Below are 72,089 nucleotides of genomic sequence, written 5' to 3' on the forward strand. Positions count from 1 at the left end.
GGACTGTTGGGTGCATCTCAAATCGCCCCCTCTGCAGCTTTTGGGCCTGTCCCAGAGATCAATTCTTCCACCGAGTTCTCTCCATTTTCCCATAATAACAATGGTAACAACGCAGGTAAGGAGACCCTGGCCCAATAAAATCGTTTCCCTTTTCCCCATTAATTATATTGTCATAGAAGATGCTTCATTTCAATTTTGGTCCGTAATAATGGGAGTGCCTGCAAGAGAACAACAGAAATGTTTGAGGCTGCGATTCTGAAGCATAAAAAGCAGAGTTAATTACCTTTCGCTTCCCAGACAGATTTCTGCGTACACGTTGTGTTTCATCTTTGTTACTCGAGGCGATACTTTGAGGGTTTCTGAAGTAGAGAAATTACCCATGCTGTGTCCAGAGCCATGCTCCAATTAAAAGCTCATAAGCAGATGGACAGAAATACCACTTGAGGACCCCACAACAGAAGTCCTTCTCTGGAGAGATGTTGACTTGCTAATTCAGAGGGTAAAGGGACTTAGTCTACAGTTTTTGCTTGGGGGCTCCCAGGTGAAGTTCCACTCTGCAAAGGGGTGTTCAGTTCCGCTGAATTTCTTCACCGAGTCAACACAAACTGCAATGTGGAAATGGCTGTGTGGAGACATTTCCGATGTGGTATTTCTATTTTTGCCTTTGGATAAAAACACAGTCAGACCTTTGTGCACAATGTGGATTCTGAAAGGCCGTGGAAGGCAGAGTGGGAGGATCTTGAAGGCATCTCGGGGGAACATTTAGCACAAACACAGCACATGCCAACTTGCCTTAAGGCCGGGAGACTGAGTGCTTCTCTGCAGCAACCCCACTCTTCCTACACACTCACCCGAAAGGAACTGGAAGGCATCCCCTTGGCTTGTACTGGAGGCTCATCCATTTATCCATTGAACAAATATTTGTTGAGTGTCAGCTAATGCCAAACCTGTTCTAGGGGCTGAGGATTCGGCGGTGAAAAAAATAGGCAAAAATTCCTGTGGACATAAATTCACTTTTCCTTAGGTTGGCTTAATAGTGTTATTGTGCTCTACCTGGTTATGTGTGTGTATATTTTGTACACATATTCTTAGATTTTACATATAAATCTTAGATTTCTCAGATTTATGTGTAAACAATACATAATAAAAATATAAATGTTTAATATATAAAAACACTTAAATATATCTTATTAGGTTGTAAAATCCAAGAATTCAGGGATGGAGTTTATCTAATTATCTGTGCCCAAAGGCTAGAATAGCATCATTCATTCGTCCATTCATTCGTACTCCGAGTGAGGCAACAAGGATACAGTTATGAGCAAGACAGAAAAGGCCTCACCCTGACTACAGTGTAATTCAGTGAATATGGAGGGAAAGAGAGAGATGCTTCGGTTTTTTGACCTTTAATTCAGGTTTAATAATGTACACATTTTAAATCTTACATTTGGGAAGATACATCATTCATCCAAAGAGTAATGCCATATTCATCACCGGTTGACACATTTTCAGCATTAAATACTTTGTCCACCCCAGGTACAGTCTTTTATTTTTTAGCTCTTTATCTTGAAGTAATTTTAGATTTACGGAAGTGTTACAAAAATAAAGCACGCAGAATTCCTGGATACCCTTCCCCCACTTCCCCTTATGTTAAGATCTTATGTAACTCTGGTAGGTTTATCAGAACTGAGAAATCAACATTGGTACGACACTATTAACTAGATTATAGACTTCACTAGGGGTTTCACCAGTTTTTCCATGCATGTTTTGTTTCTGTCCCAACATTCTCTCCAGGACACCCTGTTGCATTTAGCGTCGTGTCTCCACCTCCTCCAATCTGTGGCGATTTCTCAGTCTTCCTTGCTTTTGAAACTTTGCCAGTTTGGAAGAGTGCTGGTTAGGGACTTAGTAGAATGCCCCTGAATTGAAGTTTGATGGCCTTTTCTCATTATTACAAAGGGGCTGTGAACTAGGAGGGAAGAATGACACAGAGGTGAAGTCCCCTTCTCACAGTGTCCTATCAGGGATACATGACATTAAGATGACCTCTCACTGGTCGTGTTGACTCTGGCCTCTTGGTTAAGGTGTCTGCCAGGTTTCTCTGTGGCTGTCATTTCCCCCCTTTATATGCTCTGGGTGACAGAAGTTAGTCACTGTGTTCACACTCAAGGGGAGGGGCGTCAACTCTACTTCCTGGAGGAAGGCTGCTTTTATTTCTCGATTTTTCCCCTCACTTTTATGTCCTACCTTTGGGATTAAGGGCTTTAGGAATCATATTATTTCCCCTTTAAGTGTCTTTAAAGTTATGTAACATAAAAGTTCATAGATTTAATCTGTGTGTACAGCACCTTGTTTAGAAAATCCTTCATCATTTAACATGAATTCTTATCAGAGAGAGGGAGTGTTTTCTTTGGAGGAAATCTAAAGTTCTTGTTACTTGTAAATTAAATCCAGTACTGCAAATGAAATACTTTTTAAGTTTAATACAGTTGTAACAACTGCTTATTGTGTGGATTTTAAAGTAAACGACTCAATAACAATTCAGTTCACATAACTGGAATCATAGGTAAAATACAAGAATTATCTGGTGGAGCCTTCTCAGTTCATATGTGAAGAAATTTAGGCCCAGAGAGGAGACACCACTTATCTGAGTTTGCTCAGCCAGTTAGAGGGAGCCTAGGCCTCCTGCTTCTAAGGGCTCTTTTCCTATAAATACCTCTGTCTGATCTTCCCAACAACTCAGGGAGTCTGTACCATCTCTCCCTGACCCCATCCCAGTTCTTTCAACAGTGCAGGACCTTCCATTCCTTTCTGCAGGTCAGGAATAAGGCCTGTATTCAGGCCATCCTTAGGACACCACAGGGTTAAGGACACATTTTGCAAACACCTTCATGACCCTCTGCCACCCAGCTCTCACCTGCAACTGGGGAGCAGGAGGACCCGGTATCCTCCAGCCTCTTCCTCAGCTGAGGACTGGAGGCCTCACTCCCAGTTTAGCAAGGCTCTGCTTGGGCTGGAGATGCTATAGTTTGAAACCAGAAACTCTATGTGAAATTTGGAGTTCATTCTTAGAGACTATACTGTTCCAGGAACAATAAGATCAATTCCCTTAGAAGACTTGGCTGGCTTAAAGCCAGGAAAGAACTAAGCTAGTAGGTCTTACCTTCTCAAGAGACAGTCAGAACTAATAGCTGGTGTTTGGGAGAAGAAGCTAGAAAAACATTGCCCACCCCCACCATTCTCTTCAACTGGGGTTAAAAGACAGTGAAATAAATGCACGCCTGAGTATGCGCAGCTGAAGAGATATGTCATTTCCCCTAGGAAAAGGAATGGAGCTCAAAGTCCCACTCAAGTCCTATACACCAGGGGAGTACCAATGACCAGCTCCACGTGGAAGTGCTCCCCACGACCTCCCTGGACAATGAAGTGCACCAGAAGTCAGTGCATAGCTGTCCCCTGAGGGGAGACTAAGTGGATCCAGGTCTTCAGTCAGAATATCTGACGAGCTGTGGGGTTCCTGCCACCCATTTTCAGGGTCTTAGCCACAGTCAGTGAGACTTAGAATTAAAGGAAGTGGCTACAGTAGTAGCATCCTCCTGCAAAGGGCTTTCACACCCCTCTCGGTAAAGTGAGTAAAGATGGTTCTGGGCTGCCTCAGTTTCCCTCCCCTTGGTGTGCCTCATCCATATATGTCCCTCTGTCTAGGGCCTTCAGTACTCACCCATCCCCTTTCCTGCCACTAAAATCTCTCAGAAAAGCTTGGGAACTCATTCCCACTAGCATGGAAATCACTGATTCCACCTCAGAGTGTGAGCCCTTTAGAAGGGGCCATGGCCTTTAAGGAGGCCTACACACCTGCGCGTGGTTCTGGCCTGGGCCATGAATCAGCATCACTGGTGGCACACTGATAAACACCGAAGCCCAGGGCCTGCTCAGACTGTACGCTTGGAGAGCTCCAAGGTGATTCTCATGCACAGCCAGGCTGAAAACCATTCCTGGTTTAAGTGAGAGGTTCTCAGTGTGTGGTCCCTGGACCAGAGGCATCAGCATTGCCTGGGAACTCAGGGATGCAAATTTTGGGGCTTGAACCAGACCTCCTGAATCGGTATCTCTGGGAGTGGGGCCCAGCAATCTGTCTTATTAAGTCTTCCAGGTGATTCTGATGCACACTGCAGTTTGAGAACCACTGCTTTAAGCAAAAAGAATAGGGTCTAACTGGGACATTTTGGTCAGGAGGTGTGTAAGTGTGGGTGGCTGGCAGGGGTGCCCTCTGAAACCACACTCCATAAGTGGTGGGCTAGTCTGTGTATCCATAAAGCCATCTCTGGCTACTTGGGGATCGACCGATGCTGTCTCCGATTCACAGACCATCACCAGTGTTAGAACCTTTTCTTCCAGTAGGAAGGACAGGTTTAATTAAAGTGGCCACAACATACTGGGTATGATTGGTGGTGCTGATTGGTGGTGGTTATGTTGGTGATGATAACTCCCCTCTTCCTTCCTCTTCTGCCCCCAATCCACAGACCACAGGGAGGCTGGTGGACAGGGCACAGGCAGAACATAAGGGTGTGGTAAGGGAAGCAATTTGATTTGTTAAGCTAGATTGGACTAAATTAGAGGCCGTGGAACTCTTTTTCACAGTATTTCTTTCTTTTTTTAAATTAAATTTCTTGGAGCAACATTTGTTAACAGTAACAGTGTGTAAGTTTCAGGTGAACATCTTTATAATACAGCATCTGTATATGCTACTGTGCTCTTTAATTGTAAATTTTATTTCAAAACAGTAGTCCCAAAGCACTCACTTGAAGGGTAGTGCCTTCATGGCCTGAAGCATCGACTATGGGGGAGATGTCCTGAACATTGGCAGAAATGTGGGGACATTTCAGTTCTGTTCAATTCGCACTGTTCTTGGTACTGGGGAAGCACCAATGAACAAGAGGGACACTGTCCCTAGTCTCAGGATCTGAGAGAGAAAACAAACGGGCGAGAATGGCGCTGATGAAGAGGAGATGAGGAAAGGGTGCTGTGTGAGCGCCTGGCGGTTCCTGTGATCTCAGTTCTGGGGCTCGGGTAAGTCCTCTCTGGGTGAGTGATGTTGAATCTGAAAACTGAATCAGCCAGGTGAAAGGATGAAGGGGAGGGAAGGAAAGATGGGCAGAGGACATTCTAGTCAGAGGAAGAGTCTGTGCGAGTGCTGGAGTTGAGAGAGAGCCTGGTATAGAAGTTTTAGGAATGTCAAACTGAATATGTGGGACCCAGGAGAGCTCAGGGGAGCGGGACACAGCTGAGGTTAGGGAGGCAGCAAGTCCGGATCCCCGAGGGCCAAGGAAGTCAGGTGAAGAATTTGGATTAGGGCCTGAGGGCAATTGGAAGCCTCTGAAGGGTTTAAAACAGTGGAAGGAAAGGATAGATTTGCATGAAAAATAAATCTCTTGGCTGAATTTTGGAAAGCGGGTTGGAGGGGGAAGTGGAGGTACTGGGAGACAGAAAGCGTGTGTTTATACAGACTAAACTAATGAATATTTGCTTAGGAAAAATATTAAATGAACTAAGAAATTATGAGATTAAAATGTGTGTTCCTCTTGTTCTTTCTCAGCCCTAGTTTTGTTTCTTTGAATGAAACAGATCTGTGGCAGCGACCTTCAAAGAATGCTTGTGTATTTGACATACAGAGTACGTGACCAATGGCGTAAGTCAACTAATGCTAAATTGAACACTGGCCATTTGCAAATCACAAAATAAAACACAGTGCTGGGGAATTCTAGGAAAGCGTGGTCCTTGCCCACAAGAAACTAACAACGGAGTTATGGAAATAAACAAAAACACTGAAATGTTCATTGAAAATTCAAGCAGTATGTGATTAATTATCAAAGAATGAGGAAGGCCCAGCTGGTGTTGCTCAGTGGTTGAATGTCCACCTATGAACTTGAGGTCACAGTTTGATTCATAGTCAGGGCACATGCCTGGATTGAGGGCTCGATTCCCAGTGGGGGGGTGTGCAGGAGGCAGCTGATCAATGACTCATCATTGATGTAGGTGGGGTGTTGGTATGAGTAGTTGCCATGTGGTGGGATCCACATTCTTGGTTTCAGTTTGTCTTGATTTTCAGGGAAAGTCAACTGAGCCTCAGACATAATAAAACAGTACAGTAGCTTTTAGCAAAGATTAAGGGAGCAATAAATGTCCCTATTTTAATTAGGGGTCACTTTTCTGCCTCACTTCTGGAACGACAGCAAAATAGGGGTGCAGGTGGGTGGACTTGGCTGGAGAGGCCTGTGGGGCTGATTCTGGGGGCAGAGGGGCCCTGGCACTGTCTCAGGGAAGCACAGTGGGTTTCCTGTAACTCTGACAGGTCACCCAGAATTCGGCATGCTCTGGTTTTTAGAACATCACCTAAGTGCCAAGGCAATTTTGGGATGTTACATAAGACAGAAGGGGTCAATTCTAAAGTCACACGCACCAGAAGCCCCAACTCTTTGCCCCTTGGCACTGAGACAATCTGCTTGTGCAGGAGTTCAACTGTTTTGAAGGGTAGACTTGGCTCTGAATTGCCTTCAAGTCCCAGGTACAAGTTGTCACTTGATGGCCAACCTTGACCTGCAACAGCAGCATCGGTTCCGGGCCATCCGGAGAGAAGACAGCCGTAGTCTGGCCGGAAAACATTAGTCAGCAGGATGAACTGAAAGGGGAATGTCACGGGCAGTGCATTTCTAACTGTCGGTGTTCCCTGGAGATGCTTGAGGGGCTGCCTGCACGCAGGGCCAGACACCCAAAGACAGCCTACGTGCCCTCCCTGTTTTCACTGGAGTTGGTGTTCTATCTGTTTTATATTTTAGAGGATCTGCCTAATAATTCATTAAAAAAAAAAAGATTCTGATGGCAGAAATGAGTTGAAAATCTTTGTCAAGAGAATGACCTTTTCGCAACATGCTGTGTTGGTCCCTGCTTGAAGGAATGTCCCCCAAACAGGAAAGGGACTTGTTGAGCACTCCAACTCTGTGGCACCCACTGAGGTGGCAACAGTGAGCCCGGGACCTGCTCACCATTGGCAAAGTTGCTGAGGCTCTGTGGGGGTCGCTGGGGGCAGGGAGGGGAGTGAGGGCTCCAGAGTTGCCAGCTGAGGAAGAACAATGGGCTAGTGTGAGCGCTGCCTGAGGGGCCCAGCGGAGGCGACAGTCCACTAGGGCTTCGGGATTTGTTTGTCCAGGCAGGAAGCCACAGAGGATCCCAAGCCAGCCTCCCCTGGCACATATCCTGACCACACCTGCAGTAGAGCCCCTGGGCACCTGGAAGATGGCAGGAACGGTTGCTGGGAAGCCCTTCCCAAACCACCTGGCCAGGCCAATTCCTTCCTTATTTCCTGGTTGTGCTTGAGGCCTGCACCCCCCTCATCACCCGGCTCCTGGAAGGATTCTCCATTGTGTTTGCGTTGCTCAGCTTTCTCCCTTAGCCACCTCATGGCCTCACTATGTGAGACATTCCGTGAGCTGGGAGATTAAGACCTAATGAAACAGCTTCCAAGGGGAAGGGTCCTATGGGAACAGGACACCTCATGGGATCTCATCGACATTTATGTGAAATGAATGATTTTTATAAGGATGCCGGGCTCTTCCACTGAGTTAGGACTGTTGGGCCAACGCAGGTACAACTGCATTTTGGTGGGTGGGAGTAATATGACAAGACAGCACCATTCCTGGTATCAGTCCCTTGGGGTGGAGCCTGCCTCTCAGACCAGGCGTGGGGCTGGGGCGCAAGGGTCAGAGGAGGAGTCGGGATGGGCCCACGTGGAGTCAAACAGTAGAAATGAGGAGGCAGTGGAGGTGGGTTGCACATCTCGCATTAACTAGAACATCGTGTATGGAAATAGCAGGACCTGTGAACCATCGGAAAGAGCTGGCTAGAGCAAGCTCCGAAAGCTGGGCTTCGCTGACTTCCTCACCACGCCTGGTGTTCTCAGGCTCATTCCTAGCATAGTCTCTGGCTGTGTTTAGTAATGTAACGGTCAATATTTGTTGGGCATCTACTATTGCTGGCATCGTGGTGCTCTTTTTTTTGAGGCAGTATTTGATTTGATCCTGACAGCAGCCTGGCGAGCAATTATTTAACAGATGGGGAAATCGGGACACAGGGTGTCAAGTGACCTGCTCAAGGTAGCATAGTTTTAAATGGTAGAACCAGGATTCGTACCTAGATCTAATTTCAGAGATCAAATTCTTAACTGCTTTTTGCCAGTGTCCATGTGCTGAGTGTTCCTAAGGAAATAGTTCAAGTTCAAGCCTGGAGGAAGCTTCTCAAGGGGTGGCAGAACCCCCCGGGGGGGACAAAGCTGCAGTGTGAGGTGGAACATAGGGAATGGATCCGTTCGCTTGGTCAGTCACCCTCTCCTGGAGCGTTCCTTCCCAAGCTTGACCTCAGACACTCTGGTCTTACTTGAATAATTTAGGAGCCATCCCATGACTTTGTTCTGCAACCCTGCCCAGCTGCCCCCAAAGATGGGAGTGACTAATGAGGAATTCTGCTAGGAGTCTGATGGTGCATCCAAGATTTAGGGCTAAAGTTGAAGATCTCCAAATATTTAGTTCTCTAGGTGACCAGCCTCTCAGGGACCCGCAGTCGGGTACTTCTTGGTTTCAGCATCTGCTTCTCCGTGGGAACTGAGATCCACTCAGCTGCTGGTGCTGCCTGGAGACATTTGGAGGGCTTGACAGCACCAGGTGTTCAAAAGATTGATGTCGTTTGCTTTGGTCAATCTAATCAGTCCAAGCTGGTATCTCAGCCTCTGACAGATGGGAACATATAGCTGCCTAGATTAGATTATGTGACTCACTGTCATTTACATACTATGATTGAGTCACCTGGTTCCTGAGAAGTAACAGGACGGTGCCATAGTAGCACGGACTTGGAGGAATCCTGGCGGGATCAAGACAGCAGCAGCGCACAGTGATATCTCTGTTCTTCTGGCAATCTCTGTAGTTGTTTATGAATGTAGGTGACTATGTCATGTAATCTACCACCACTCTGTCACCTGTTCTCATACCTCTCTGATCCAGGCAGACCACAGGACTTCTCTGAGGCCCAAGTGCAAGTCCATCCATGACATTGTAATAGTAAAAGCTATCCCTTTTAAAGCTTACTGTTTTCCAGGCACTGTTATAGTGTTTTAGACATATTAACGAATCTAATCCTTACAAAAATTTTATATGTACCCAGATTAGATAAGTAAGTTATCCAAAGTTGGTGGAGGCAGGTTTAATGCCATTGATGGTTTTGTTTCCTTAGCTGGGATTTTAGAAATGCCTTCCTTCCTTCCTTCCTTCCTTCCTTCCTTCCTTCCTTCCTTCCTTCCTTCCTTCCTTCCTTCCTTCCTTCCTTCCTTCCTTCCTTCCTCCCTCCCTCCCTCCCTCCCTCCCTCCCTCCCTCCCTCCCTCCCTCCTCCCTCCCTTCCTTCCTTTCTTTCTTTTTCTTTCTTCTTTCTTTATCTTCACTCTCTTGCCCCCATCCTCAGTATTTGCATTTTCCCCCAGCTTTATTGAAATATAATTGATAGATAACATCGTATAAATTTAGGGTGTACAAAGCATGGACTTCATATTTATATATTGCAAAATGATTACCATCAGAGCCTTAGCTAATACCTCCATCACATCACGTAATTATCATTTATTGATTGCCATTTCTTCTCTGTAGTGAAAACATTTAAGATCCACTCTCTTCATAATTTCCAAGTATATAATATAGTATTATTAACTATAATCTGAATGTGCCCTGTGGAAATATAAGGCTGGAGGCCTCAAGGTGTTTATCTGGAGAGATATGTTTTGAACCTCTGCTTTCCTTTTTCTGGTAGGGTGGTATTTGTGATGTGTCTTCTCCTCCCACTCCCCCCACTCCCACCAGAATGTGAACTTTTGAAGTCAGGGACCTTACTTTCCTGATTGGCTGCTATATTTTTCAGTGCCAGATACAGATAGTCGGATAACAGTCAAATATTTGCTGAATGAGTGGATAGATGAATGAATGAGTGACTAAATGGGTGGATGAGTGAATGAACGGATGGATGGAGAGGTAAATGGGAGATGGATGGATGAATGATCGATTGTGTAGGACTTAACTCTTGTGGGGGGAGGTAGTGTTATATAGTGACTAGAGCTGTTCTTATCACAAGAAAAAAATTGTAATCATGTGTGGTCATGGATAGTAATTACACTTATTGTAGTCATCATTTCTCTACATATGTCGAATCATTGTGCTGCACACCTGAAAATAATAAAATATGTCAATTATATCTCGATTAAAATAAAAAACAAAGACAGGAAAGAGTTGTGCAGTCGGATCACCCAGGTTGGATCCCTGGCTCTTCTTATGAGCTATGTGTTTTAGACAAGTTTCTTAACCTCATTCAGTTTCCTCGTCTGTAAAATGCTACTACTTCAAAGCCTTGTTATGAGGATTAAATGAAATAATATGTGCAAAATATTTGGAACAGTTCTTGGTATATAGCAATTGGCCAGGAATCCTGGCTATTGTTGGCTTTGCAAACTGTGCATGTGAACTCTGGAAGGATTTTGATCTCCCTCTCCTTCCCCCTGCCTTTTTTTTTTCATAGTTTGACTGTATCTATTTGTGGACTGTGCTAAATAACGGCAATTTGTTTTCATAGAAACAAGTACTCATGCCAATCAGTTTATATTTACTGTGTGCCTGTTACATCTCTGACCCTATTTTTCCATTTTCTCTTTCTCTTGCAGAGACCAGGGGCTACACTGGGTTCAAGTCAAAAGCTTTCATATTCATTATGAACAACAATGATGGTAGCAACAACGATGGCTACCATTTTAGAGTCTTCACTATGCGCTGGGCATTGTATACTTCGGTGGCCAAGTCATTGCCTGGACCAGGACATCATGGACACTCAGGTGTCGATTGACTGTCAGTATCTGTCTCTGGACTCTCGGAGGCCAGGCTTGGCTCTTTCCTCTCTCTCTGCTGTTGCTGTGGTCACACCTACCTCACATCGACTTACTGCTTCATTGAATTAACTGCTTTGTCTTTGGAGGCAGCATTTTTTCCTCTGAACCTTCAAAACGTCTCAATTTCTGAGTTGTCTTCCTCCCTTCCTTCTTCCTTCGCTTACATTTTGTCTCCTTTTCACCTTCCCTACAGCTTCGCTCATACCTTCAAGTGGCCCTCCCTCCAAATTAGAGAAGTGTCAGTTCAAAAAAAGCAGCACAGCTGCCCGGCCTACAGCTCCACCCGTGACTGAAAGTGGCCCAGGAGCATGGCACGCATGCAAATAGGCTTGTCTTGACCTGCAGGAGCCTTCTCCTTTCTGTAGTAAACTAAACTTTTGATTCACAAGGAAATGGACTTTGACTTTACTGAAAAGCCTATTTCCATAGTGTTTGGAAAATCACGAACTAGACCTGGTGAGAATCCTGAGTCACCGAGGGCTTGGTGTTCCAGGAAGGAGGGCAGGAGGTTGCTGCATTTCCAGAAGGAAGGGTAATTGACATGCATCACTCAGTCACTGGACACACTCCCTTCACCTTACTCCTTTGAACCTGTTGCTCGAGTGAAAGCGGGGCCAACAGCATCCCCGATGTCTATTGTTTTGGTAGTTCTGGTCACTTGGGGGTCCTTGAATGCTACCCAGAGAAGCAGTGAGGCTGCGTGGTCTGAGTCATGGATATGCAGAGTGGTGCCAGGCCACTGAGTCACCTGATCACTACTCGTCTGGGGGGTTGGGGGGGGAGGGAGACTACAGGAAAGGGATTGTCTCTGGGCGCAGAGCACTCATGGTGCCAAGCTGCCTCTTGTGTGTGGGAAATAAAGGTTATGTGCTTAGCCAGACAAAGGATCTTCCACGCTACACTTAAGCTGGAGATTATTTTTCTTCTAAATCAGGGCTTTCTAGGGCATTCCAATGAATTAGCGTTGAAAGGGGATAGATAGGAAAAGAGACATTGAGAAGAAAGGGACTCGTTCTCGATTGCCTAGGTTAGTGCTTCCTAAATCTCAAAGTGATGTCACTTGAATTTTTTTTTTCTTCCTTTTTTTTTAAACCCTCGCCCAAGGACATGTTTATTAATTTTAAGAGAGAGGAAGGGAGAGGGTGAGAGAGAACATCGATGTGACAGAGGTTGCCTTCTGCATGCGCCCCGACTGGGGATTAAACCTGCAACCTGGGTGTGTGCCCTGACTGGGAATTGAACCCACCACCTTTTGGTGTATGGGATGCTGCTCCAACCAACTGAGCCAAATGGCCAGGGCTTTTGTTTTTTTTTTTAACTTTTTACTAAAGATAACCAACCAACCGAGTCATGGGTTACTCCAGACCTGCTGAGTCAGGTTTTCTGAGAGTAGGGCTCAGGGTTATCTCTTTATAATAATTATCCTATGTAATATGGATGAGAGCCACTCTCTAGAAATTCTTATGGGACTTTCCATTATTTAAAAAATCAGATTTTTTCACACCGGTGATAATTGCTTGAGCACAGGGATTGTGTCTTTCTCACTTTGGTATCCCTAACATCTAAATTAATTCCCAGCACAGAGGGCTCAGAAGCATTTGTACAAGTATCATGAAATGTATTTCTCAAAGGTGGCCGTCAGCTGTGCAGGCTGTGGGGGAAGGTACTGTTGGTGACAAGAAGGAGAAACTATCAAATTAAGACTATTATTCAATGGCCCTAGCAAGTTTGGCTCAGTGGTTAGAGGGTTGGCCTGCGAACTGAAGGATCCCAGGTTCGATTCCAGCCAAGGGCATGTGCCTTGGCTGTAGTCTGCAGGCTAGATCTGGGAGGCAATCAAATCCATGTGTCTCTTTCACACTGATGTTTCTCTCTCTCCCCCTTCCACTCTCTCTGAAAAGCAATGGAAAAAATATCCTTGCATGAGGATTAAAACAAACAAACCAACCAAACAACAAATAAACACCCTCACCCCCAAAAAACCTTTTTGCCCTGGAAGGACCACATGTGGGTAAAACAGCCTAGAGACATTTTCTTTCGCAAGGGCTGTTTTCCAAAGCTCCACGGCAACGAGGGCATCGAAGGTAATAACCACTAAGCTTTTTTTTTTTTTTTTAAACTATCTTCCAGGGTCATGTATGGCAGTCTTAGGCTATAGATAATCATTAAAGACACCTGGTCCATGGTCCTCTCTTTGGCAAAACGGGGGCATGGACACTTTCTGGCTGCCTGTGTTAAAGAGAGTTGTCAGTATGACTGGACTTCATCTGTCTACTATCAGGCGACATTCAAAGGCAGCCGTGAAGAGAGCTGGGCACCCTCCAGCCTGCCACAGGACTGGTACATACCATAAAGCCCAGCTTATTAGCACTGGCATCCGTCCAGGCCACTCTGGCTTCGGTCTGGGCAATCTCTATTTCATCAGAAGAAATGTGATTTCCGTTTTACTTGTTCCTAGCCATAGCCTCTATTTAAGGCACAATAAAGCTGGAAATCCCAACCATCAGCCCATTCCTAAATTAGGACCTGCCGAGCAGCTGTCAGGCTTGCCCACAGATGGTGGGTGGGAGCCGGCCAGGGTGAGATTGCTCAGGACCTGCCACTTCGACAGGGGCGGCGGGGCCTGCTTTCCTCTTGGGGAAGAACAATTGGCAAAGCTTGAAGGGACAGGGACCCTTGTGCGTGAATTCTGACAGCAAAAATAATGAAAGGGAATTTAGTCTCTTGATTGGAATGAAACAATGAAAATTAGTGAACGTAGAGGACTCTACACTAGGCTACTGCATTTAATCACTGCAACAGTAACAATAACTATTATTATTATTATTTTGATTTGGAAAAGGAGGAAAATAAATTAGGAGAGTTTAAACAACCTACCCAAGACCACGGTGTTAGCAGTGCAGCCAGATTCCAAACCAGGTTCTCTGACCCTAAACGAAGAAATCTCTTTACTCAGCCCTGCTGCCTCGTCCAGAGGCTAAGTCTGTGGAAGAATGAAGTGCTGCTCACTTGCAGGAGAGGTGAGAAGTGGGCTTAGCTGACGCAGTGTGTGGAGGAAACGTGGGAAAAGGCCTGCAGGCCGCAGTGGGGTTTGATATTCTATCCCATCACTGGGGGCCCACTATTGTCCTAGCTGTAAAGATTTGTAAAGATTTGATGTAAAAATTTGATATCATAGTATTTCTCTAAAATAAATAGTAGTTCATAACCTTGGAATTCTCATGAATTCTGTGGACTGTCTGCCAAGGAAAATGCATTTGTGCCCACAGAACCCCTACTTTAAAATTACCCAGGTTCTCCCACCTCTCCTGCCCCATCTCTAGGGTCAAGAAATCTTCCTCTAGATACTTTACAAATTGTTCTGAATTTCTGAGCCAGAGACAATCTTTATAGTTTAAGGTTTGTTCAACTTGTAAGCCATCAATGTTTCTATGCTCTAGTCTGTCCATATATGCGTTTATGATAAATCATTCATCAAAAGGTCATATGGATTTTCTGTCTACCCAGCACCAAATATTTGGCTATATGATGCTAACAATATTCTGTTTTGTTTAATGCTGTATCCTTAAAGCGTAGAACAGAACTTGGCACAATTACATGATATAATATATGTTTTATTTTTTGTGTTTAATATATATTTCTGAAAATTGTATGAAAAATGTTTAGAAATTAATCACATAAATTCAATAGAACAACCTGTTCTTAAAGGGAATTTATCTATAATTTCTCCATTATACATATATATCACTGTAGATTTTTGGTATATAAACTTTACCAAGCTAGGAAGTTTTCTACTAATTTTCTAAGAGGTAATTTTTTTTTTTTAAGTTACAAATAGATACTAGATTTTATCAAGTGTATAGACATTGATTGAGGTAATTTCATAATTTTTATCTTACAGTTTAATGTGATGAATTGATACAATTTCTAAGACTAAACCATCTTTTCATTCCTGGAATAAATCCTGCTTTATTATAATGTATTATCAATATTATTATTATTATTAATTTATTATATCATCAGACATTATTTCTTAATACATCATCAAATTCGGCAATCTAACATTTTCTTTATGATTTTTGAATCTATGTTCACAAATTAAATGGGTCTATAATTTTCTTTTCTTGTTCTGACCTGACTTAGTTTTGAAATCAAGAATACATCAGTCTTTTATTTGAAAACTACCTGAGGCTTTTTTGTTTTAACTATATCTAAGAGTCGACATACTGTTGGGTCTTTTCAAAATTTAAATTCAATCCAGAATCTGTATCTTTTAATTAGTGAGTTTGACGTTTTTATATTCATTATAGTTGCTGTACTATTAAAACTATCCTGTTACCTTATTTCTACTTTCCATTCTCTCTATATTTTTTAATACCCCTTTCCTGTTTCCATAGAGAGATTCAGTTTTCTTCAGCTGGTTTAAAAATTAAACATTCTATTTCTGTTCTTATAGTAAGAACAAAAGTGGCAGTTACCCTTTATCTCATACTTTTATTTTTCCCTCTTGATTTCTTAAATTTTTCAACAAGTATCTTTCCCCTTTATAAAGCAAAAAGATTGCTACATTTCAATTTTCTTTTGATCTCCTTTAGGTACAGGCCTGCATAAATTAAAAAAATAAAATAAAATAAAATGTGAATGGTGTCCCCTGGACTTGTGCAATCAGTGTTGATATTTTCTATACATTTTGTTCTGGGCTCTTGTGAATGTATTTTCTCTTTTTTTCAACTTTAAGAAGATTCCCGTAATAAACTTTATCCAGGTATTTGAACACCTTTTGTTCCCATGTTTTTTGTAACATCCTCTGAATTGCTTTTTTTATTCCAGTGCTTCCTCCAAGAGCAATTTTAATGTGAGACCTTGAATGCTTGAGAATACTTTTGTTATGTTACAATATTTAAATGACATTTTGGCTGTATTTGAAATTATAGGTTCAGTGTTCTTTTCTTCAATTCTTTAAAAATATTTCTTAATTGTCTGTTTGCATCTAGTTTTTCTGTTGCAAAGTATACTATCAATACAATTCTGTTTCTCAGCTATTAACATACTTCTTTTCCTCAGTAAGCTTTTAGGATTTCCTTTTTTTATTAGTTGTTTTTTGTTGTTGTTGGGTTTTTTTGTTAATTCTCACCTGAGGATATTTTTTCCCCATTGATTTTTTTCCCCCCCATTGACTTTTAGAGAGAGTAGAAGGGAGGGAGGGAGAGGGAGGAGAGAGAGAGAAACATTGATGTGAGAGAGACACATCAATGGGACCCTGACAGGGATCAAACCTGCAACCCAGGTATGTGTCGGGAATCAAACCCAAGACCCTGGTGAGCGGGCCAGCGCTCTAACCACTGACCCACACCGGCCAGGCCTGTATTAGTTGTTTTTAAGTTGCATTATAATGTGTCCAGGTGTTAGTTTTTCTTTACCTCTATTGTTTGACAGTTTATGAGCAATTTTAATCTTATATATTTCATATTAAAAATTTTTTTTAGGTATTTACCTTCATCATAGCTTCGAGACAAGGATAACCACTCTCACCAGTGCAGTTTATCAAGGACTGGCCAAAACTGTGAGGAAAAGGGAGAGACAGAGATGCAAGAGTGGAAGGGAAAAGATGAAACCACCACTGTTTTCAGAAGAGATGGTGATCTATCCAGAAAGACCATCACAACCTACAGACAAACTGTTATATATTAGACAAGAGAGTTCAACAGGTTTGCCAAAAATAAGATATACTTACATATATTAGAATTTTTTATACCAACTAGAAAATATAATAAAAAGTGAGGTACTATTCACAATGTCAAAAGTAATTAAGTAATAAAGTAATAAAGAATTAACTTATCTAAGAACACACTAGACTTCCGTGGGGAAAATTTTAAAACTCTAATAATAAAGAACAGGATATGATCTCAATAGATGGGGAGCTATCCTATGCTTAAATGGGCCGAATTATCTTATAATGATACCAACCCTCCTTAAAGCAGTCAATACATGAAATAAAAACCAATAAAAATTCCAGTTGTATTTTTTTTGAGGGACTTGATAAATTTATTCTAAAATTTTAAGATGCACTGTAATAAATAATAATGAAACCTGTAAAGAGTTAGTATAAGAACAGACAATGAAATCAATGAAATAAAATAGAATTCAAAGGCGGGCCCATATACATAATGTAAGTATAACTATTTTAAAAAAGGACACCATAAATAAAGTTAATAGATGACAGATTAGGAGAAAAAATTTGCATTGAGTAAAACTGATACTATCTAGAATTTTACATGTAGAACATACAAAACCTGCTAATCGATAAGTAAAATACAGCGACTCCAGTAGAGGAATTGGCAAAAGAATGAACAGAAATTTTAGAAAAGAGGGAATCCAAAGGTTAGCAAGCATACGAAGAGATACTCAAATTTGTTACCAGTAGTAATGTAAAATAAAACCACAGCGAACTGTCACTACATCTATTTGGGTGACAAAAATTAGAAGGCTGGATGATGCCAAGTCTGGTGGTGAAACGGAAATATGGAAAGCCTCATGAGCTGCTGCAGGGAGCCTGGAGAGTGCTGGTTGTATTTAGTCAACTCCTACAGATGCATGTTCTTTGACCTAGGAATTCTACCTCTGGGCATATAACCCCAAGGAAATTTTCACACGCCTCTGTACAAGGATACATATCAGCATGCTTATTGGTGTTTTGCTTTGTGGAGGGAGAGTTGGAACCATCTGGTTAAGTAAAATTCAGTGCCTGGATTCCATGAAATACTTTCAAACCTTTAGAAGTGACAGACGGAATGTACGCATAGCAACACGGATGGATCTTACAACATAGCCACGAGATAAGAAATGGTGTGAGCTCTCTGACACTACGCCTCTTACATCAAGTAAAACTCCAGGAGTGCAAAACAACACACACTTTGTAAGAACAGGATACAAATGTACTTTATTTACAAGTAAAAGGAGTGTTATCAACCAGATGAGAATAGTTGCTTTGATTGGAATGATCGGTGACTGTTGGAGGTGAGTGGAGACAGGAAAAAGAATACGCATGGAAGGCGTAGAGGAAAGTAAGTGAATGAATGAATGAATGAATGATGAAGGAACAAAGGAATGAATGAATAAATAAGAGGGAGACCTTTTGTGGACCAATGATGACAAAGTGCCATGGATAAAGAGGATGATTAAAGCCCAAATGAAAAGGGAAAAATAAGGCCTAATAGCATATAAGGAGCACTTAGTCAATATTTGTTGAGTGAAGGGAGAAATGAAGCCTGGGCTGAATCCTTTTTGCAAAGCTAAGAGTTCTTTTTGCAACATAGATCAGTGCTCTTGACTGAATTATGTTAGGAGTTTTAATGTTGGCATATAAAATTTTTTAAACATGTGAGCACAGCTATATTTGGAGATACCTGGATGGCATTTACAGATTTTTTTTGTTTCTCTGCTTCTTGAGATACTGCATAAACATGGACACTTTGTCTTCTTTTGAACTAGGCCATGTGGTTTGACTTTTGATTCTGAGTCACAGAAAATGCCTTTTTAGCAAGTATTTGCTGTTTTGATCAAGTCTTGGTTCCCAAGTATCCGTCCAAGGATGGTCATTGATATCTAGGTCTTTGTTGGAAGCCCTGAGCTGGAATCTGCTTCCTGAGCTTCGGGGCTGTCAGCAGGGCAAGGTTTACAGCAGGGCAGTGGTGGACTTACCCACTGACATTTTTTTTCTCCGCCACGGTGCAAGATTTGATTTGTCAGAGTACCTCTGGGTTTGCCCTCTTGCTCCCCTCTTTCTAGAGGACAGGGCTTTATCCCAGGGGATACACGCTTCTATTGATCTGCTCCAGGTTTTAATATCAGTGATCCTATGTTGCTGCTAATAAACATGGCTGACATCCAGCTTTCACTGATTTCAAGTTAATGAGTATCTATTAGTGTAGTTATTTAAAGCTCTGGCTCCACTCGTATGAACTTGGATCTGACACCCAGCCTATTCCTAATAGCCCTGTGATTCTGGGTAAATCAAATTTCCTAAACGTTTGTTTGTTTCTCTGAACAACGTGGATAGAAGTCTCCTCAGAGCTATGGTGACTAGATAATGTAGTTAAGGGTTAACATGGATTTGATGCATAATAAGTAGTTATTATTACTATTACTTCATGGAAATCATTATGCTAGCTAGGCCAGTAAGAGAAACAAAGATGGATTTTTAAAAGTTCATGGCAATCAGGGTTCGATTCCCGGTCAGGGCACATGCCCGGGTTGTGGGTTGCAGCCAATCAATGACTCTCTCTCCCTCTCCCTCTCCTTTCCTCTCTCTGAAATCAATAAAGATATATTTAAAAAAAGAAAGTTCTTAATTTTACGGAACTTGGAGAGAATGAGACAGATGCTCCAAATACAGAGCAATGTGAGGGGAGCCGTGAGGTCACATATCCCCTAGGAACCTGGTGAAACATTCTGAGAGCTGCTTCTTCATTTCATAAATTCATTCACAAGGAGACTGAAACTCAGAAGGGCTACCTGGCTTGCTTAAGGAGGCACAGCCAGCGAGTGGCAGAGCCTCGATGGGAACCAGCATCTCCTATGACCGAGCGAGGCCTGGTGGGTGTGTCTGTTTCCAGTGGATACTTCTCAGTGTGGCCCAAGGCCTTGTGACACTGCTCCCTGCCAGGCCACTGACAGCACGGGCCCTCTGTATCCTAAAATCCAGAGGCTTTGGGGTGAGGGCTTAAAACTCAGCCAGGAGATAGACTTCTCTGTTTTCAGTGAGTCATTTTTGTGGACATTTCTCAAGGCCTGCCTCAAACCGACCCATTAGTGACAGTGATTTAATAAATCCATTACTTCATTAACTGAACTTTTATTGAGGGGCAGGTTCTCTCCAGGCCCTATGTGAGGTGCTGGGAGACAAAGGGAAACCTCCTTGAGGAACCCACAGAGTCATGTGACAATTTGCTGCCATATAATGAACAAAGTGCTCCAGGAGCTGAGGAAAGAGGGACTAATAGTTTCTAGGCTAGGAGGTTTGGTGGGTCAGAACATTTTTCAACAAAAAAGTTACGATTTGAGCTGGACTTTGAAAAGCGAAGAGGTCATTTTCAGGTCAGGAAGTGGGGAAGAGGCACCTAGCAAGAGGGGACAGCAGGGTCAGAGGCAGGGCATTGCATGGGTGTGAGAAAGGAGCTTCGAAGTCACTGGGGAGCAGTGGCGGGGGCGGAGGGCTGGTGGGGGGTGATGGGACTGGAAAGACAGACTAGAGGAGGGCTAGATTGTGAGAGTTCTGTGGCTGGAGGGGGTAGGTGAAAGCTTTTAAGCTGGAGAACGGCATGATCCAGCCTAGGCTGTGTAAGGTGGCTGAGGCAGCTGCGGGACACAGCAGCAAGGCCTGCCCTAGGGGGTCCTCGCCAGGTGATCTTGACCCCAAACTCTGGGTCACCGGGGCCTGAGCATGCGGACTTCACGTATACAGTGGCAGAAGCTTCCCACCGGGAAGGAGCCCATAGCCTAACACCCTCAACGCTACCTGATGATGAGCCCCACTCCCTCCCTGGGAGAAGCTTCGTGCTAACAGGCGGGTGGGCGCTGGGAGGGAGGCCGTGCGTCCTGGGCCTGCAGGTTCCCCCTGAGAAACCAGCCCCTGTTGAAGGGCAAGACGCCTTCTCTTTTCTTTCCTTGAGTGGGTTGGCCTTTCTCCGTGGCACAGGGACCATCAGAACCAGTGTCCCCGTATTTAAGCATGATTAAAACTTGCCATTTGGTGGTGGCTGGGGGCAAGGAGAGGGGCTGTTGTGTTTTAAAATGAAATAAATAGAAAAGCAATATTAAAAGGATGAGGGGGTTGTTTAGTGAGGCTTGAAGAGGCTACAGGTGTTTCCTCCCTAAGCAGAAGCAGTGACCCCTGGGGATAGCATTTCCCGTTGAGCGGGGCCCATGGCCTGCTGACACCCTGGTGGCAGAAGCCTGACCAGGGACCACAGCAAACCCAGAGTTTTCCATGGGATCCTTTGGGCTCAGGGTTTGTGTGGGGAGGCAGGCGACGTGACATCCGTCTCACGCAGGTCACACTCGTACACACTTGCCCGCTCACCACCCCTATGGCGCTCTGGCCACGTCTGACGGGCCCAGGCCCTCTGTGCCAGGCTGTTCACCTGCAGCTGGCTGCTCCTCGAGTGAAGCGGTCTGTGGCCCGAGGGCCTCTGAGTCTGCACGGTGGGTGACAGGCAGCCTCGCTGGGCGCCGGGTGGGAGGATGTGATGACGCTGTGCCCTGCGCAGCGGGAACTGGGCCTTTAAAAAGCTGAGGAAACGGCCTCTGAGCGAACAGTGGCTACACTGGAGGAAAGCGCACCCAGGTCTCACACTCAAGAAGCCAAGCTGTCTGCTTCAAAGAGAAAAGGCAACATCCTGTCGCAGGCCATGCTCTGGCAAAAGTGTAAGTGGGTTGCCTGAGGCTGTGGGAGCCGTGTGGGCAGGGCAGGGGCAGGGCAGGGGCTGGGGGCTCACCGGGGAGCCTAGGGCTGGGGGGCGGCCTGGGGGGCAGAGGCCCGGGTCCCAGCCCGCAGAGCAGGGAGGAGCGAGGCGGGCGAGGTGGAGCCTGGTGGAGAAAGCAGCCTGTGGGTGGTGATGCTGATTTTCCAGGTTGGAGGGGAACGAACTAGTTCCAGGGCAGGAAGGCTGGTCCCTGGGCTGCGAGCATGAATCACTGCGGCCAAGAAAGGGCAGTTTATGATTCATTCACAAGACAAAAGTCAAATGTGCTATTGGTTTGGGCTGGGAGGGGAAAGCCGTGGAGATCTCTACATGATTATTTTACCAAGAGCTACCCCCTGGCCTGCTTCTCTCGGGGCCTGGCTGGCTGCTGCCCCGGTGCTTCGCTGCTGTGGACGCGGGCGAGGCCGACGCGGGCTTTGCCAGGCCTGCCGTGCCCGCCTCCCTGGCCTGCCTCCTGGCACCGTTCCCCTTCTGCGGCCAGGCTGGTGTGTCCCGGCGCGAAAGGGCAGCAGGTCTGTCAGTAGCTTTCGTGTTTATCCCTGGAGTTGGACGGAACAACTGTGAACTTTATTTTCCATTATGTGGGCCTGCACGGAGACTAGTGCTATTAATAATTGAAATCATTACAGAGGTTATCTACAGCATTCCTTTCTCAGTGGCCTCACGAGAGCTGAACATTATTGGGGCTCAGTTCTGGACTTCCTCAAGGAAGAAATATTACCCAAAAATGGCTCTATCGGTCTTTGTAAAGGCATTAGGCTTTTAAAATGCCTTTTCATGAATTCAGCTACGCCCTACCTCAAGCAAATTTAATATAAGAGAATTTACATTTACAGAAAAAGATAAATTAGGGAGTGTATTTATTTTACAAAAAGATATTCTGTTGGAGCCCTTAAAGTTCTGAAAATATCCCTTCATTGATTGAAACATAAAACATAACTTACAGCCACTTTATCGGCCAATTCATTGTTCCTTTATTTCTTGTGTAAATTCTCTGGAATTGAGCTGGTTAATGTGTAATATGGAGGAGTGATTTCAAAATCTCTCAGATCGTGAAGTCTCATCATTGTTTGATATTGGCTAGATGCAATTTTTTTAAATAAAAAGAAATGAATTCTAATTTGGGTTTGAGAATTATGGAATCCTTTCAAGATAACTGGGGCTATTCCAGTATGGGTGGCAACTGCTACCTGAAGGAGGGTAGAGCAAGACCCTGACCTTCGGGGGCCAATGGCAGCCAGCCGCCCCAGGGGGTGCCTTGCGGCCGGGGGTGGGTGGACATCACTGTTTACTGGGAGCTGCTGTGCGTCCCTGTGCCCTTACACTCAGAGCTGAGTCAGTGGGCTTATGGGAACCCCTGGGGGACTTCTGCTTTGGTTACTATCTACTCCGAGCAAGTCACTCTCCTTTCATGTTTAAATGTTTAGGTTTCTCACATGTAAAATGGGGTAAAGCTAATACCCATTCTGCAGAGCTCCCCTTAGTAAGCTGAGATGCCGCTGAAGGGATGCTGGTTGCTCTGGTTTTGCTTCAGTGCCTGAGAAAGGAGTTGCCTCCTTGCATTAATATTCTCCCCTCTTGGTTACGCACTACATTTTTTTCTTCTTTAATTCCTCCTTAGAGACTAGAAATTTTATAAAAAGGATGCTGGAGGCATGTATTCTGCTCATACATTGGAGGTCAAGTCAGAGGCCACAAAACCCCATCCTTAGGGAGACAGCGTTGTAAGCTTGTCAGTGGGATAACTGGGTGAATGTTCTCCATGCTAGATGCACATAATTAAGAGTCTCTTTAATTGACCTTTGGCACCTTAAAGGGATTTAGGAAAGGTCCTGGACACTGGACCCATCCTTTTACCCTGGATCCAAGTAAGGCCCTTGTTGAGGGCACTGAGAGAACCTGGGTGACTAAACCCTGTGGGAAAACCAGTAAAAACAGGGCAACGTTTGTCAGCCCACTTAGAATCACCTGATGGAAGGGCAGGGTTTGAAATCAGACACCAAGAGTGCTGAAAAGGCACTTTCTTTTTTCAGAAAACACCCTCAAGGCACGAGCTGAAATGACTGTACTATGAGGTTCTGGAAAGGGTTAAGAAAACATTCACTTTGTAATTGTTGCCTCCTCCCTACCTGGCCCATGACCCTCATTTGTGGACTAAATGTGAACATGGGCTTTGGTTCAGATCAGCTCAGAGCTGCTGGCACACAGAAGTGGAAGCCTTCAAGCCCCATCCATGGACTTGAACTCTGTTTGACTGAGCAATTGCATAAGGAAGTCACTCCACCTGCAGATTCTCCCCCTGGCTTCTGCACTTGGCTCTGCAGGTCCTGCGTGGATGTGAAGCACTAACATCTACCCCAACAAGAAGCCCTTGCTCAGGCCATCTACTAACAGTGCAGCAGAAAGGGCGGGAGTGATGCAGTGAGATGAGTCTGGGTTTGAAAGTTGGCTCTGCAACTGAATTATTTAACCTTATTGTCTTAAGAACCTAGAAAATGGGACCTCTAACCGCTGCCTTATCAGGTTTTTGAGAACTAAACGAGAGGGTGGAAAGAGTGTTGTCAAGCCTCCTGACAAGTAATGACAGTGAGGAGACAGCCCCTTCCCTCCTGCGACACTTGCGTGGACCCATCTTGAGTGATCAGGGTTATGACAAGTTCCTTCATGTCTGTCCTTTCCCACACCTTGATTAGAATAGTTAAAAAGGCACAATTAAAATATCCTTGAGTGATAGGATCTCACAAACAGTTTTCCAAGGCTCTGTCTAAGTCTGGGGTCTGCATGCAATGGCTGGAGTGCCAGATCTGTCCCCACACCTGTTTTTATAAACACACTTTTGCAGGAGCACAGCTGGTCTATTCGTTTACATATTGTCTGGGGCTGCTTTTGCTACAACCGGGGAGTTGAGCAGTTGCCGCAAAGACTGCATGGCCTGCAAAGCCTAAAATATTTACTACCTGGCCCTTTACAGGAAAAGTTTGCCAACCTTGGGTCTAAAAGGACTGGGGTAGTTTTTGGTATTCACGTCCTTAGGTCGCTCAGTATCCCGGGCTCGCACAATGCCAGCACCAATGGAGACCAAGCTTGCGGTCAATTGATGAAATGATTTGCACAGTGCCTAAATTAGATTTGGTTCACTTCCTCTTTAAAAGCAACGAAACTGTGTATAACGAACTCAGTACCGCTTGTCAGAAAATGAATGAATTGAACAACTGCTTTTCGTCACTTATGTTAGGGAAAGATCTACCTGATGACACACGGAAGACCTGACTGATTTTCTTTGAATTGGCTGGTTGTCTGATATCCCATAGACTTAGCCTTGGTGCTTCTTTGCTGCAGTGCTCCCTCAGGAAGGGGGAATCACTATTATCAAATTTTACGTTATGGATGTGCCTTTGCTTTCAGACAACTTGAACACGGCAGATGTTCAGCAGACAGATAAATTAGGGTCTCAGAATTCTCATTCGATAGATCTCTGGATTCACCCCAGGATTCCACTAAATGGCCAACTATTTCTTGGGCAGTTAAAAATGCAGTTAAAGAGAAGAGAAACCTGTACTATACATATAATTTTTGGAACTCTTTCTCCTGCACAAACGCAGGCAAACTTATAAGAAGGAATGCAGGTTTGTGGAGTGCCTCTTAATATTTCTATTCTGTGCCACCTTTGCTTACTTAATAAGCCTAGTAAGCACCTTTATTTCCTACCAAGTTTACTTATGGATTCAGTGGTTCCTGTTGATAAGGACAGTTAGGATCCAAAAGACACACAGGGATTCAATAAGTGACACACATCTACTAAGCACACAGATTAACTGGTAAAATGCAGATGATTTTCAATGTGGGAACTTTACTTCCTTCTCTCTGTTTACTAAAGAAAAATGCCAAGTCTACACCCAGAAGGTCCACGAGTCAAGAGATTTTTGAAAGCCCTCTTCCAGTTCAAAGTTGAAAATCTGTTCTGTTGTGAGGAAAAAAAAGAACCAAGGTTGTTCATAATTATTGGCTAAATATCTGGACATTTAATTCGCTTCATTAGAAGTCCTATAAATATTTGCTTTTAAACTTTTTCAAAGTAAAATGTTAGGTTTTATATTTTCCTCTGACTTATTTCTAAAGTTTGTTTTCCCACGAAATAAGGATGTCCATCAATTTCTCACTTTGGGGCCACCACACCAAAGTTGGCCAGTTGATAATGATCACTGACATAATTTTCACCCTTATGAAATATTTAGCAACGTTCCAGTCTTCTCATTTTTGTAGAACAACTGCTTGATAAGAGTGGGCCTGCCTGGGATGGAGTGGCCTTCTCTGAACCCTGTGGTCCTGATTGTATGAGGCTATGGATGAAGCATTGTTCTTGCAGGCAGAACATGTGGATCCTACTTTCTAGTCCATGGGTAATGAGTGTGGGGCCTTAGGCAAGCCACCTCCTTGCTCTGGGTCTTAAGTGTTCCAGCTATAAAATGGACTTGCCTTTTCCTGGCTTAGGGCAAGGAGCCTGAACCTGACTGAACTCCTTTTCCGGCTCTAATTGCTCAGCTTTCATGAGTGCTAATGAAAAATAAATACAAGTTTTCAAACATGAGTCCTTAGTTTAATAGGAGGGATTTTTGTATCTACTTATAACAGTGCTTTTCAACTTTGGCTACACATTGAAAGGTTCTGGTTGATTTAAGAAATACTGATGCCTAGGTCCCAACCAGGGGTTCTCTTTAAATTGCCCTGGGCATTAGATTTTCAAATCCTTCCCAGGTGATTCTAATGTGTGGTCAGTGTGAGAACTACTGACCTGGAGGTTGAAATTGTTGGCTTCTAATACACTTTTGCACATAGCACAACTATGAGCAGAAAATCTTCAGTCCTTTTCATAAGGGTAGATATCAGCTATGGGGCACTGAGTACTTATTTCGTGTGTGCAGTGGTCCAGACATTCTGTTGGATGGGTCTGGATTACATTTGGTTGCTAGCGAAGAGACTTGAAACAATGTGGATTTAAATAAGACAGTGGTGTATGTTCTCTCACATAACAGAAGTCCATAGTAGGCTGTGCGGGACTGTATGGAGCCTCTACAGCGCCCACAGTATCTCAGGCTACTTCTGTCTTTCTGGTCTGCTGTCCTTGGCACGTGGCTTTTCTCCTCGAGGTTGCTCTATAGTTGCCACTGTAGCTCCCGCCATCACATCTGTGTTTTGGACACGTAAGAAGAAGAAAAGGGAAAGGCAAAAAGATCATGCCTCTCTATCATTGCCTCTCCCCAAAACAAAACTTCTGCTAACGTCTGATGGCCACTCCTAACCACCAGGGAGAACAGTGTAGTTGTTAGCTGGGCGCATTGCTGCTCAGTGCAATGCCGGGCTGTCAGTGAGGAGGGGGAGGGCCCGTGGTGGGTGTGGCAGCTATAGGCCTTTGCCACGCTTAGAATGTGTTATCTCAGTCCTAATGAAAACTCTTACGAGGTAGGTTCTGTTTTAAGCTCCATTTCGTAGATGAGAAAACTGATCTCACCAGTTAGTAATTCACCCATGCAGGTAAAACCATCTGACCCAGACCCCGAATATTGTCTTATTAAGCTGTCTTGTCTTCTTGCCACGGTTCTTGACTCACACGCAGGGCTGAGGAGGGTGTTCACGGTAAAAACACAGGCCTTCCATCTTAGATAAAGAACCAATGGCAAAAAGAAAACAGCACCAGCTGGCAGACGTCTGTACATACCTTGAAAATTTATTAAGTTTGGGTGGGGGGGAAGATGTTTCCATTATACATAAAGAAAGAAGGGCTCCTATCAAGATATGTAAAGAACATTTTCAAATCAATGAGAAATTTAAGTTACAGTCAATTATAAATCAGTAAGATGATCTAATAAAAAATTGCAAGAAATTTGGAAAGGTACTTCATAAAAAGGGCATTAAGCTATATTAGCGTCAGTAAGATAGAAAGTAAAATAATAATGAGATTCCACATCACAATTCACCAAAATGTTTAAAACTATAAATTTTGATAATTTAAGTTTAGTATGAATGTAGATCAAACATTCCTTCAAACATTTTAGAAAACATATTGGCATTATTAACTAAATTTGAACATAACATATAATCTGGCAATATCTAGCAGAAATGCAAGAGTGCGTATAAGAGTACACACGTATAAGAATATTTATAACATTACTAATCACAATGGCCACAAACCAGTAACCACACAAATAGCTCTCCATTCCAAATAATAAGTCAATGAAACACTAACAACAATAAAAATGTTAAACTACAACTACATGTAAGATGATAAATGAACCCAACAATTGGAGCCAAATAACACAAACACAAGCAATTATTTACTGGGTTAGTCTCTTTATGTAAAGTTTAAAAATTAAAAAAGGAATAGACACTGTTGGAACGCATAATACTAGTAAACTTCGAAGAGGAGAGAGAGGACTCATTGGGAGGGAACATGAGGGAAACTTCTGGGATTGAGCCATTTATCTAGTTAATAATAATTTATTGAACTTCATATATATTTTAATGTACTTTTCTATGTATATGTTTCTATTGATATGACAAAAAAATTTAAAAGGATGTTTGATGCATTTTAGAGTAAAGAAAAATGGAACCAGGTGTCAATGCCCTCCGCTATGTTGGAAACTTATTTCTGGTGCATGCGTTTCAGCTTCCTTTCTGAAGGAATTAATGTCTGTGCCCTCCTGCTGTACGTCTACAGGGCTCTTTGCAGATATTTTAGCCACAATGCAGGGCTCAGAGGGAGGGAAGGACCTAGAATGTCCCCCAAACAACCCAGCTTGCCTGTTCTCTGGGCAGCAAGAAGAGAGAGTCCTGTGTGGCCGGTGTGGCAGCCTGTGCTGGCGGCCACAGCTTCTGCCTCCTGGGCATGCACTTCTTTCTGAACTGGTAAGACTGGGAAGAGTCAGGCTCTCCCTTTGTGTGTGTGTGTGTGTGTGTGTGTGTGTGTGTGTGTGGAAGTGGGGGTGGAAAGCAGGGTGTAGAGAGTAGGGTTTAATTTTGAGTTAGAGAGTGACATCATTGCTCTTCCTTTGCCTTCGGTGGTTTACGGGCAGCCTCGGGGGCAGCGGACCTGAGTGTGAATCCCAGTTTATGCCTCAGTGGTTGCGCAGCGCTGGCCGGCCCATTTGCCTGCTCTGCGGCCGTTTCCTCCCCTGTGCAGTGGGGATGCGGTTCTTCACAGCGGGTGGCACGTGCTCACTGCAGTACTTGGCCTTCAGTCATCACTCAATAAATATTAGTTACTATTGTTATTTTCCCATTCCCTCTCACTTTTACCGTTGGGGACAAATGCAATGCAGCAAATTCTAGGTTATAATTGTGTGGCCTCTGCCTTCTGCTTTTCTTGTGAAATAGCAGGACGCGTGTTTCCAGTCTTGTCACTCACTTAGTGGTTAGTGATCAGGGCTAATGCTAACGGTTAAGCAGGCCATTCTGTGACCAAACTTGGAACTAGAGCCACAATTTCCTACTCCCTGAGTAAGGTGTGGTGGTGAAGGCTCGTACTGACTGGCAAACTTGTATTTGTTTTTTATTTTAAGAGATTGAACTGAGGTGTTTATAATCTGGCTGTGAGGAGGATGACACTTGAATATGCAAAAAATAGCACAAATGATACCGAAAACTGAAACAACAATGTGCTACCTCTTTTCTTAGTAATGGTTTCATTAGTATCACTTTCTGGGAAGAGCAAGTAGCCAAAGCATTATAAACCAGAGCCATTTTCAGACCAGGTGTTGGGACCAAAAAGGATTTGATCACACTTAAGAAAAGCTGAATTACTTTTTAATCCTCTGGAAAGAATCATAAATTTAACTGGAAGAGAGAAAGGGTCCAAAGGTGGTTGTAACTTTGCAGAACTGAGAAATGTTGGGGAGATGGAAAAGAAAGGAAAAAAGAGAGGCAAGAGGGTCGAAAATAGAAGCAAGTTTTAATGCTGAATGAAAGCAGTGTGAATTCAGGAAAGAAAGGTGTACAAGGAAAGTCAACCATCCCTTTATCACTCCATGAATGCATGCATCCAATAAAAGAATTATTTCTAAATAGAGAATTCAATTAATAAAATAAATTACCTTCAGCAGTAGGGAAGTGAAGATGGAATTAAGGAAGGTGTCGTGGAGCAATATAGCATTGGATATGAAGCCTCAAGAATAAATGGCTTTTTGCATGGATACTGGGAGTGAAGAGGCATCTTGGGACATAAAGTATACGCATTGCGAAGAAAATCCAAGGATTTCCAGGCTGATGTCTACTACATTTTTGTCATATGTTGCTTTACTCAAACAAAATCTACTGCAGAGCTCTGATATAAAAATAAAAATGGAGTAGCTTTGAGGGGGCATTAGAACCCTGGTTGTTCATTCACTCCTCTGCTCCCTTCTCTTTATTGGCAACTACCAGCACCATTGCTGTATTCCAGGGTTCTTTAGGTTACACAGATTCACATCCCTGACCTAGACCAATCCTATACTCCTTCAACAAAACCCCTAACATCTGGTCTCAGGTCCTTGGTTCCTTCCAAGGTAAGGACCTCATTCCTAGAGAAAAGTGAGTCAGTGTGAAGCATGTTAAAGTGGTCTCTGTGAAGCTTTGAGGCTGTGAAGATCATGCTTTCAGTCTATGTAGGTATCTTGTGAATTAGGCAGGGGATACATTCCTCAAAGGGAGTGACTTCTTTCCCAGGCTTCATAGTCTAACACCTTCTCCAGTGTCATTCGCAAGGGAATCTCCCCACATCATGGGGCATTAGTTAGTAAACCAGAGACCTAGCAAAAAAATCATCTTGACTGGCAGTTATATCTCATATCATGAATCAATGATCAGGGTTATTTTCACTTATATAGTCTGTAGCCCAAGCTACGATGAGCTTTGGGGCTTGGGTAGCTTGGGTTGGACCCAAAATGCACAGCTGATGTTGGGTTTGAAGAGTCCTTCCTCCAAGGAAGTGGTCCATATCTGAGAGTCTCAGGAAAAGTTTATTTCTTTTGTAAGAATCTCTTTGGTCTTGCCCTGGTAGGGTGGCTCATTTGGTTGGAGTGTCATCCCATGCACTAAAAAGGTTGTGGGTTCAATTCCTGGTCAGGGCACACACCAAGGTTGCAGGTTTGATCCTGGGTCGGGAGGCAGCCAATCGATATTTCTCTCTCACATCTATGTTTCTCTCTCTCTCTCTCTCCCTTCCTCTTTAAAAAATAATAAACATATCCTTCAGTGAGGATTAAAAAAGAATCTCTTTGGTCTTGAAAATTCCAAACTAGATATTTAAATCAAGGGACAAGCATTGAATTTCCTCTCCTCCAGCTCCCTAATCATTAGTTTTTCCTGTTCTATATCAGACTGGCAATGCTAAATTCGTGAAACAGGTCTTGATCCAATAAGGAAAGAAATATTAATCTCTTCTGTTCGAACTGCTCACTCAGGTGCTGCCTTGATATAGAATTTGGGTGGGCACCTTGGGTTGGTTCACCTCCGATATGGTCTTACTCTCTCCTGTGGGTCCTTTCTTCCTATTTTTTATCCCTGCTGCTGTCGATAAAGCCGATATGTCAGCCAGAACTCTGCCTTGCTCTAATAGGTGATAAAAGTCCCCTCTCTGACCACTGAAGAGCCCTTTGAAGGAGTATCCGTGACTATGACCTTAATCATGGCTAAGTCCCTAATCGTGTAGAGATACACACAGGTTCCTTGAAGGGACACACCTGATGTCAGGATAAGGGCATGCCACCTTACTTTGTCTGCTATTTAAAAATCTCCAACGTACTCCTTCTTGGAGTCATAATTTAAAAACTCGAATCTGCCACAGACTTAATCCTCTGGTAGTGTCTGAAGAAAGAAGTCCTTCTGCTTAGCTTATGGTATCTTTACAAGAGGCCAGTGTCAGGATTTTGATGTCTCCTGTCCAGGCTTGTGAGGTATTTGAACAGTCTCTCTGCAATATCACTGACCCTCTCTGTGTCCTAAATATTGCTGTCCTGCTGCTTGGGAACACCAGGCCCAGGTATCTGAGGGATGAGTTCCAGGAGAACAATGAAGGCAGGTAGAGGCGGCCTTGCTGCCTGCAGAGGACCCTGAGTGTACTGAGGCTAGAGACATTCAGTGTGAGGATGCAGCAGGAGGCCACTGTACTAGGGGTATTTCTTTGATGAGGGATTGGTCACAAATTGTTGGCTGAGATCAAAGGAGAATCAGCCACTTGCTGAGCACCTATTATACCCTGGGTCTTTAACTGCGTTAATTTTATACGTTCCTCATGATAATCCCATGAGACGGATATTATCTCATTTTGCAAGTGGGGAAAATGAGGTACATGCAGGTTAAATGATTTGCCAAGAGTCCCACAGTGATAAGCTATGTAGGAGCCCTTCCAAACCATGTCTGCTTGAGTCCCAAACTATACCATACCACTTCTCAGTGCCAAGGATTTTAGGGTTGCATTAGATGCTTCTTTCCTTCCCAGATGAAATATATCCACCATTAGATGGAGGTGGGCTCTGATTCATTGAGGGCAGTGGTAGTTTGAGTCAAAAGCTCCTGAAAATTTGAATGTCAGGATATCGTATTTGAGACTCAGTATAGAAACTCTGAAGCCAGCTGATTTTCATCTTAGAATCTGAATTCCTAGTACTAGTCTTTCCCAGTGGGCTAATTATCCAGGACAGAATAGGATCAGCTAGTGGAAACATCTTTGGGTTCATCCAGGATCCCTAGGCTGGGGAAGGACCCTGAATGTCTGGGGCTACTTTTATATCTTGATGTGGGCTGAGCCTGGCCCCAGAGAAGTCTCACTGTATTGGAGACACAGTGATCATAGCTCTTTCCTCTTTGTACAGCCCCTATAGACTGGCGCCCACAGCTTGCTGCTCATTTAGGCCCTACTGAATCAAGTGGAGGTGGAAACCAGCCAGAAAAGTCAAACAAGCTAGAACACTTCAATTCTGAGGCAGATGCAGCTCTGTCATAGTTTGTAATTCTAGGTTTGCTTGGTCTCTGGTCTTGTCCCTACCCTGGGACATGATGCATCTGAGATGGGAGCCCTTTCTGCTCCAGTGACCCCAGTTTCTGTAAAAGGCGGCCCGATGCAGCTGGTGTCTCAGGTGGACCTATCCACTGTCATTTCAGTCGAAAACACCAAAAATAAATCTTTTCGGGGAATTGTTTGGGTCTCTCAGTTCTCGTCACTATGTCAGCAGACTGCTGGTAAGCTTCTCATGGACATTTCTCTTCACTTTAGGCTATGAAACTCCATTTCTTGGGGGACTTGGCCATCAAGGGAGACTGAATCAGGGTGATCCAAGCTCAGACTCCAACTGGAGGGAGGCGGGTTAGAATTGGACAGGGGACCATTTGATGACTTACCTCCAATGTCACCCAGAGAAATGAACATGACTTGCCTGGGTAGGGAGGAGGCAGGCAGTGAAGCAGAAGTGGACTGTACTTAGAATCAGAGGTCCTGGGTTTAGCTGATGACACTGTTATTTACAAGTGCAGTTCTTGGGCAAGTCACTTAACATCTCTGAGATCACTTTCCTCATCAGTAAAACAAAGGGTGAGAGGAAGACCTCCCCGGCCTTCAGAGGTTGTGGTGAGGCCTCAGGTGAAATCATTTGTGTCAAAGGCTTTGTGAGGCACAGAATATCACAAAGGTGAGTGTGGTTATTTCTGAATTCCTGGGAGTTAAGGTCGTGACCAGGAAACACATGGCCCCTTGGCATGCATTAATTCAACATACTTCAATCTCCAAGAGAAGAGGCATTACCCTGACACTGTCTCTAGTCTGTAGGAGGTTTAGAAGGAGGATGGTGATGGTATGAAAAGCGCTGAGAGCTCCTGGAGGAATGATGCCTCAGCAGCAGTGCATGTGAGGAAAGAGCCTGAAGACCCTAGCACTACAGGCCTTTAGGCTGACCCTGCCCAAGGTCATGCATGGAGTGGGACATTCAGAACATTTGGGACAATCCATGTAATCTTGAGCCTGCAGAGTGGGGACCCCATGGGCAGGAACTGGGTGGATGAGAGTGGGCTGGGGGTAAACGAGGTCTCTACTCCAGCCTAACACAATTTGAGAGGAGTGCGCTCACTCTGGGTGTCCATTCCAGGCCAGCTGTGGCTTCATTTCTGCAGGGATCACTTGGCTCCTAGACCCTTTGGGTCTGGGGCTCTGTGGTTCTAAGACTGAATAATCCTCTGCAGTTCCCCAAATGTACTTTAGGAGCTCCCCCTGGCTCCTCTTTATCAGTGTGTTTCCTGCAGGTCCTTTGGGACTGCTTAAAGTTCTGGGGAAATTCTAAGTGTCTGTGGCCCTCCTTAGTCTTTCCCAGTGACCTGCCTATGGTTGATGAGTGAGCTCTGTGGGGCTGATGGGAATGTGCCTCTTAGAATGGGGACCCAGGGAGGGCCAGTGCCCTTTCTCTCTCCAATCAGACCAGAGACATGGAGTCAGAGTGTCTTTGAGATCTTTTGATAGAGACATCAAGAAGTCATGACTGCCCGGCTGGGCGTGGCTCAGCAGTTGAGCGTCAACCTAGGATCCAGGCGATCAGGCAGGGCACATGCCCGGGTTTCGGGCTCAATCAATGACTCTCATCATTGACGTTTCTGTCTCTCTCCCTCTCCTTTCCTCTCTCTGAAATCAATAAAGATATATTTAAAAAAAAAAGTCATGACTTACATTATTCCTCTTTGGCCATCCCAGCAGTTTCATAGACAAGATCAAACTGTAATTCAGCTGGGGTTCCACTTTCTCATACGTTTGCAACACCTTCTTTAAAACCACATTTTCCCCCTCTGCCTGGGTATTATCCAGATTGCTAGAATATATATGTTGGTATTTCTGGGCTATAGGGGCCTCTCAGTTCAAACATTAGTGAATTGAAAGCCCACATGGACATGCATATGGGATCTCTCTGTTTGCCTACATTAAAAAAGAAAAGTAAACTACAACTTAGCATAAATTGGGTGGGAAAACCTTTTTTTTGTAGCGTGTCAAGTCTAATTCTGGCCAAAGCCCAAGTTCTTTCTTCCTATATGGAAAAAAATCAGCCATTGTCCATAAATGGAAAGAATACATTTGAAAACTTTGACACTCAGATCTTCACTATAAGAACACTAGCATTAGTGTTTCAATCAAGGATTCGAATAATCCTTTAGCCTACCTGAGCTAAACTTTCCCAGGAGTCCTCAGCTATCTGAGGCCTAGAACACAAACAGTCTTCTTTACATTAAAGTGAGGAGTGTCAGCAACGGTTCTGACTTTGTTTTCAGTTAGAAGCTAGGGTAAGTTTGTTAGCCCTAGGCTTGGATCCCTATTGTTCAATTATTTGTTTTTGGTTTTGCTACAAGTAAAGAGAAAATTATTTGTATTCCTTCTTAATGGGTCTTTTTATAAAAATAATACTGAAGATTCAGCAGCAAAAGAGAAAAATATTTACTGTGGTTACTTGGAGTGATTAATAGTGTATCACGTGTGCTTCCAGGTAAAAAGGGTTTTGTCTTTCAAAATGGCCTTGTGTGGCTGCAGTGGCGAGATTCAGCCAGTCGATTCTGAATGGAAAGTGGTTTCAGAGAGCTGGATTGTCAAGATGGCTGGGATAAATTCCTCTTCCTGGTGCCCTGGGGAGGAAAATGCAGGCTTATTCTGAACCCCACCCAGCCTTTAGAGCAGCAGTCCCAAGTGGTGTCCAACTTACTGCCTGGCTCTGGTGGCTTTTGAGAAATAAACACCTGTCTGTTAGAGGGCCCCCTGAAAGCCTCCCAGAGGAGAAGTCACAGGGACCAATGCCTGGGTGTGAGCTCTGCTCCGAGCCATTAGGAGGGACCTACCTTCTTAGCTGAGCAGCTCCCTCATTCTGGCATGGATGCGGTTTGCATGGGGTCACTAAATAAACAAGTGCTGACAATTTTGCATATCTCCTCAGTGATATTTATTATGCCTTCATCAAGGCACTGGAGGGCCCTGCTTATTTAAATCAGTAGAATCCGCAGGTTGCCTGAGCTTGGTGCAAAGCAAGCACAGCACTACATGTAGCCAGGGTGCTGTCTGGGGGACCAGTCGGCCTGAAGCGGTCATGGTCTATGCTCCCCAGCAGAACGGCAGCTGCGTGACTCTTATTTTTGTGATGTGGAGCACACCCGGTGTGTGGCAGGGGGAACTGAAATGTCTTCTGCTGACTTTATACCTTCAGATTTTTTCGTTGCTCTTTTTGGAAAAGGGAAGCCCTTACTGGGGCCGAATTCATAGGTTTTTCTGTAAATGAGTCCCTTCCCCACCCCAAACTCCACTGGTGGTCGATTTCCAGGGGTGGAAAGGCAATGTGACTGAACTTCTCAGCCCGAAAAAGGAGATTCCTAATGAGGGCCAAGAGGCTTGTGTTTAGGTGAAAAGATTTTTCTCTTGGTGATGGAAACTTGGATGCCCAGAGGCGACCTAAAGGGCCTTCAGAACACAGGATAAATGGTGAGAAAGCTTCAGGCTTTGAGGGTGTACTACCTGGAGCTGCGATTTGATCAGAGGGCTATGAAAATCTCTGGCCAACTCTACTGTGGGGAATTGGGTTTTCGTCTTCTGTGTAATACTTTTTCCATCTTCTGTTTTATTTTCTTGAGCTCTTCTTTTATTATTATTATTTTAAGAAATTATTCTAATAATCTTAACTTTTTTTCTTTTAAATATTCTAGATTGGTTGTTTTAAAGCTAGCTCAGTGCAAGGATCCAGAAGCCCCAAGGCAAAGCAATCATGATTCCAGACAAACTTATTTTTCCCTTTCCAAATTTGTATTTGTGGGCTCATTTCTCATGCTAGCGGCGGTAAGGATTACAGTGTTTATTGTGGAATTAGGAATGGTTATTTTTGCTTTACGAAGGTTGGTGCGAAACACACCGACTGCATGTTTTCATCTTGCAAATGCACTTGGCTGTTGGGCTCCTGTGGGAATTGTCTGGAGGCTTCAGATTCTGATTATTTCACGGTCCCTTTGCAAAGATACTGTCAGAAGCACCCTCGCTGTTGCCTACTTACTTGGAGTTAGTTACAGGATCCTTTGGCAGCTGGTGCGGACTCGTGGGTGGGCAGCCAGGAGATCCTTGGGAGCTGTGGGAGTTCTGCGACTGCAGTAAGTACTGCTCTCCATATGGTGGCTGTGCCAGGGCACACCTGTTGACACTGGGTTCCAGGAACTCTGGACATCAGAGGGTGATGCCCTCTGCTCATAGCACCTCCCCTAAGCCCTCTTTGTTCATTGATTCGAAAACAACAGGAGGCAGGAAGCCTCTGCTTGACAAGGTCCTGGAAATGCCCAGCTGGCCACTCTGCAGCCGAGTGTTCCAAGTGTCTATTCCTGGGAGATACGGGACCTGGCCTGCTCTCAGTTCTTCCTCAGAAATGCGCATGCAAATCGGGTGGGGGTGGGGTGTTGGCTACATACCTTTCTTTGATATGGTCTGAGATGTGTGCCTGTGGGATTGAGTCTTTCTTGTCCCCACCCTAATTAAGAGTGTGACCACAGTGCTCAACCCCCCCACCCCCCAAAAAACACACACCTTTGTGGGAGTTTCTTCTGAGTGCAGAATGCCTCAGGCTACACTTTGTGCCTAAGAATAGCTGAAAACCCAGTTGGAGACAAGTTCAGGTTGAGTGACATGGATATGAGCAAAGCTGACGTGGCCGTGGGTGGCCGTGGGAATGAGTAAGCGGACTGTGGGAGGGCAGGTGCCCCTGTTCTCTGTGGTGTCAGGCCACAGCTGGGGTCTGTGGTCAGCACCGGCATTGCCCATCACAAGGGGAAGCGGAAAGAAGAACCTGTGCTGGAAAGGGCTACTAGTACTACTACTAATGAATGCATAGGGTGGGCAAAAGTAGATTTACAGTCGTTCATATGGAAAATAATACACTAATTAATAAACAAATAATAACACAAGAATAAACTCGGTGTTTCAGGTACTCACAACTGTAAACCTACTTTCGCCCCACCCTGTATGAGCTCACTTTGATTCCATGCTGACTCAGTGCAAGCCCTATTCTAAGTATTTACATGTCATTCTCAAATTACCCTACCAGGTACATACCACTATGATCCTCTTTTTATAGATGAGGACACTATTAATGGATTATAGATTGTTTCACTGGAAGGTAATGAAAGGAAAAATTGTGCTTTGTCACCCTGAGGCAGGTACAGTAGAGAAAGAGCTTTCAGACATTGCAGCTCCCTGGAAAAGGGTGGGAGTGGTGGAGGGAGGGGAAGAAAAATAACATGTTCTGAACATCTACCATACGCTGGATATGGTTCTGCGAGTTTCCTGTGTATTATTTCAGTTGATCTTCACAACTCTTGCGTGAGACTGGAATTATTTATTTCCATTTCACAGATGAGAAAATTGAGGCCCAGGGATGTTGAATAAATAATCTGAATACAGGTATTTTTGACTCTCAGGTCCATTGTCACTGGTACTTAGAATAAAGGAGATGGTGCATAGGAGGTCCTGGGGCACAGGTAACAGGCTATACACTCTCTCTACTATACACACCCCTTTAGGCTGAAATCACAAGTTGTAAATGTTTCATTTATGCTTGTGTCTCCCACTGGGCTGCAAGATACTTGTGGGCAGGGGCCACACTTACCTCGTTCAATGCTGTATTCCCAGTGACTAGGGATATCTGAAAGAATGAATGAATACCAGCAGAGGTCCCTTGTTGTGACAGGGGAAATTAAAAAGAGGATGATTAATCTCCTATCAGGAGGTTGGATGAAGTTTCTCATATTAGATTAAGGACAAATTATTAGTGGTTCTCATCTCAGCACAGTGGTTCTCATCTCAGCATCTGAATCACCTGAGGGATTTTTATAAAACCCTAGGCTTCCTAGGCCCATATTAGACCCCAGAATCAGACTTCTCAGGTGCAGGGCCTGGGTATCTGTACTTCATATTGCTACTTGGCCAGGTTAAGAAGTCCCTGAGAACGCATCTGCATTTGGGGTTCTCTGATTGCACATCACGTGTTTCTGGGGTTCTTGGACACTCTTCCCACTTCCTGCTGCCTTCTCCACCTGCTGAGCTTCGAGGCCAGGCCATATGTGTGTCTGGAGCACAGATGGAGGTCTGGTGCTAAGTCAGGCATGGGATCTTATCAGCTGGGTATTTACCAAGCAAAGTTCAGCCAGGGCAGTGCTGAGGATCCGGGTTTGATACCCAGGCTTCCGGGCTTTTGATTCAGAGCCGAATCTCTGGGACTCTTATCAGTGGTTGGTAATGAACTCCCAGTGTGAGTCCTAAGGGCCAGTGCTACATGTCACTCTAGGTTGTGGACCTTCTGGGTAAGCAGGTTGTCACTGTCCAATGATGGCTGCTTTTGGCTTGCTCTGCTGGGACAGAAAGAGCCCTATATTCCAGCTTCATGCTTTGGTTTCCTGGCTTTGATGAGAAAAGGCAAAGAGAACCTTCTCTCAGCAGCAAGGCTGGGCACCCCAGGGCACATGGGTCACCATTGGGTATTTGTCATATGTCCTGAGAGCCATAGAGAACGTGGGAACCACTTGCTCCAGCCCATTCTAAAGGTCCAGGAGAGGTGATGTGAAGATGAATGGCAGACAGCACATTTTAAATGATCACCCAATCAATTAATCAACAAATTACTGACTAAGCTTACTATGGATATACCATTTGGGGAGGTGTAGAGAAATAAGGTACAATATCTGACCTTGAAAAGTTTATAATCTAGTTCGGGGCATCAGAAATTTATACCAGAAAAAGATAAATTATTACATAGCAGACTAAACATTTATTGAATGCTTATCCTATGCTTCCCATTTCCTATGTCGGCGACTCCTTATAACATTGCTTTCATAAGAAATTACAGGGTACAAGGCACAGAGAGGTATAGTAGCTTGCCCAGGATCACACAGCTAGAATGTCGCAGAGGACCGTTTTGAGGCCTGTGCCACCTGAGAGTCTCTGCTCTCACTGGTGTCCCCTACTGTCCCTATGATGAACAGTGGAGGTGTTTGAGAGACAGTAGGCTAAAGCAAATTCTGTGGGCTGCAGTGGCCCACCGGGGATGGTTGCACTAGCCTTGGGTTAGGAAGAATCAGGGGGCTGAGAAAAGTGAGGGGGAATCCTGGCCACGGGAAATCTCAAGCAAAGAGGAGGAGGTGAGACGGGCAAAGAACATGTGGAGAGACCTGCTGGCGGGAGTGAGGGTTCATGTCCTCGACGGTGCGTACAGCCTTGGAAAATGGCTCACCCACCGGGATCACCCTGTGTGTAGGGGGCACGCTCCGTTCTAGACTCAGGAGCTCAGCGTCTGGGTCAACCGCCCGGGTGGAGGGGAGCCACGGGGGGGCTGGGGGCAGGAGGAGTGGCATCCTGGGGGGAATGCTCCGGGAAGCCTCCTGGGCCTCTGCGCCCAGGCAGGGCCTGGGTGCGCAGGCGGACCCTGGAGGAGAGCGGGCGCCCCAGGTGGGGGTCTGGGGAGGGAGATGAGCGCCAGGGACACTGTTTCCACAGCCACGGCGCCGGAGCAGGCGCCGGCCCCACCCCGGCCGTACCAGGGCGTCCGCGTGAAGGAGCCGGTGAAGGAGCTGCTGCGGAGGAAACGCGGCCACGCGGGCGGCGGGGCGCCCGTCACCCCCACGGCGGTGAGGGCTCTGCGGGAGCGGCGTGGGCGCGGGTGGCGGGCGGGGCGCTCCCTTGCCCCAAGGGATGCTCGCTGGGGCGGCCTGTTGCCATGGTTACGGCTGCTGGCCTCAGGGTGCAGCAAGGTGGTGGTTCCAGGATGAGGGGTGTGGGCTGGCGGGTGGTGGGGGGGCACTGAACAAAGCTGACCCAGGGCCTGAGGGAGTTGAGCCCCCCCAGCCCAGGGAAGGGGACGGTCCCAGGTCCCTACTGCACAGCCTCCTGGATAAATGCAAACAGGAACCCCTCACAAGTGTAGGTGGTGGTGGTTGGGATGGGGGCGCGTGTTTTGTTCTAACAAGGCAGCCCCCCTCCCTGCACTCTCCTGCCCTGGGGCCCGTGGGCACACTCCCTGCAGGGGGCTGGTTGGAGACGGCTGAACACTGACCCTGGTCTTCCTCTCCCCCAGGTGGTGCTGCCCCATCAGCCCCTGGCCACCTACACCACAGTGGGTAAGCGCCCCCCAGCCCTGGCCTCCCCCAGGCCCCTCGCCCGGCGGCAGCAGCTCCGTCATTTCCTTCTTTCCACAGGTCCTTCCTGCCTTGACATGGAGGTCTCTGCCTCCACAGTGACGGAGGAGGGGGCCCTGTGTGCCGGCTGGCTCTCTCAGCCTGCGCCCGCCACCCTCCAGCCCCTGGCCCCGTGGACGCCCTACACGGAGTATGTGTCCCATGAAGCTGTCAGCTGCCCTTACTCAGCTGACATGTATGTGCAGCCGGTGTGCCCCAGCTACACGGTCGTGGGGCCCTCCTCCGTGCTCACCTACGCCTCCCAGCCACTCATCACTAATGTCACGGTATGTCACACAAAGGAGGCGCTGCACCCACCCATGCCTAGGGCACCCTTTTAGAACACGGGCTGGCTTCTGGACTCTTGATCTCTCTTGCTATTGATTCCCAGGATAATTAGGTCATCTAAGCTTGCCTCGTTCTCCTGGAAGGCCTGCTCTCATTCCCATTGACCTAAAATACCTTCCCCAAAGAAGGCTAAGCTTTTAGTGAATGGGCTACCACATTAGATCTTCATGGAGTCTCCTGCCAGAGCCAGGCTTTTATTTCTTCTCACATAAGTTAATGGGTGATCATTCAGTTAACAATAGGATTTACTAGAGATTTCTAGGCTGGGCAACAGGTGATACACGAAAACTGTACTTTTGATGGGGCCTGACCCACCTGCAGGGTAATTTTTTGAGTTATGTCTCTAGTTTCAGATGGCTTGGGCTCAAACCCTGATCCTGGGCTAAGTGACTTAATTTCTCTGAGCCTTGGTGTCGTCCTCTGTAAAATGGGAGTACTAACAAGAGTTGATGTCAGGATCAATGGAATGATGCATATAGAGGTCTCAGCATAGTTCCTGGGCTTAGCATAGTTCTTGGCATACAGAAGAAACTCAATAAATGCTAGTTATTATAACTGTATTTGAGTCGACCAACAACATTAACCAAGGGTTGCCTTCAAGTGCCAGATAGGGAAGGGATAGAAATAGTTTTATGTGAATGGTACCTATTTGATCAAATAAATGAGAATGTCCTGAGTGTTCAGGGGAGAAAAGGCCTCTGGTTACAGCTCTGTCCGGCATTAGTCCCAGGAAAACTGGGAGGTGGACCTGGGGCCTCAGAAATAGTTGCATAGCCCACCCTTGATGATGAAGCTTGTGTTGGTTCTTTGAGACCCTTAAATTTCCTCAAAGGTTCCGTGTCATCCTGATGTGCCCCTGCCCTTCAAACCTCATCCAGGCATGACTTGTAGGAGCCTTCCCACCCCATGCCCATCTGACCACCCAGCAAACCAGTTGTGGGGCCTGGATGGTGGTGGATAGAAAGGAGTTAATTCAACACCTTTCTCAGGCAATTAAATAATTTGCATTTCGAGGGCCTGGGGTAGGGGTGAGGGTGGCAGACTTAATGGTTCCCAGCCATTTCATGACCAAGGATTCCTTTCGTTATTTATTCTTTCATCATTCCCACCTCCTGCTTTGAAAGTTTCTGTGTATCAAACAAACTATATTTATTAAGAAAAAATTTATTTGTTTTGCCATTTTGTAAATTGACTCATCAAAGCTGGTTAGAGCTACCCAGTGGGCACTCCTGATCCACAGTAGATAAGACCTGTTACGGAACTGGGTTGACGTAATTCTACCCCTGAGCAAAGAAACCTGCAGTTGCAGTTGACCTGCACAGGTTTATAACTCAAAAATGAAGGGTTTCTATTGGATTTTTGAAATATGGAGAATAAGGCCTTGTTGGGAAGCCAGAAGGCCCCTGCAACCTTTTCCAAGTCTATCACTCCATAGGAAAACGCCCTTAAGCTTTGCTACTTAATCTGTTGTCCCTGGACCAGCCACATGGGCATTACCTGGGGTCTGATTAGACATTCACAATCCAGGCCCCACCCTGACCTCCTGTATTGGACTCTCTGTGGTAACAAGGTCCCCAGGTCATTGAAATAAGCTCTTCCTAAATAATTCTAATAGTTTAGTCTTGAGGTATGGTGGCAACTGGAGAGAAATATGGTGGGGACGACAGGTGTGGTAGGGGAGACCTTGGCCCCTCCCGCATCATTCAGTGCCGAGGCATTCCTCTTCCTCCTGCTTCCTCTTGTGGGGGTAGTGGGTGGTGGTGGGGGGGGGTGGAGATAGTGAGAATGCAGGCCCTGTCTCTCTCTCGGAGGTTTGACCTGGGGTGTAAGGTGGTGGCCGTGCAGGTGGGAGGCATTGTTTGTAGAGTGCCTGGGAGCACGAGCCTGACCTTTGGAGGTCCCTGCAATGGCCATAGGCGCCCAGCTCAGAAACAGGATGATGTGATCACCGGAGGTGAGTGGAGCTGTGTTATGCTTACCCAAGGGAAGCTCCGAGTGCTGCAGCTGCTGTGTGGAGCCAGGACTGCCTTTATCTCTTCATAGGGCTGTGGCCACCTTTGTGACACAGCTACTATGCTATGACACAGGCTTATGGTTTAACATGCCGTATTTTCATTGATTTTAATACCTCTAAAATTGGGATGCATTTTATATTTGATGAAATAAACTTCAGACAGGGAAGGAGCATGAGCAAGGACAGAGCTAGTGGGTCAGAGTCAGGGATACAGGAGTGTGTCTGGCTTCTCCCTTCCAGGAGACTTTGAGTAGGTGGAGGTGGAGCCCCCTAGAGGGAGACAGCAGGAAAGACCGTGGTTGAGGGGAAACAAAAGTTCCCCTAGAGGACTGGGGCCGTCAGTGAACATGCCAGGGCTGCTAACCTTCAGTCCTGTGTCTCCCCCATCACAGACAAGAAGTGCCACCACACCCACAGTGGGGCCCCAGCTGGAGGGCCCAGAGCACCAGGCTCCCCTCACCTACTTCCCGTGGCCTCAGCCCCTGTCCACGCTGCCCACCTCCACCCTGCAGTACCAGCCTCCGGCCCCAGCTCTGCCCGGGCCCCAGTTTGTCCAGCTCCCCATCTCTATCCCTGAGCCAGTCCTTCAGGACATGGAAGACCCCAGGAGGGCCATCAGTTCTCTGACCATCGACAAGCTGCTTTTGGAGGAAGAGGACAGTGATGCCTACGCGCTCAACCACACGCTCTCCGTGGAAGGCTTCTAGGGCGGCTCCACCTGAGAGCCCCGTGCCCCGAACCGGGGATCGGGCCTCAGGTTTATATCTGTAAAAAGTAGCCATTTCGTAAATACACTTTTTACCCCAAACTAGAATTGTAAACTGACATCCTTTCTCCCTCCACCCCCTCTCCCCTCCTTTGTTTCCCTCCCTCCCTTCCTTCCTTCCCCTCTTCCTCTCCCTTTCTTACCCCCCCCCCCATTTCTGTTCCTTTTGGGAAAGGAATGATAAGGATTTTAGAGAGAATATTTGATATCAAGTGTTGCAGCTCCGTGGGCTGGGTGCTTTCTTTCCTGCCATGTTTCTCCCCTGGAGCTCCCAGAAAAGGCCTTTCTTGGAGTGCCCCCTGCCTCATTGGAGCGGTGGCCCTGCCGAGGCATCTTCATTTGGGAGCTGCCCTCTGTCATTTTGAAATGTGTGGGGTGCCCTGTGGGAACACTGGCCCTGCCAGCACCTTCAAAGGCAGACCCAGGGCCACAGTTCCTGAGCTGTCGGTCCCCACAGTTGCTCCTTTGTTTGCCATTCTCAGTGTTGACAGGATTTGCAGTCTAAGCAGCAGAGTCTCAAGGCCTAGGGCTCAGGGTGGTGGTGGGTCTGTTGGGTGAGCACCGTCCCGTACACCAGAGGGTTGCCGGTTGGATTCCTGGTCAGGGCACACGCCCAGGTTGCGGGTTTGGTCAGGGTGCGTAAGGAAGGCAATCGATTAATATCTCTTTTTCACATTGATGTTTCTCCCTCTTCCTCTCTCTCTAAAATCAATAAAAACATATTAAAAGCCCGGCCGGCGTGGCTCAGCGGTTGAGCATTGACCTTTGAACCAGGAGGTGACAGTTCAGTTCCCAGGCAGGGCGCCCGCCTGGGTTGTGGGCTCGATCCTCAGTAGGGGCTGTGTATGAAGCAGCGGATCAATGACTCTCTTTGATGTTTCTATCTCTCTCTCCCTCCCTCTCTCTGAAATCAATAAAAACATATTTTATATAATGAACAAAATAAACTGATGAACAAAATAGATCCAGGGACATAGAAACATGGAACAGACTGAGGGCTCTCAGAGGGAAGGCAGGGGTGGGGGAGGGGTGGGGAGAGATTCATCAAAGAACTTACATGCTTATATGCATAACCCACAGACACAGACGAGAGTGTGAAGACCTGGGGGCTGGGGGGCGAATGTGGGGTGGGGGAGTCAATGGGGGGGGGGGAAGGGGACATTTGTAATACTTACAACAATAAAGATAAATTTAAAAAGAAATAAATAAAACATTTTAAAAAAAAACATTTAAAAACAAAAGAATGCCGGAGTGGGTTGGGATGTGGTTAGAGGCACAGAGGAAGGATGGGTGCATGGTGTATGTACATGGGGTGTGTGTATATGGGGTGTGTGTTTATGGGGGTGTATATAGTGGGAGGGAGAATGTAGGGGGAGGGAATGTGGGTTTTACAGGATAGAAGGAGTGTTGAGGAATGGTTTAGCCCCAGATTAGTTTGGTTATTGAGGAGAATAAAAAACTTAAGAAAAATTGTCTTAATATGTGGTTTTGCTGCTCTCTTTGAGGATACTTGCAAGGAAAGCTGAGCTCTTATCAACAGGATGAGGGGCGTGCCTGGCTCTTTCTTCCCGCGTCTAGACCCTCTGTGGCGCTGTGTGTGGGCCCAGACCCCAAAGCTCAGGGGCGGCTGCGCCTTTGTTTAGTGCTGTCACTGCTCCTGTGGTGTCTTAAAAGCCTCTGTAAGCCACGTAGGTGGGGCCAAGTCCTCTTTCCCGAGCACCGTACTTCCTGGGAGCCTTTGCAGCCTCAGCCAGAAGGACAATTTGATTTCATTTTCATTTTCATTTTTTTTTGCTGGAGAAACATAAGATTCTCAGGGGCCTGGGAACGGTTGTCACTGGGGGTACTTAGCGCCTGACAGTGGCTGTGTGCTTGGCGAACTGGCCCATCCCTCTGCTAATGACATCACTGTCACTGTTAGGCAGACACGTTCCTTGGTGGAATCCATGTGGAAATAATGGACTTTTCTGGGAAATGACAGTTCCTTTGACTTTTTTTTTTTTTTGGCCATTTAAAATAAAAACTCTGGAGAACGTTGCCTTTTTAAAAATATTTTTTTGAACCAAATTTCTCAGTAACTGACTAAAATCCCAGTAGAAATATCTTGATTTTTTAATTTTTTATTCAGACTTAATTTTTAAATGTAGACAGCATTTTAGATGATGAATTTCCACCTTCGTTGCTAGTGATGGTGAGTAGGCCCTGGTTATGGTTAAAAGCCTTGGTTTCTTATAAAAAACACTACGTACCATTTTTCAACTCACTATTTGAGAAGATGCAGAAGCAATCTCCATAAGGGAGTGTAAATTGACAAAAACTGGCAAAGAAAGTATTTTACGTATTTGCTAAGATTTAAATGGTGTCATTTTTCTTGTTATCTCCAGGTAAAAATGTTTTGGTTGCAGTTGTCCATCTAGGTTTCTTCCTGGGGCTTTTCTGCTAAGATGGAAACATTTGCAATAAAGACTTGCTCAGACTTTTCTGTGCCGAAGTGTTTTATTTCTTATCAAGTTAATCCCCTTTAGCTTGCAGTCCCCCGTCTGTGGGTGTCATTAGAAGAAGGAGCTTACACTAGCCTTGTTGATTTTGCAACTTGATCTGCTGCAAAGGAAGATAAAACCAGCCTCACTGTGCGGCAACCCAGCTCTCCCAAGCACAAGGATGAGGCCAGTAGCTGGGTCTCCAGGAGAGCAGGGATCTGAGGAGAGGAAGGAAATCTTTAACGCTAGTGCCCTTTCTGTTCGCCATGTAACGTGGGTAACTTGTCATGACCCTGGGCGTCCAGGGTTAAGTTCAGCCATTGGCATTTCCACAGCAGGCTCTTAAAGTCTATCAGTCAGAACCCAAGGGCATGTGACATGATGCAGAACCCTACGTCCAAAGGAAGCCCTCTCTTAGGGTCAGACGTCACAGTGAAATGGAGATTTAAGCCTCTAGTCTCCTCTAACACCAGCCCTTGGACTGAATAATGGTTGGGAGGGATCTCCTTTCCCTGGTGATTTTCTGAGTTTACTAAGAGCTTCTGAGCTCACTGCCTTCATTGTTAATCTTTACTGGGTAATTATGATTTTTTAATAATCCACCTTATTCTTCATATGTCTTGTTTTCAGGTTTTTTGGGACAATAGTACATCCAGTTATTTAACTCACTTTAGATGATTGGAATTGTCTTTTTTGTGTGACTTCTCCATGTTGATCATAATCCAGAAAAAAGACATGGTGGAAAAGCGATTTAAGATCTTTTCCCCCTAGCTTTTTTTTTTTTTTTTAAAATCCTCGCTTGAGGATATGTTTATTGATTCTAGAGAGAGAAGGGAGAGAGAGAGGAAAAAACAAAACATCGATTGTGGTACCTCCCAAATGAGCCCCAACTGGGGAATTGAACACCACACTCCAACCAACCGAGCCACCAGGCTGGGGCCGTCCTCATTTTACTGAGGCTCAGCTATAGGGGAAGATCTTCTACAAGTGTGAAAGGAGCTTGAACCCCTTCATCAGCAAGCTGTCTTGGCGTAGGGTGGTGCTTTGCCGATGTCTGAGTCTGTCCATTTTCAGCATGAAATAGGGGAGCAAGAAGGAGATGAACGTGGGGAGATGAAGAAGCTGGACATCTACTAAAGAGTAAAATCACACCAAGTGGCTCAGATTCTCTGAACATTAGTCTCCACCCATCTCCATGTGGAAGTTTGAAGACATGTACCAAAGCTAAACATGAATTTCTTGAAATCAGAAATCATAGATAACTTATTTCATATTAACGTGCCTCAACTATGAGGCACTCAGTGATTCTTCATTGAATCGAATTGATTTGGGAGGTTCTCTATTACATTCCATTTAGGAAATACTCATATGGATGATTGCAATTGATTACAGTGATGTCAGTTGCTAGACTTATAGATACACGATACTTCTCAGATGTTTTTTCTGAATATTTGCTTGAGTAGAAAACTTTTGTAAACTTATGTTCCTAATCTACTTGTTAGTTCTCCCATTAATGGCTATGGTTGCTGTGGAAGGGCTTTAAGTCAAAATGTTTTAATTAAAAAAAATTTAAATGTTGGTAAGAACACTTAAGAGGTTGATCTTAATGCATTTTTAAGTGTACAATATAGTGTTGTTATCGGTAGGCACAATGTTGTCCAACACATCACAAGAACTTACTCTTCTCACATAACTGAAATTTCATACCTGTTGCCTAGCACCCCTTACCCCCTGCCCTTGGTAACCGCTGTCCTATTCTTCGCTTCTATGAGTTGGATTATTTTAGATGCATCACATAATTAGAATCATGTAGTTTTTGTCCTTCTGTGAATAACTTATTTCACAATACTGTCCTCAATGCATAAAGAAAAATGTGGTATATACATACAATGAAATACTATTCAGCCTTAAAAAAGGAAATTCTGCAATATGTGACAACATCTATGAACCTTGAGAAGAGGTTCATCTATTCACCGAACATATATTATTGAGCACCAACTCTGGGCTAGGCAGGCATCATGAATTATTACAGATTTCTGCTTTGAAATAGTTTCCAACTCAGTGATCTTTTTTTTTTTAAGTATGTGTCCATTCTTATATATGTATATTTATTTACTTATAAATTGTACCTCTGAACTACTCTATTAATATATCTGTTATAAGATAGTCACAATAATTTAAAAATATAAATAAAATATGTGATATTTTAACTATTTCATTTATCAATGGTAGAAAAATCCTTTGACCTTAACTATGAATAATATTTAGAAGGAGGAAAGTTATCACCTATAGAGTGTCCCCCCAAAATGTATACACACATTTTTCTGATAGCTCAATTGGTGTTTCTTTGGTTTCAGATTTAACCCATTGGAATTAATAATTATTCAAAGTGTGTTTACATTTTTTGGGACACCCTGTACATCTAATTACTTTCAGAAAAATCTTTGTGATATACCAATTTGAAGATCTGGGCCTAAATTCAATTGGCATCACTACTTTGAATGGTTATCATAACCGAAAAAGATGCAACACAAAGCCATTTAGATCCAAATAAGAATAGTGTATCGCTGGTCATGCTAAATATTATAAACATCATTTTAAAGTTTCTTCAGTCAATTATGCAAAGGTTGTATTTTAAAATTTGGTTAATAAATTTCCAAATTACTGCATTTTCCGCAGATTGCAGTAACTCAGGGGGTCTGTATATTGCAGAATGTATTCCAAAGGGAGCCCCGAGGGAGAAGTGGATGGGAAAGCTTCATGCGTGTGCTCCAAGACACTCAGCGAGCACTGGGGCCAGAGTGGATGTGCAGAGGGAAGGGCAACATTTTAGACCAGCCTGCTGGTTGCTCGGTGACCATGAGATCTAGAATCTAGGTAGTAGTGTTTCTCCTCAAAATCATAATATGTTTTCTAGTAGCCCCATGGTGTCCTAAACTTTCATCTCACAGTGTTGATTATTTATGTCCTAATTTCCAAACTCCGTGGTTTTTACTACTAGATGAGGTAATATCATAGTGGAGCCACAACACACGGACACATAATGTGGATAAGATAGATGAATGGATGTAGATATATACACAACATTTTGTATTAAATGGATTACACAGATGGTAGCTGGAATTCTCACCATTTTGCACTTTTGTGGTCCCTATGAAGCTTTGCACCCAGGTGACCCACAGCCAAGGGGCGGTTGGCAGAGGCACAGCACGTGTGCCCAGGCAGTCCTCAGGTGTGTGGATCCTGAAAGTCGCCATTAAGATTCTGAGCTTGTCTTGCCACCTGTGGGCTCAGATTTTTTTTCTCTATCAGTCAAAGGGAGTATGATTTGCTCATTTCTTAGAGTGAGGCATTTTGAAGATTAGTAGAGGGTGGCTGCAAAGCATGCAATGCAAGCGGATGCCTGGGGCTTTTCATAATCCAGGGACATGGCGGTGGTGGCTTTATTTCTATTATGCTGCTTTCTTTGATTCCTTTGATATTTTATTAACCCGTTTGACGACTGCTTTAGCGAGTTAAATTCTGCAACTCTATCCCGACACTGTCTTCCTGGAGATAGCATCAGATCCCGTAGATTAAGGGCTCAGTCCCAGGAGACAATTCCTACCCCTCTGCAGATGCCAGCTGCAAGTTCGGGTTGTCCCCTGTTCTTCTGACTGACTGGCTATAGACTGGAGGTTCCAATGACCTCTTCCTTGGGTTTGATTAATTTGCTCCACAGATCACAGAACTCAAAGAAACATTTTACTTGATAGCCAGATGGAAGAGAAGCATAGGGCAAGGCATGGGGAAAGGTCCCAGAGCTTCCATGCTTTCTCCTAGCAAGTGTGCCCCTCTCCCCAGATCTCCATGAAGCTCTCTGAACCACCCCCACTCCCCACCTCCTATGTCTTTTTGGGTTCTTGTGGAGGCTCCATTAAATCTGCACGATTGATTAAATCATGTGCCTTAGTGACAGATTCAACCACCAGCCCTTCTCCCTTCCCCAGAGGTTGGGGAGGTGGTGAACGGTGGGACTGAAAGCTTCAAGCCTCTAATCATGTGGTTGACTCCCCTGGCAACCAGCCTTCTGGTTACCTGGGGCTTTCCAAAAGTCACCTCATTAACATAACAAAAGATATCTTTCCACTCTCTGCTCTCATCACTTGGGAAATTCCAAGAGTTTTAGGAGCTCCTTGCCAGTAATGGGAGGAAGTCCAAATATATATTTTTCTTATTATTAATCACAGTATCAGAGTGGGCAGCTGTTATGCCAGCCCTGGTGCTGAGACTCTTTCCAAATCAAGAATTTGTTGTCTTATTTCTTTGTATCTTGACGTATTTAACATAAATCAGAAAATATTTAAGGGGTTAAAATAAAATGTATTAAACATTTTGGTCAATTTCAACACAAGTTTTTGTTTTGGTAACTTACTGATTAGAGTCTCCAAATCTGTATTTTTGTTTCAAAATTCCTTTCAGAGGAAGGAGAGAAATGTGATCCATATGAAGTTTTTGCAGAGATAGTTTGAAATAGGTATTTCTCTCTATTCTGAAAGGGATTCTCTTTTTCAGATGACTTAGACTCACATGGACACGTTTTCCCCTTTACACAGAAATCTGCCAGCCTTTTTATTACAAAAAAAAAAAAAAAAAAAAAAAAGCCTAACCCCTTCTGCATAGCCCATAGAGCCCAGGGGGAAAGATGTGTACAAAATGCCTCAACGCTATGGCCGAGATGGATTTCCAGAGGCGGGCCTTCTTTCTGCCTAGGGAAGTAAGTCAAGATAAAGATTTTTCTGAGCTGCAGCGTTTGGCCATGTTCACCTCCCGGGAACAGTGATCCTGACCTACGTTCTTGAGACAGGGAGGCGACGGGCCCTCAGCGCTGAAGGGGCTGTGAGCAGACCTGCCACCCCGCTGTCAGGCCCCGGACGAGGCCAGGCTGCTGTGTTCCGTGCCCAAGCTGATTAGATGCATGTTTGCAACGGGGTGTCTTCAGCAAGGGAGCATCCCCGAAAGGAGTCACTCACACAGGTTTGTGTCTTTCCACAATGCCAGGTTTATTCGGGGTGACCTCCCCAATAAGCCAGTAGAGTCACACGCAGAGAGGGGAAGCCAGCGCTATAAGGGAGCAGAGCGAGCCTCCTCCAAGTTCCCGTCACTGGCTGCACCCGCAGGTAGACAGGCGGTGTCGGCCACCAGCCCGGCCGCTGCGGTGGCAGCACGTGTACTGTGCAGTGGAAGTCAGGCAGGGCTCTGGCACATGCATGGTACAGGCAAGTCATGCATGGTACAGGCAAGCCTTGCATGGTACAGGCAAGCCGTGCATGGTACAGGCAAGTCATGCATGGTAAAGCCAAGTCGTGCATGGTAAAGGCAAGTCATGCATGGTATAGGCAAGTCATGCATGGTACAGGTAAGTCATGCATGGTACAGGCAAGTCGTGCATGGTATAGGCAAGCTGTGCATGGTACAGGCAAGTCGTGCATGGTAAAGGCAAGTCATGCATGGTACAGGCAAGTCATGCATGGTACAGGTAAGTCATGCATGGTACAGGTAAGTCATGCCTGGTACAGGCAAGTCATGCATGGTACAGGTAAGTCATGCATGGTACAGGTAAGTCATGCCTGGTACAGGCAAGTCATGCATGGTACAGGTAAGTCATGCATGGTACAGGCAAGTCGTGCATGGTATAGGCAAGCCGTGCATAGTACAGCCAAGCCATGCATGGTACAGGCAAGTCGTGCATGGTAAAGGCAAGTCATTCATGGTAAAGGCAAGTCATGCATGGTACAGGTAAGTCATGCATGGTACAGGTAAGTCATGCATGGTACAGGCAAGTCCTGCATGGTAAAGGCAAGTCATGCATGGTACAGCCAAGCCGTGCATGGTACAGGCAAGTCGTGCATGGTACAGGCAAGTCATGCATGGTACAGCCAAGCCATGCATGGTAAAGGCAAGTCATGCATGGTACAGGCAAATCATGCATGGTAAAGCCAAGTCGTGCATGGTAAAGGCAAGTCATGCATGGTACAGGCAAGTCATGCATGGTACAGGCAAGTCATGCATGGTACAGGCAAGTCGTGCATGGTACAGGCAAGTCGTGCATGGTACAGGCAAGCTCCTGTGTGGAAAGGTTGGAGCTCTGAGTTCTGATAGCCCACAATAGGCGGAGATCCCACTCATAGTCGCAGGTCCTTATCCCAATGTCCAGACTTGTGGTTTTGGGCATTCCAGGCCCCTCCCAAGGGCTTTCCCATTACACCCCATTACCTCAGTGTTGACATAGCACTTGACACAACTGTCATGGCTGACAGTGACTCTATATTGGATTGTCAAAGGTGTCCAAAGAATCTGCTCTGCTCTTACTCTATACATTGAGTAACAGGCTCTTTACATATCAAAATCCTTGGTACCTCACCTCAGGTAGTGGAGCACAGTGGAAAGAACAGTTTGGTGCAGACAAAGCTAGTTTTGAGTGGAGATAATATATGTGACAATGTAATTAAAGCGCCCTCTGTATTGTCTGACATATTATATCTTCCATAAATGTTAGTTTCTCTTAAGTAGGCAGTTAGAAGGTCACAGGTATGCTAAAACACTTTATAAACAAAATTTTAAATCAAATTAGTTTTCTTATAGATGGTATTGAAATAGAACCTCTTGGTTGGGAAATAATTTTCCTTCCTGTTTGCAGCCATTATTTTTTGCCAGCTCTAGGTCTGAAGCAAGAGTAACTTTTATGTACTGAGATAATGTAGTTGTCATAAACTTTATCATACCAATAACCACAGTTACTAAAATTAGAATGTACACACAGACTTACTGAAAACGCTGTATATTCTGGGAAAACCCAGCGCAACTGAGCGGGTTTATTAGAAGTCTGTCCGTGGCACAAGTGGGCTGCTGGGCGGTAAGCAGTGGGGAGAGCAGTGGCCCTTCTACCGAAGGCTGAATTCCTCGAGTGATGCCCTGAGGTTACCAGAGAGAGTTTTGATATTTCACACCAGTATTAGTTTTTTTCTACTCATCTTTTTATTATGAAAAATTTCAAACATGTACAATAATTTAAGACATTGTACAGTGAACGCTCATATACTCACCACTTAGATTCTATAATTAACATTCATCTCTATTTTATCACAAATCTGTTCAATCCGTCTACCTACCCTCCATTTCTCTGTTAATCTCTCTTACGTTTAGATATATTTCAAAGTGAGTTAAAGACATCAGCACACTTACTCCTAAATACTTACTATGATATTAGATGAAGGACCAATTTACATACAGTGGAACACACAAACTCAATGAATACACCTGTGTAACTTAAATCTCTGTCACCCTAGCTGGTTTGCTCAGTGGTTAGAGCATCGGCCCTAGGACTGAAGCATCCTGGGTTTGATTCCTGCCAAGGGCATGTACCTCGGTTGCAGGCTCAATCCCTGGCCCTAGTCGGGGCGAGTGCGGGAGGCAACCAATCGATGTGTCTCTCACATCTATGTTTCTCTCTCTCTCTCCTCTCTCTCCCTTCCACTCTCTCTGAAAAGCAATGGAAAAAATCTCTATCAAGATACAAAACATTACCATCAACCTCCAAATTCCCCCATTTCCCTTTTCAGTCAATCTCCACCTCCACCTCCTTAGAGGCAACCACCAATTTTTCTTTTTGACATAGATTAGTGTTACCTGTGGTAGAATGAACAGGAATGGAATCATACACTATGCACGCTCTGTGTAACTGTTCTTTTACTCAGCATAATGTTTTGTATACACCCATGCTGCATATATAAGTAGCTTGTTCTTTTTTATTGCTGAGTAGTATTCCACTGCATGAATATAGCACAGTTTATTTATGCATTTTCTTTCTTACTGATTGGCACCTGGGCTGTTTCCTGTTTTTTAGCTATTATAAATACAGTTGCTAAGAACATTCTTGTACAGGTTAGTTTACTTTGTGTGTATGTATGTGTGTGTACATATGTTTTTATTTCTTTTGTGTAAATACCTAAGAATGAAATTATTGGATCACGTAGTCAGTGTATGTCTAGTTTCATAAGAAAACTGCCAGACCTTTTCCCAAAGTGTTTGTGCCATTTTACACTCCCCCCATCAACATATGAGAGTTCCTGTTAGTCTGCATCCTTTCCAACATTTGGTTTATCTCACTAAGGTTTTAATTTGCATTTCTTTGATGACTAATGATATTAGATGCTTTGTCCTGAACTTAGGTATTTGTTCTGTGAATATTTTTCTCCAGGCTGCAACTTGCCTATTCATTTTTCTAATAGCATCTTCTAATGAGGATAAGTTTTTAAATTTGATGCTGTACAATTTATTATCTTTTCCTTTTATGGGAGTTTATTTCTGTGTCTTATCTAAGAAATCTTATCCTATTTTTTTCTAGAAGTTTGGTAGTTTTTTCTTATATTGAAACTTAAGGTCCAGTTTTTGGTTGAAAGAAAATGAGTATATAAGTATGATTCTGTTTCTGGACTTTCTTTTCTTATTTATTAATAGATTTATCTATTCTTATGCCAGTATCATACTTTCTAATTAGTGTAGCTAACTTTGCTTTCCCTTTTTCAAGGTTACTTTGAATATTTCATTGAATGACTATTTCATTCAAGGTCTTTTTCATTTCCATATAAATTTTAGAATCAACTTATTAATTCCTACAAACAAAACAAAACAAAACAAAACAAAACCAACCCTGGTGAGATTATAATTGAGATTGCACTAAATTTGTAGATTGATTTGTAGATAACTGATATCTTAAACACTGCATCTTCTAACCCATGAACATGGTATCTCTCCATATATTTAAATCTTAAAATTTTTTTCAGTGTGGTATTTTAGTTTTCAGTGTACACGTCTTACACATGTTTTTAAAATGTATTTTCAAGACTTTTGGTGTTATTATAAAAGAATTATATTTTTAAATTTTATTTTCTAAATACTGCTAGTATATGCAAATACAGTTAATATTTGTGAATTGACCTTATATTCTGCAATCTTCCTAAACACATTATTATTTCTGGTAGCTATTTTCTTATAGATTCTTTAAGATTTTATATGTAAACATTCATGTCTAAACAGAGGTTTTACTTCTTTTTTTCCAATTTGTTTAGATTATTTCTTTTTCTTGTTTTATTGCATCGGTTAGAACCTTCAGTAATATGTTGGATAAAAGCAGAGAGAAGCAACATATTTGCCTTATTTTCAATCTTAGAGAGAAACCATTCAATATTTCAGCATTGTGTATAATATTAGTTGGAGGTTTTTATGGATGCCCTTTATCAGATTAAAGAAATACACTTTTATTTCTATTTTGATGAATTAGAAAAAGTCACACTGTTGCTTGATTTGTAATATGATTTACTTCTAGATCCACTGAGATAATAATGCAGTTTTTTTCCTTCATTCTGTCAGTATGGTGAATTACATTGGTAGGTTTTATTTGAAAGTTAAATTAACCTTGTGTTTTTGGAATAAATTTCACTTAGATACAATGTAACTTCTTTGGGTAATTTTTTTGTCTATATTCGTCAGGGCTATTGGTGTGTAATTTTCTTTTCATGTGATGTCTTTATCAGGTTTTATTATCAAGTTATGCTAGCCTCACAAAAGGATTTGGGAAGTGTTTTCTCTCCATTTTCTGTAATAGTTTATATAAGATTGGTGTTAATTTTCCCCCTGAAATGTTTGATATAATTTACCAGTGAAATTATCTGGGCCTATGGGAATGTTTTTGATGACATATTTAATTAGGGTTCTAAATCTTCAGTCTTGACATTTCTAGCTGGATGATTCTTTGTTGTGGGAGGCTGTTGAATGTTTAGGACCAACCTTGGCCTCTACCTGCCAGATGCCAGTTGCTTTCCCTCAACTAGTTGTGACATAAAAATGTCTCTAGACATTGTCAAATGTCCCCTGAGGAGCAAAATCCCTCCTGGTTGAGAATTATATTTGATTTACATTTTAAAGATCTATCCTAAGGTCATTGATTTTTCTTTTAATAAATTTCTAATACACACACACATATATTCATAGATATATTCAGTTAGGAATGTTTTCTAATTTCCCTTGTGATCTCTTCTTTGGTCCGTGGGTTATTTAGATGCTTTTTGTTTAATTTCCAATTCTTTTGGTATTTTTTTAGATGTTATAATATTACTAGTTTGTAATTTAATTTAATTGCAATGATACTATATAAGATGGCAATATTTTTAAATGTTTTAAGACTTGTTTTATGAACCAACATTTAATTTTTCTTGGTGAACATAATGTGTTCTCTTAAAAAAAAAGCAAAATATTTAATTGTTGGATGAAGTGTTTTACAAATGTTAACTCAGTTAAAATGGTTGATATTGTTTAGGTCTTCTATGTATTTACTGATTGTTTTTGCCTAGATATTCTATTAATTACTGATAAAGAGTTGTTAAAATCTCTAATTATGATTGTGAGTTTATTTCTTCATTTAATTATGTTGAGTTTTGGCACATGTACGGTGAATCTCTGTTATTATGTAAATACACATTTATGGTTGTTATGCCTTCTTTATAAATATATCCTTTTATTATTATGTAATGTAGCTCTTTATCTCTGGTCAGAGTGTTTGTTTTGAAGTCTAGTTTATTTGATGTTAATGTAGCCACTTTAGCCTCATTATGCTTACTGTTTGCTCAATGGTATTGGTGTTTCTTTGTAACACGGTAATACCATAATATTTTATATTTATAGTGCATTATTTATGAAGAGATTTAGCTCCTATGCTCTCCTTTGATCTTCAGAGCAATTCTACAGAAAAATGATGCTGTTATTTCCATTTTACAGAGATGAAACTGAGTCCACAGGAATGAAGTGACTTTCCCAAGAGCACAGTGGTTAGTGAATTCCAGAGCCTGATTTCTGTCTTACTTCAGTGCTTTTGGCCTTTATGATATGCTTTTCTTCATAGATTAAGTGGAAGGAGAATTTGAGAAATCCAGTTTGTCATGTTAAACGATAAGTCAGGGCAAATATAGAAAGTGTATATAGAGGAAGTGGTTCATTTTCTATGATCTAAGGACATGAATACTCATAGTTCTACTCCAGGGCTCGAGGTTGACTTTAAAGAAAAATCTTTTTGTTTAAAGGTGGTGAGACATTTACCAGAGTGTGAATGAAATCATCAAGAGCTCTGAATATCAAAGGAGGGGCTGGTCTATGAACATCAGTGACAAAACACACATTTGATGAGCAGCAGCTATTTATCTTCATTAGGTTGTATGTAGTACAGTTTGGCCTAGAGGCAGAAGGAGTGATGAGATGATCTCTGGTTGGCTGCCTGCCCTAAGATTCCATGACTCCTTCTTAAGGAAGCCACAAGAAAAGCTGATGTCTCAAGCTGCCACTTACCCGGAGAAACTGACCTTCCTTGCTTCTCACCTGATAGTCTAAGCTCCAGGTGGTGAAGCTGTTGGTCCTCCTGGGGCATGGCTGCTCCAGCTGGACCCAAGAGATCAGCTATGCAAATATTAATGGCAAGTTTGTGTTTGTGCAGACCTCACCTTCTGGTTTTAAACCTCTAATGCCCATAAGAAGGGAATCTGTCTAGGAATTTTTTTTTCTTCTTTGTTGTTTAAGTGGTGAATTTTATAACTTATAGACATGAACTTATGATTTTATTAAATGTTCTTAGCTTTGTTACAATGATTTTTCCAACAAAAAATAAATTTAGCCTTTATTTTCTACCTAGTCCACTTCGATCACTTGCTGTTCCTCAAGTAGCTGTGGACCTTTCTGCTTCTGTGTCCTTGATCTGCCCTTTCTTTCCTTGTTGACTCACCTCCAATGCCCAATTCAAATACCACCTTCTCCGAGAAACCACCACGTTCTTGTCAGAGTCAAGGAGCCTGAGCTCCCGAGGCCCGTTGAAGGAAGCCTCTCGCCTCCAGTGAGCCCCAAGGATCCCCTGGAAGGAATTAATTCTCCTTCAAGAGGATGGGTGGCCAGTCCTTGCTTGGGCTTCAGACCCACTGTAAGGACAAACCCTCCTGATGAGTTGTGTGCCTATGACATCTGCCCCTTGCAGGCTCACCCTCTGCTCATCAGGTTGTCATGTCCTGGAAACCTCTTTGCATTGGTCAGCAGTGTCTGATTTTGCTCTGTAGCTGGGTGGCAAGGGTTAAGCAGTTAGGCAATTCCCCCATGGCTTGGTAATATCTGGAGATGCCTGGCATGAGTGATTTGCATAGTGCACACTTACCTTCTGGAGGATGCGGTGACCTGCAACCCCAATGCCAACGAACTCCAGCTGTATTACCTCTTAGGTTTAGGGGCTGATTGGCCTCTTCCTGGGAGCCCTTGCAGAAGGTCAGCCTTCCCCTCTATGGCCCCAAGGACAACAAAAGTAGAGACAGAACTTCTTATGTCTGGGGTGAGAATTATGCTGGAGGTGACTCTTACCAAATGGGGTTAGGAGTAAGGTCAGGAGTTTGAAGGGGGCAGAGAGGGCTGAGAGGCTCTTCAGCTTAGCCCCACTCCACTCCTTCATTTGTAGGCTTCATCATGGCCACACAGATGCTCAAGGTCATCTTCCCCTGTGGTCCCACAAGGCTTTTTATTATTTAATAAACACTCATACAGTGCTTACTACATGCTAGGCACTGCTGTAAGTACTTCACAGTATCAACTCATTTCATCTTATGGTAACCTCAGCGCCAGTGACTCTGAGAGCATGACCTGCGAGGTCAGACAGATCAGGTTTCAAATCCTGATTCTATCACTCAGGAGCCAAGTGACTATGGGCAAGTGGCTTGGTGCCCCTCTGTTCTAGTTTTTCCACCTGTAAAATAGGTCTTCAAAGGATTAACATGAAGATCAGATGAGATAATGTATATAAAGCACTTAGCCTAGGGCCTGGCATCTTGAGTGACTGTGGCTGGGATGACAAGGGGAAATAAACCTGTTTTCTAAGAGACACCTCTCTGAAGCCTATGAGATCTGAGGCCAAGACATTCTCCCCTGAACACAAGAACATCTGCAATGTTCTGCAGACATGTGGCCACCTCTCACTGAACTCTGGAACTCCATCAGGAGATGACCAGGGGTCCCACCTGCATGGGGATCCCCAACCCCTTAGACAATTTGCTGACTGTTGAAGGGTGGAAGGGAACAAAGGATGACATTTAATCGGAGATCCTACCAGAAAAGTCTAGGGCACCATGCAAATGGAAAACTCACCCATGTGCAGTTATCTTCTGATCAGATTCACTTCTCTGCCTGGGGGAACAGAAACCTTAAGCTCACACCTGCAGAGCAGGCCTCCCCCACCCCATCCTCGAGGGAGTTACAGGAGCTTAAGCTCCCCACCCTCTTGATCTGCAGTGATCCCAGCCACCAGAAGCCCACCTCGAGAGGGAGACCCTGATGGCCTGTGTCAGCAAGGGTCCGAGGATGTGGGCTTACCCCCTCCTCACCTCCAGGGAGAGAATCGTAGTATTCCAATCCCTCCTCTCTTAGCAGAGGGTAAGGGCTAGGACGGGGTTCTTGAGCAGGGACCTGGGATTTTCCCAGGGAAGACACAACAGGCCGGGGTCCTGGGTGGCAGAGTCTGAAGACCCGGCGTGATGATGATTGGGCAAGCTGGGACCGAGGATAACCTTTGTCCCTTCGAGAAACTTTGTTTCAGTTGGCCCTTTCTTTTAGGCTTGGTGCTCTTACACTCCCTGCTGACTCCTGGGTTGGAAGGACCTGGATTTGGTGAGCAGTCTCAGGCACAAGGAGCAGTTCCCAGCCCTTCACTCCTTCCCAGTCCCCTCTCCGCCACATCTGCAAGGTAGAAAGTTAATGAGTGATTTATTAAGTCCCTCAGGTGATATTCCTGCTCTTTGCCCCCAAATCCCAGGTGGCCGATGGAGAATCTCATTTTAGGGATTAAGAATTTGGAAAGCTTGTTAAGTATTTTAGAGCAGCTCCTTTGCAGTGATGGCTCGTGAGGGAACTCTGGAGTTGTGGTGTGGGAGGTAAATTCTGCCCTGCGCAGCTCCTCAGGGAAGGGGTTTCCATGGAATCAAGATAAGGCAGGCAGAGCTCCTGTCAATATTTAATCAGGATACAGGGGACCTGGCTCTGTAAAGGCGGCACTCAGGAGCTGTGTTTGCAGACTCTGGCTCAGCGCCAAGGAAAGTATTCATCGCTCCCACGTTTTAAAGGCAAGATTACAGAGTTCTTTCCCAAAAGTCAACCACAGGAATTCACAAGAATACTCCATGCTATAGCGCCCCCAAGACCCCCACAGCTCCAATAGCCAAGCTGGGGCTCCGGGGCTGGGCTGGGAGGGGCAGAGCATGGGGCTCCTGCTCTTCCTCCCTGTGGAAAGGTCCCCTCTCCTAGCTGGACCTTCCCAGGCCCTCTTATTGTGCCCACTTGTTCTGCCCACTTTTCCTGCTCAGCGAGCACCAGGCAAGGTCAACCGAGCGGTAGCCTTACAAGAAGGATGTTCTCTTTCGTTCTAGTATTTGCTTCTTTCTATTTCCAAATGACTCTTTCTAGGGATTTGGTTTTTCTGGGAGATAAACTTCAGCTGTCAGAGCTAAGGGCTTCTGCCATGCTGGAGACAGGACATTAGATTCTCTGAGGCCCGGTCCTTGGTCCCAGCCAGCTTTGGTAAACACCCTCTGAGCTCAGCACACAGGTACTAGCACCCTTGCTCTCCACCCGGCTCTCCTCTTGGATATCACTTGCCCTTTCATTTCTTCTCCTATGGTGTGTGTGTGTGTGTGTGTGTGTGTGTGTGTGTGTGTAGGGAGGCAGGGCACAAGCCCTCTGTATTTTCCTGATAGAAAGCCTGGAGTTGTGATGGGATGTTTAAGATCCCCACCAGATCTCTGCCAGCTCCATGGCATAAATTGCAGTTCCTCAGAGGATTTTAGGAGCAATAAAAGTTGCCAACAATTATTGATCACTATTTATGCCCTACGCACAGGGTTAAGAGCTTTACACTTTCTGAGCTAAGTGTCATTATCAAGTTCATCTTATAGATGGGGCTGAAGAGACACAGAGAGGTTAAGTAACTTATTTAAGGTCACACAGCTATTGATTACTCAAGCCAGGGTGCAAGCCAAGATTTGAGTTTATACTACATCGTTTACTACCACATGCTACCATTTCTCTAATGTAAACAACTAAAACAACTTTATTTTAAATTTATTATAATTGCACCAGTAATACATGAATACATGATCCTTGTGAAAAAATTAAAACTGCTCAGATAAGGCTTGAATTCTCTTTGAGGAACATCCCCAATTTCCTGTCACTTTCCCCCACTCAATGGGTAATTATTCTGTTTCGCTAAAAAAATTTCAGGCTTTTTCCTATATATGTACATACACAGAAGTATATGCACAGGAAACCTCAGCATCACGTGCCTCGTTAAACAGGGACTCATGCCTGTCAGCTTCTTCTGGAGCTTCGTTCACTCCGCAATGTGTCTTGACCCCCTGTCCGTGTAAGTGTAGCAGATTCATCCGGTCCTTTCTATCACTGCCTACAATTCCGCATTATGGGTCTACACCATAGTTTTCTTTTTTCTACTTTTTTTTTGGTCATTCCCAGTTGGTGAACATTTGAATTGTTATCAAAGTTTCATTATCATGATATTTCAACCAAGATCCTTGAACATAGCTCCCATGCACTTTCGCAACTATTATTTCTAGGGCAGAGGAAGTGGAATTGCAGTGTGATATAGTATGCAAATTTTACATTTTAATAGATACTGACAAATGACCCTCCAGACTGGCTGCACCACTAGACAACTTTTGAACAATTGTTATACACATGTTGCAGAAAAATACCGTCTCTCCAGGGAGGATAGCACAAGAGAAAACGGGCTTACGCCGCCATAGGACACATACACTCAGGCAGCGAGTGGTGTGAGCTCTGGCTTCACAGCCTTCTAGTTGGGCAGGGGACAGCCTCTCTGAGCCTCAGTCTTCACATCTGCAGAATGGAGACAAAATCTCTCTAACTCAGAGGGCGGTTGTGAGGATTAATTGAGATGATACATGAAAAGCTCATAGCATATGGCCATGCCCACACAAGGCACTTGATGACAGTAATCATTAGCTACATGGGAAGGAAATGAGGACAGGGGAGGTTCAGGGATGTGCTTCCTGGAAAATGCTTAGGGACGGCAAGCCCACACATGGATTGGACCCAGGTGTCATCTCCTGGAGACAGAAGACTGGATAATACGGCTGCCCAGCCCATTTAGAAGCGGAGCTTTAAGTGAGAAAGGCTATGACCTTGAGCTTGACAGGCCAGCTTAGGAGAGGTAGAAAACCACACAGCATGGACATTCATTACCTTTCTATGGAAATTAAAAATTCACAAGAAGTGCTCTGGATGTCTTTGCCTCTGACACAGCCTAACTTTTAAACCCGAACTTCTTTAAGGTTCTGTGTGGAAATGTGCCAAGCCTAGGTCATCAAGGCAAGTCCAGCAAAGTAGCAAAGCCTTCCTTTGTGGGTTTTATTTTCCTATCAGCACTACACAGTCACCTTGGCTCTGACCTTCACTTGGTGTGAGAACCTTGAGAAAACTGTGGAACAGCTTTTAGTCCCCATCCTTTGTAAAAAGTAGATAATAATAGCTGGAAGAAAAGCTCATGCTTGTAGGACACTTAAAAGGTACCAGACCTTGTGCTAATGAATCACTTTATGTGTGTTATTGCATTTTTATCTAATTTGATGCTCAGAATAAGGAGAAGTAGGTGGTGGTTCTAAGGGGCAAATGTGGGTTCAAGGCCACTAATAGTGTGACCTAGTGTTTCTGTGGCTTAGGAAGTCTAGTTGGGAAGGTAATGGATTGATATACAAGAACCCAGAAATACCCCATTGGCTTTCAGTGAGAGGGCCCCTTCCTGACCATAATGGGAGGAAGGGGGGGAACAGGTACAGAACTCACTAGTGTAGGATCCCCCCCACTGGGCACTACTCTGGTTGTGGGACTGAGGTGGCCTGGAAGCCAGGGGGGAGAAGGCCCTTGTGACAATGTAGGTAAACATAACCCTGAGAGCAACAACTGACCCCAAGTGCTGGGCCCAGATCTCCTGAGAAGTGGCCTTCTCGTGGGCCTGGTAGGTAAGACCAGTGTTAGCAATCCTTGGCTCGAGAGAAACAAAGGGGTTACGCATTGCAGACCTGCTCCTTGGAAGCCTTTACGGTTATCTGGTACTTGCATGGCAGGTTGGGACTGAGACCAGAGCTCTTGAATCCTTATGAACTTCTTAAAACCATCATTGCCCCCTTCCACCCTTCCCTACTCCCAACTCCATTGTGCCAGAGGATTGCCCAAGACCTAGTTCCTCTTTGTCCAGCTTCTAAGCTCCGCCAAAAGCCAAGGTGAAGATTTCGCAGGAACAGCAGCGCTTTAGCATCTTGGCAACTTGGAGCTCATCAGAGCTGGCGTTCTGTCATTTGGGAATGTGAGGACAGGGCGACTAGAGAATGGGACACCATAAAAGTCAGCTTTGATGGTAGAGAGGTTTGGACACTTGCCTGGGATGACAGGCCTAAGGGTGGTGCAAAAGAGAGAGAGAGAGGGAGAGAGAGAGGAGAAAGAAGGAGCTCTTGAAGAAAGTCTTTACGCTTGTGACCATTCCAGTCTTGGTGACTGAGTTGTCTCACCTTGAACCCCCGGGACTATGGAGTCATTTCTTCCTTCTACAGAAATGACAATAGTCACACTGTGCAAGTTGTGCAGCCTGGGAAATCAGGTGGAAGCATTGCCTTCTCAAGAGTCTCTTGGAAGCTCCTGTTTCCTGAGAGGGCAGGACATGGGGGCTGCTGGGCACAGGAAGGGAGGTCTGTCTGGGCATCAGGGGCTTTTTATCTGTAGGAACTGCACATTCCAGGACCCTTTGACAGTCATGCTCAGAAGTGCCTGGCTCATCACCATCTTTAATTAATTAATCAATTTATTGATTGATTGAGAGAGAGAGAGAGAGAAAGAAAACATCGATTTGTTGTTCCACTTATTTATGCATTCATTGGTTGATTTTTGTATGTGCCCTGACCGGGGATCAAACCTGCAACCTTGGTGTATCAGGATGGTGCTCTAACCAACTGAGTAACCTGGCCAGGGCCCCAACACCATCTTTAAAGGAAAACCATTTCTTGTGGGGTTTGCCAGTGCCTGAGCTTCCCTCTCTAAACCAACATACATGGTGTTCTAGCCCAAGGTGTGGCTGATGGAGCACAGGACTGGGAGCTCCAAGACCAGGATTAAGCAGGTGGGTAAGCCTTGGGCAAATCTGCTGCACTGAGCTTCGGTATTTTCCTCTGTGGAGTGAGAGGCTTGGGAGACTGTCAGCTCACAGTGCATGAGGCTGAACAGGGCCTGGTGGTTCTGGCAGAGCAGCTTGTCTCTTTCTGGGTAAAATGAACAAATATTCTGAATCCATGGAGCTGAGTTCCTAAGGAGTCGTAAAGTGAAGCTACTGAGTCCGAGCTAGGGAAGAGCTTCTAAGTCTTCAGATCTCTGTTTTTCCAGGAGCACTGTTTCTAGGGTAACCAACTGTCCCAGTGTGCCCGAGACTAAGGGAGCTTCCAGGGATGCAGGAATTTGAGTGTAAACATTGGAAGAGTCTTGGGCAAACCAGGACAAATTGGTTTGTACCCTAAACTCTCTTCCCCAAGACCTAGGGCAATAAGCAATCCCATCCCCCTCACCCACTCTGAGTCAGACAGTCCGGGATTTCAACCCCAGTATGCATTTCACCAGTTTTCATCTGCACAGCATAAAATGACTCACATTATCATTTTGTCAGGTGCCAGGCCACGTGCTGAGAACTGTACATATCTTAATTCGTTATTTCTCACAGGAACCCCATGAGGTATTATTACCTGTATTAGTCAGAGTTCTCCAGAGAAGCAGAACCTATAGGATGTTTGTCTGTCTGTGTGCCTACCTATCATCTATCATCTATCATCTATCATCTATCTCTACCTATCATCTATCTATCTATATCTATCTATCTATCTATCTATCTATCTATCTATCTATCTATCATCTATCTATCTATCTATCTATCTATCTATCTATCTATCTATCATCTATCTATCATCTATCTATCTATCTATCTATCTATCATCATCTATCATCTATCTATCTATCTATCTATCTATCTATCTATCTATCTATCTATCTATCTATCTATCTATCTATCATTATCTATCTATCTATCTATCTATCTATCTATCTATCTATCATCTATCATTTACCTATCATCTATCTATCTCTATTATCTATCTATCTATCTATCTATCTATCTATCTATCTATCTATCTATCTATCTATCTATCATCTATCTATCATCTATCTATCTATCTATCTATCTATCTATCTATCTATCATCTATCTATCTATCTATCTATCTATCTATCTATCTATCTATCTATCATCTATCTATCTATCTATCTATCTATCTATCTATCTATCTATCATCTATCTATCTATCTATCTATCATCTATCATTTACCTATCATCTATCTATCTCTATTATCTATCTATCTATCTATCTATCTATCTATCTATCTATCTATCTATCTATCTATCATCTATCATCTATCTATCTATCATCTATCTATCTATCTATCTATCTATCTATCTATCTATCTATCTATCTATCTATTTATCTATCATCATTTATCTATCATCTATCATCTATCTATCTACCTATCTATCATCTATCTATTTGAGATAGATGGATTTATTTGAAGGAATTGGCTCATGTGATTAAGGAGGCTGGCAGATGCAAAATCTGCAGTGTGGGCCATCGGGTTAGAGACCAGGGAAGAAGCAATGGGTACGTTCTGTGCACTGCATACTTGCTACTTCCCTCCTCCCAGCTCTCTTCTTTTATCAAAAACCAGGCACATGGCCACAAACAGTCTGGTTCCTATTACTATTAGGTTCAGATTCCTCAGCACCCTGAGAAATGGACTTTAGCCAGGGCGCATGTGCTATATGTGAGTCTGTGATGTTGGACGCTGGCGGCAGTGGGGATGCTGGGCCAACCACCTGCATTTTTCTGTGTGTTTCAAGTCAGATTGGGGCCAAGCCCTCAACAAGCCTGGAGCCTGGAGAGAGATAAAAGGTCCTGGCTGGGGGTAGGCCTGTAAAGTGCGGGGCCCTGTGGCCAGTAAGGAGATAGGAGCCCGGTGGCTTCAGGGGCCTTTCTGAGTCCGCCCTTTGTCTCAATCTATGGCCTTGGCATGCACCTAGCCCCTGTCTCCGCTGCCAGACGCCAGGCACTGTTGCAAGGACATAGAAGCAGTTAGATGGTGAGCCCTGAGGCCACCTCACCTGAACCTCTGCCCCAGTTATCGTTGCATCTGGACTGAGACTCGGGATGAAGCAACTGAGCTGCCTGGCTGTGGTATGTGCAGGCGACGCTCTGGCTCGTGCCTGCCGACCCCTTGTGCTGCCGCTGGTGGCTTCCAGGAGAAAGTGACCAAGTGCAATGAGGTGAGCTCTGGGGCCAGCAGGCCTGGGCTCAAATCCTGGCTCCATTTACTGACTTTACCTCTCTAAGCCTCTGCTTCTTCATCTATAAAATGGGGGTAATTTTACTGATCTCTGAGCTGTGGTTGGTTCAGTTAAATGTGCTCATGTGTGTCAAAGGGCTTGGCATAGAACAGGAGCCCCTTTCTCCTTGTCTGTCCTTAGAATCACTCCTCATCTGATTAAGACGTTGGTCCTGAGGCCACCTTCTCTGACAAGCTGCTCTGTCTTTCGTGAGTCCAAAGCATCAACAAGGGCCCAGAGCAACTTGGGGTGGGCCCCATGCTTGCAGCCAGGGCTTAGAGTAACTGACATAGCCAGGCCAGGTTCCCTGTGCAGCAGGCTGGAGAGGGGATGCCAGACTCAGCTGAGACCCAGACGGCAGTGAGTGTCCCTGAAGGGAGAGCACCTCAAACCGCTGGGGTGGATTCTTGTGCATTTCAGTTATATCTCCTGGGAACAAGTCCTGGCTGGCTCTGACTGATTTTTTTTTTTTGGCTTTCAAGTTATAGCACATGAATTTCTAAATTTTAAAGCCCTGTAGCTAATATGCAAATGGTTTTAATTTGAGGTATAACAAGCAGGTGGAATTAACACTTGAAAGCCAGCATTTTCTTGGTAGATTCTGATTATGTTTTTCTATAGAAATTGTGTGGGTCTCTTCCACCGTGGGGTCCTTTTAGGCTGTGGTGTTGAAGAGGAAAACATCCAAGGAGAAAATTCTAAAAAGAAGACATTTTTTCCATGCTTTTGGATATGATGCATTATTTCCTATGTGCGGTTTAGCAGGAGGGGGCTGGAGGCTATTGTTTGGATGAAGACAGTCAGGTCAGTCTTGGGTCAGAGAAGAAGGCCCTAACCTACACTGGGCGCCCTGCCTCCCAGGCCTTGTTTTGGTCCTTTCTTGTGTAATTTTCCTTTTTTCTTTAAATCCTGGTGGATTTTTGTTTGTTTGTTTTGTGGGACACTGTGGTCCAAAATAAAATAGCCCCAAAGTAAGTGGGATTAAGATAATGGTTACATGCATGAAAGTTGGACAGATGTGGATATAAAGCCTAACTCTTCCTGATTCCTGTCCTTAGGATTATCAGCTTCATTTAACTATCTTAAGACCTGATTATCTGTAAAATGGAAATAAAAACAGCACCAGCTTCATTTTTCCAAGATGAAATACATAATTATGTAAATCACACTGTACAGCACATGATATTTAACAACTCTCACAGAATGTTTTATTCTCTGTTTAATATATTATCAACAAACTTAGGCACTCCAACCCACTGGCAACTGATGGGTCGAACTGTGTTCTCAAACCATGCCCAGGCTCCATGGGGAGCCAAGAGAACGATGGAACTCATTTCTTGGCTATAAGGAGCTCTGGGAGAGACAAGACTTACACATGATTAGAAAAAGATGAGCTGAACAGACCTAAGCCAGTGTTTAATAAAATGGTAAGTTGGATGGGGCAGGTGATGAGAAGAATTGAAATTCAAGGGTAAAGAGGATGCTAGTAGGAGGTGCCTGGTATTTACTGAGCATTTACCGTGTGTCAGGTTTCACAGGGTTGGACCCCTGAATTCTTACCATAGGTCCAGAAGGTGGACATTTTTACCCTCGTTTTATTTACTAATGGGCACTGAGGCTCAGAGACATGATGTCACTTGTTCAAGGTCATACAGCTAGAGTTGGCATAGGAGTCTGCATGATGGAGGGTGGCTTGAGCTGACCTTGAAAGAGAAGTGGGGCTGGGAAAGGCAGAGGTTAAAGGGGACTTCTGTTCCCTGGTTTCTTGCCTCATGGAGCTGTGGAGTTGTGGTCCATCAGGGAAACATCAGGAGTGCTGCTGGGGGTAAGAGGAAGCCCCTTGGGGCACACCCCTGGGCTTGTCACGCCTGGCGGGCTGCAGGCATCAGTGCCAGCCAGTCCTGGCAGGTAGAGACCACATACAGCTTCTGCCTGGCCACAGCCCAGCAGCGAAATCCAACACACGTCACGGCTGCACAAGGTGGCAGGCATTTTCCTTCTTATCAGCCGAGCACATTCCATGGCCAAGTGGCCACCTGGGTAGCTTTTGTCAGGGTAGATCCCCTTCGGGCTGTGTGTGCATTTGCATTGCTGCCTGTCCTGAACATTTTGCATTTTTGAGAGTCTGGCCTGGCTGCATGGGGCGGGTGTGCTGGGGGTGCTGGCCTCGCTGCCCCTGGATCTTCAGTAGCGTCCTGGGACAAGCATGGGGCTGGTGTAAGAGGACCAGGATCAAATCCTGCCCACCTTTCTTGGTTGTGTGACCTAGGGCAGGTCACCTCCGCTCCCTACACCTCAGCTTCTTTTACCATAAAATGGGAGTGATAAAAAAAAAAATTACCTTCAGTTTCATTTTGAATATCAACTATTACTAAGAGCTTGACCTACTTTGCTAGGTGCTCCTTAAAATTAGTAATAGTTATTTTTTTATATGTTTTTATTGACTTCAGAGAGAGAGGGAGAGGGAGAGACAGAAACATCGATGATGAGTCATTGATTGGCTGCCTCCTGAACCTTCCCTACTGGGTATGGAGTCCGAAACCTGGGCGTGTGCCCTGACCAGGAATCGAAAGATGACCTCCTGGGTCATGGGTCGATGCTCAACCACTGAGCCATGCCAGCCGGGAAGTAATTGTTATTTTTAATGGTAGTAGCTACTTCTGAAATATTGAGAGTTCTGAGATCTAGAATAGTGCTCAGAGGGGAGTGGACAGGGATGGGTCAAGAGTGTGTTGTGAGGCTGCCCTGACCTCTTGCGTATTCACACTCAGAGGAGCCCCAGATTCTCAGTTGCTAGATGGAATTTGTGCTGAGTCTGAGTGTGTAGAAATCTGCTGTTTCACCGGTTTGCTCAGAAATGGCTTTGTGATTGTGATCAAACTTTGCCCCTAAAAAGTCTCTGCTAAGCTAAAGCTGAGGAAAGTTTAGCTCAACTGTATTCCCAGTTGGGAACTACAGCAATCACAACGAGCAGATGCATGGACAGGTTTCTCGTCCATTGTATCCAGGGCTTCGTGGGAAGAACACAGACTGTGCCAGACAAACCTGGGTTTAAACCATAGCTGCCACCGTGTGATCTTGGGCAAGTGCCTTCACTCCTCTCTGCTCTGTTTCATGTCAGGAGAGCCACGTTCCTTTATGCTCGTCTTTCCCTTGGCATTTATAAGAGCCCTGTGACATTGGCGTTATCATGATTATTATGGCGAGCAGACCAAGCTCTGATCACTTAATTGGCTTGCCCAAGGTGACTTGCCTGAGAAGCCCAGAGTGAGAACATGGTGTCGCACCAGCACATAGAGCCCCGCGTTGAAAACCTCAGCTAGGTCCCCCTGGGACCTTCTCAAAGAAGGTCTGGGCCACTGGGCCAGTCTGAGACCCCAATCTGGCTCCCCAGTCACTGGGCTTTTCCAAACTGAATTCCTGTTCTCTGGTGATACCAACTAGATATTTGCATAACATATCTCTGAGAACAATCTCAGGGCGAAACTCTGACGCTTTATGAGAAATTGGCTAATTTTATGAGGCACCACTGATCTGCTGCCACGGTGCAGGTAGGGCGCATTGACTATTTCAGGGGCTTGTAAAAATTCCCTGCACAGCTTTTGCCAATAAAGCTCTAAAACGGACTGCAAGTTTTTCTACAGAGACATTTTTTGGAGGCGGGAGGGTGGTTCTGGCTTTGTGGAAAGTCATAAAAGAATTACCTAGATTGGTCAGGGTTTGAATTTGGATTAAGGCTGCCTGAAATCAACTTTATTCTCAAACACCTGGTGGACCAGCCTGCAACCCTGGAGCCCCAGTCAGGTGAACACAGTGCAGATGTGAGAGGGTGAGAGGGTGGAGGGCTGGTGGGAGTCGCTCAGGCTTCTCCGAGTTTCAAAAAAGTGGAGTGACCTCTTAGAGGTGGCAGACCTGTGGATCAAACAAGAACATTTTATTTTCCTTCGGCAAATGAAGGAGAAATTCCCAGTGGCTGGAGGAGAAGCTGTGGCCTTTGTGGGTCCAACTCTAACCCTGTTTCTCCTCTCGGCCTTGCACGTGTCAGCCGTGGCAGCTGACGGCGAGGAGGTGCCGGGGAGGAAGCTGAGCTGGCCAATGACCTGCGCTAGGCCAGGAGGAGCAGGCTGCTGTCCACCACAGTCTGGGGAGCCTGCGGCCTCGGCTTCACCTCGGCTCGCCCAGCTCCCCACACGCAGAGCCAGGCACGGTCCCCACTCCGCTTGGGGAGATGAGGTTGGAGAAGGAGAGCAGGCAATGTTGCTCGAGTCAGGCCCACAACTAGAGACACGGGTTTGATTGGCAGTTTTGGAGACATCGGATTGGGGTTTGGGAGCTGGCTGATGTCTTAGCTTCAGCCCTGCACCCCCTCAGTGGGTGCCATCCCCCCAGCTTCAAAGGCTGCAAGAGGAAGGAGCAGAAGACAGAGAGCCTGCTTCTCAAGTCTTCCTTGAGGAAACGGTCCCCCAGCTCCTCCCTTCCCAGTGTGACAAGCTGCCCAGGCCCATCAGGTTTCCCTTTGGCTGTCTCTCTCCTTCCTGGCTCAGGTGGGGAGTTGTTTCCTTTCCCTGGAGGAGTCAGGAAGCATCCCACAGCGAATATTCTAGAGTCTTCACCTTTGTTTTCTTTCTTTTCAATCATCATTTTCAATATATTCTTGGAATATTGCCCTTATTCTTCCTTCTTTCTTTCCTTTAAACTCCTCTGCCCCATGGTTGTTTTTTTTTTTGTTTTGTTTTTTTGATGCTCCTTGGTTTTATTCTTTCTCTCTTCCCAGCCTTTTAAAATACATTGATTTTGATCCCTACGCTTGACAATCTTGCCTCCTTTACAGAACCATGGACTCCCTGAGACCAGGGACTGTGTCCTGAACTTGTGAGCGAGCTGGCATATGCGGGGACTTCCTAGAGACATCTGTCAGTGTGGTTCTCAGCGAGGCTGTCCCTCCTGACCTGTGACTATGCTGCGGAGGCCAGAGCTGGAGCACCCACTGCCTTACTCTCTGAGCCCCCCTGGGCTGCTCTCTTTGGCTGCAGCACTGGCTGCTACTTGGGCAGCTTTGGTAGCTGGTGGCTGCTTGTCTCCACCCTGGATGGCTTGACCTATCCTCAGCCCATGTCATCTCCACAGCTGCTTGTGTCCACGCACAGACCCTTTCTCAGCGGAAGAAGAGGTCTTGGATACCAACTAGTCAAGTCTAGAGTTCCCCCTTCCCCGCATTTCTTTATTCCTGTGCTGGCAACAAGAATTCTCAGCTGCTAGAAAAACTAGAAAATATCTAGTTTCTGACTC

General features: G+C 44.7%; 1 protein-coding gene across 1 annotated transcript; it reads left to right on the top strand.

Annotated features, from left to right (window-relative positions):
* The first annotated feature begins 21,242 nt into the window (after positions 1-21,242).
* Positions 21,243-43,708, top strand: POU2AF1 (POU class 2 homeobox associating factor 1). The gene is made up of 5 exons (XM_087822184.1): positions 21,243-21,392; positions 39,963-40,093; positions 40,540-40,582; positions 40,661-40,926; positions 43,394-43,708. The coding sequence occupies exons 1-5, from the start codon at positions 21,377-21,379 to the stop codon at positions 43,706-43,708; spliced, it is 771 nt and encodes a 256-aa protein (XP_087678310.1). The 5' UTR covers positions 21,243-21,376.
* Positions 43,709-72,089: the final 28,381 nt, after the last annotated feature.

This window comes from Miniopterus natalensis, chromosome 11, assembly GCF_054644295.1.
Source record: "Miniopterus natalensis isolate mMinNat1 chromosome 11, mMinNat1.hap1, whole genome shotgun sequence".
In the NCBI taxonomy this organism is placed as follows: domain Eukaryota; kingdom Metazoa; phylum Chordata; class Mammalia; order Chiroptera; family Miniopteridae; genus Miniopterus; species Miniopterus natalensis.

Coding starts and splice junctions, on each gene's coding strand:
- POU2AF1 (XM_087822184.1), top strand. Junction 40,094..40,539: donor CGCCCGTCACCCCCACGGCG/GTGAGGGCTCTG, acceptor CCTCTCCCCCAG/GTGGTGCTGCCCCATCAGCC. Junction 40,583..40,660: donor GGCCACCTACACCACAGTGG/GTAAGCGCCCCC, acceptor TTCTTTCCACAG/GTCCTTCCTGCCTTGACATG.